General features: G+C 40.2%; 1 protein-coding gene across 2 annotated transcripts; it reads left to right on the forward strand.

The window, feature by feature from the left end:
- Window positions 1-430: 430 nt before the first annotated feature.
- Window positions 431-56,640, forward strand: RHOBTB3 (Rho related BTB domain containing 3). 2 transcript variants are annotated; one of them, XM_060296025.2, is made up of 12 exons: window positions 431-864; window positions 1,045-1,270; window positions 9,200-9,386; window positions 18,342-18,493; window positions 21,557-21,668; window positions 24,363-24,728; window positions 32,386-32,498; window positions 35,553-35,673; window positions 40,902-41,075; window positions 44,014-44,180; window positions 48,506-48,602; window positions 53,712-56,640. In XM_060296025.2, coding segments are annotated over exons 1-12 (1,833 nt in total). In that variant the 5' UTR covers window positions 431-862; the 3' UTR covers window positions 53,828-56,640. The 2 variants fall into 2 exon arrangements, with proteins under 2 accessions (XP_060152008.1, XP_030703889.1); XM_030848029.2 differs by having other exon boundaries at window positions 432-864; window positions 18,339-18,493.
- The last annotated feature ends 15,449 nt before the right edge of the window (window positions 56,641-72,089 follow it).

Here is a 72,089-nt window from a genome sequence, read left to right on the forward strand (position 1 = left end):
AAGCGGCAGACTTGCTAAAACACTTTTTGGTCAAGGCCAAGAGGGGAAAAAAAAAAAAAAATTGGGGCTGCTGGAGCGGCCAGCGAGCTGGACTCCCAGGGAAGCTGGCTTCCCTCACCTCTTTTTTTTCCAGTCTTTAGGGAGCAGGGGCCTCACCGACCCACCCTCCCCTTTCCCCGGCTCTGGTTACAGCCTGTCGAGTTGAACAAACTTGCTGCAGGCGGATTGGCGATCGGGAGCTCTCGGGCTGGGGCGTCGTATTTATTAATTTATATTCCGCGGCGCCCCGCGCGCGGGCCGCTCTTTTGTACCCGGCCGCCGCCGCCCGGGCTTCGGGGCCTCAGCGAGGAGCGCGGCCCCCTCGTCCTCCCGACCCCCAAGGCCGGCACGTGCTGCTCCCGCCCGCCCGCCCGGCCCGCCAAGGGGGCGGAGGCCCGGCTTTTCTCCTACCCGCTCTGGGCCAGAAGGAGGAGGAGCGGCGGCGGCGGCAGCAGCAGCAGCCGGAGGAGGCGACTACTGACCGGCCGAGGGAGCGCGGCGGAGCGGGGTTACGGCGTCCGGCAACGCTCGGCGGCCGCCGGGGAGGCGGGAGCGGCGCAGCCGGCCGGGATGTTCCCTGGCACTTCCTGACTGGCTGGCCGCGCGCACACGGCCAGACTCGCACGCCCTCGGCCCCCGTGGCTCGCTCGCTCGCTGGCTCGCGCGGGCCCGCTCTGCGTCGGCCGCGCAGCGGGGGAGGTGCGCTAGGGGGGACGCGGCCCGGCATGAGTTGATTGCGGGTGGATACGCCGCGGACGGGCTCCTAGAAGCCGTGAGGAGCCGCTTTTCTCCGAGTCGCCGCCCTGCCCTTGGATTTGAGATCATGTATGTACGCGTCGCGGTCCTGCCATTGTCTCTACCCCAGCGCGTGCCGTGCGCCCCTGGGCGAGGGGCTCGTGCCCACCCCCGCCGCGCGCTGCCCCCCGCACTTCCTGTTGGGATGAAAGGGAGCCTCGCGCTGACCACGCGCCTTTTCTCCCCCTCGCCGCCGTCTCTTCCGTGTAGGTCCATTCACATCGTGGCGCTGGGGAACGAGGGGGACGCGTTTCACCAGGACAATCGGCCGTCGGGGCTCATCCGCACTTACCTGGGGAGAAGCCCGCTGATCTCAGGGGACGAAAGCAGCTTGTTGCTGAACGCGACCAGTACGGTCGCGCGTCCCGTGTTCACCGAGTATCAGGCCAGCGCGTTTGGGAATGTCAAGCTAGTGGTCCACGACTGCCCCGTCTGGGTAAGGGCCCGCAGCTGCTCTGTGCAGAGGCTGATGGAGCTTTCCTTTTCTTTCTTTCTCTCTTTTCTTTTTCTCCTCCCCCTTTTTCCCCTTTCATGAATGTGGACGTCTGGGTCACCTGGGGAGAGTTTTTAAAACATTTTGGGGAAAATCTTTGGTCCTTCGTTTCATTGGGCAGGGGCCAGCCTAGTCAGAGAACACTCTTAGAAGGGAAAAAGCCCCAGTGGGAATGTGAAGCACTTAACGCGTACACTTCACGACTCTGGGTTGTCCCTTGGTAGACAGATGACTGAATGTCCCAACCCCAAGGGACGAGGTCACTAAGTTTCACCAGCAGACAGCAATGTTTTTTCATGCCTACCCTGTGGGTGATATAAAATATTAGTGTTCTAAAAATAAAGATCTCTGAAAGCTCAACACAGCAAAAATACATTTCACTGGGGCGGCTCAGAAATAGGACCCCTGGAAAGGGGGCGGGAAAGACAGGGACTGAGAATTAATTTTAAACGATTCTTTTATAGCACTATCCACCTTTGAAAAAATTTAATTAGTGTTTTTAATTTTAATAATGCAGATATTCTTAATATATTTAGCCATTTCTTTTTAGTGACCTGTAAATCAGAAATATTGCTAATACTGTTTTGGGACTTGAAAAAGCTTTAAAATTTGCTATAATTAAAAGAAATCGTAATGAAGTTGATAAATGCTAGTCTAATTCTTGAGTGATAAAAGAAGAAATCTACTCTCTGACATGTATAAATGTTTTCAGTACACAATAGCATCATGTTTTGAATGTTTTCATGTAATCTTACTCGAAAGTTTCTGATTCTTTACTAGTATAAAACTTACGTTGCAGCTAAGTATTATATTTTATAACAGAAGAAAGTTTAATGTCTAAAAAAATACAGATATCATTATGTGAGATTTACATTTAAACTGCACTTTAAGAAAACCGAATTAGGGACTATAGGGAACTAATACACCTTTCCAAAGAAATGTACATAAAAACATTTCTTATGCAAATTTCCATATTACTGAAAGAAAAGATCACTTGCCCAAATAAATTTTCAGCTAAAGTAAATTTAATAGGCTAAAATAAATGAAAAATGGGCTTTTTCAATAACAGGGATGCTATTAAATTCCTAATTATGACAGTGCTGATGCTGATCATGGAAGCATTGGTAGAGAACTTACTGGCTGGAGTCCATGCAAGCAAATGAAACCCTTCTTTTACTTTGGTCATTTCATTGTGAAAAATCTTACAGTCTAAAAACTAATTGGTTCTACACTCAGTTGAACAAATGTTGAGTGAATAGAGTAAATAAATGTAAGGAAAATAAAATAAGCTGAATTAGGATGTTAGGTTAACCTTTCCTGCTTTTTCTTTGAGCAGTGAACTCTTTCCTTTTTATGTTGTTAGTTTAGCAAAAGCAAATACTTGTGATCCCATGGATTGTAGTAAATGAAATCTTCCAAATCGATTGAAATAAGCCTTCACAGTCTGGATTTTTTTGGTCTTAAGTTTATTGTTATGTTTTATTATGTTAATCACCTTTTGTTTGGTTAGACTCTGGCCTTTTTTAAGACATTGAGTTTGTAACCAGGCACAGTTTTCTGGGTTATAGTGGTCTTCAGACATAGTAGAATACATTTGTAGAGCTACTCTTTATGAGGTGCTTTTCTTCTCTTGGTGGTAAGTAAAAGCCCGTCAGAGATATGAAAGTTGATTGTATTCATCAGCTGGTATTTGCCATGTACTGAATCAGAATATGAAACAGCAGAGCAGATAGAGCACAGGTTTTGATATCAAAAGGACCTGATTTCAGATCCTCACCTTGCGGGTTAGTGGCTGTGTTCCTGGGTAAAGTCACTCATCCTCTCCTAGCTTTATTTACTCTGTGTGTAAAATAAACAGAATAATCCCTGCCTCCCAGAGCTGTGCTGAAGAATAAATGAGTTAGTATGTGTAAAGTTCTTAACATCTAGACGGGCATGTAGTAAGTAATCAATAAGCGGTAGCTACGATAATAATAAAGTGTTTATCACAACTTTAGTATATCCGTGTATTGCTTAAATGAAGCAAAAGTAAAGTTTTCCCACACATCATTCAAGATCTCCACACAAATAAAGTACATAGAGGCAGCCGTGTTAGTACTTAGTAGATGCTGTATTGCAGCCTCACAACCAAGTAGAATAAAATTGTTGTTTTGCTGTAAAAATTAAGATTATTTTTCAACAGATGAGTTCCATTCCTCAAATGTGGCTCCAAGCCTCGTGTTGCATAACTGCCTAGAGGAAATCCTGGAACTGATTTACAAGGGGTGGGAGAATTTGATTTCCTTCATATTTCTAGAAACCAGTGGAGCATTTTCTCTTTGAGACAGTTTGAGAAGAAATGTAGCATTGTTTTCTTGGAGTTAGAGTGAGATAGTTGTGCTTCTCTTCCCTAGTTTTCTTCTGTATATCCGCAGCCTCACTCTGGATCTTTGCCATGTATACTTGGCACTTTTTAAATAAATGTGCTTCAAATTCATTACATGTAGCTTATTGTTTAGTATGTCTCTGAAACCCACCCTTTTTTGTTATATTATTATTTCATTTCTAGATCTTTTCCTGTTTACCAAAAATATTCCATAAAAAGCAACGAGATAATATATGCACACTTTTCTTGGGCAGGGTTTGAAGCTCTGATTTGTATTAAAAATAAAATTATTTATAGATTTATATCCTCAGTACCACAGAGTTAATGAAGCCAAAACCCATTTCCTCGTGACATTTTCCCTTAAATGTCTCCTTTTTCTTTCTACACGTCTCCAGTAACTCTGGAATTTTGAACTATTTGGAATGCAGAGAGCAGTTACTTTTGATTTGTTCTCTCAGAGTTAAATGGCTGCTTGATATTGGTCCCACTTAAGTTTAGTTTGTTCATCCCATTCATCTAACTTTGTCCTCTTTCTTTATTGTATTTATATACCCTTTTGTACGTATATACTTTGAGCTTGAATACTGTAACAGATACAGCTGGAACTGAATGGGTTTTGTGGTTTGGGATTTGGAAATTAGCATAGAGCTCTGCTGGGAAGCTTTCACATTTTCTTGATCTGTGTCCCAATTCACTTCTCCCTCCTCTTACATCCTCCACTAAGTTCAAGAATTTTGCCTTTGCTGTTTATATCCCCATAGTTTGCGTTTTTTTGTTTTTTGTTTTTTTTTGGTTTTTAAATCTTCCTCTAAAAAGGCTCTGTCCATCCCACTCTCAGTAAAGTATTCCTATCTAAAAATTCTGCAATTCTTGTTATGCAGAATATACTTGTAGGAAATGGGCAGGTTGTGAGGGTGTAGGGAATTGGGAGAGGCTTTGCTGGGGCATGGCGGTGTACTGGTGAGAAGAAGCTCTCTGCAAAAGGGCATTGCTGTGACACTTCTCCAGAATTTTCTAACAGGATAAAAGCTCTGTCACAACTGATTGATTCAAACCCTGGTTTGGACTCATATTTCAAAGTGCAGACTTTCATAGCCCAACAGTTTTGGACTTGTTAGCCATATCTAGCTGTCTATTTTCTTAATCTAGCTTTATTACATCCTAGGAATACATACCAAAGGCCACATGAAAGGACAAATAATGATTAATAGTTAACCAGAATGTGAGAAGGAAGCCACTTATGCATATTTAGCAATGGTATTAAGGTACATAACGATATTTTTCTTATACCACTATTCACACAGTAACTTTGAAAAATTATTTTTAAAATACCAAGGTGCAAAGTTTTAAGGAGTAGCGTCCATAATAAATTACTTTTGGCCCTAATTCTAAATATGAATATTATTAGCTGTAGTCCAAAAGTAAACATTTCAAAATTGGAAAGGTTTATCCTGAATTTTTAATTGATATGAACAAAGTACATGAATTGCACATATACTCCTTACCATGTTAACATCATCTTATAATACACACTATCTTTTTGTGGAGGCATACCCCTCCGCGCCCCTTGTTCCCCTCACATGCACACTACATATATGCAGTACTGTCCAAAGAATGGATAAAGTTGAAAAATATATATGAATTTTGAGATATGGATAAAATATATGGAACTCCACAGAATTCACAGGGTATTATCAATACAATCTAAATGACTGAACAATCCTGCATTATCTAACTGGGTCACAGAAAATCCTCTGAAGCTTCCTTACTCACACTGATGCTCTTGCATCTAATGCATAGTGTTAATTTTTGAAACTATTAGGTGTTAAAGCTATGGCATAATTTTATTTTATTTTATTGTATATGGTATTTTATTTATGTTTTACTTCATGTGCATAAATCTAGCATTCTGATTTTTTGTACTTAGTCCTAGTGGATTGTTATTTTTTTTTAATGTCTTTATTGGAGTATAATTGCTTAACAATGGTGTGTTAGTTTCTGCTTTATAACAAAGTGAATCAGCTATACATACACATATATCCCCATATCTCCTCCCTCTTGCGTCTCCCTCCTGCCCTCCCTATCCCACCCCTCTAGGTGGTCACAAAGCACCGAGCTGATCTCCCTGTGCTATGGGGCTGCTTCCCATTAGCTATCTGTTTTACATTTGGTGGTATATATAAGTCCATGCCACTCTCTCACTTCGTCCCAGCTTACCCATCCCCCTCCCCATGTCAAGTCCATTCTCTACATCTGTGTCTTTATTTTTGTCCTGCCCCTAAGTTCTTCTTTTTTTTTTTAGATTCCATATATATGTGTTAGCATACAGTACTTGTTTTTCTCTTTCTGACTTACTTCACTCTGTATGACAGACTCTAGGTCCATCCACCTCATTACAGATAGCTCAATTTCGTTTCCTTTTATGGCTGAGTAATATTCCATTGTATATCTGTGCCACATCTTTATTCATTCATCTGTCCATGAACACTTAGGTTGCTTCCACGTCCTGGCTGTTGTAAATAGCTCTGCAGTGAACATTGTGATACATGACTCTTTTTGAATTATGGTTTTCTCAGTAAAAAAATGCCCAGTAGTGGGATTGCTGGGTCATATTGTAGTTCTATTTTTAGTTTTTTAAGGAACCTTCATACTGTTCTCCATAATGGCTGTATCAATTTACATTTCCACCAACAGTGCAAGAGGGTTCCCTTTTCTTCACACCCTCTCCAGCATTTACTGTTTGTAGAGTTTTTGACAATGGCCATTCTGACTGGTGCGAGGTGATACCTCATTGTATTTTTGATTTGCATTTCTCTAATGATTAGTGATGTTGAGCATTCTTTCATGTGTTTGTTGGCAATCTGTATATCTTCTTTGGAGAAATGTCTATTTAGGTCTTCTACCCATTTTTGGATTGGGTTGTTTGTTTTTTTGATATTGAGCTGCATGAGCTGCTTGTAAATTTTGGAGAATTTTTTATCCTTTGTCAGTTGCTTCATTTGCAAATATTTTCTCCCATTCTGAGGGTTGTCTTTTCATCTTGTTTATGTTTTTCTTTACTGTGCAAAAGCTTTTAAGTTTCATTAGGTCCCATTTGTTTATTTTTGTTTTTATTTCCATTTCTCTAGGAGGTGGGTCAAAAAGGATCTGGTTGTGATTTATGTCATAAAATGTTCTGCCTATGTTTTCCTCTAAGAGTTTTATAGTGTCTGACCTTACATTTAGGTCTTTAATCCATTTTAAGTTTTATTTTTGTGTATGATGTTAGGGAGTGTTCTAATTTCATTCTTTTACACGTAGCTGTCCAGTTTTTCCGGCACCACTTATTGAAGAGGCTGTCTTTTCTCCATTGTATATTCTTGCCTCCTTTATCAAAGATAAGGTGACCATATGTGTGTGGGTTTATCTCTGGGCTTTCTATCCTGTTCCATTGATCTATATTTCTGTTTTTATGCCAGTACCACACTGTCTTGATTACTGTAGCTTTGTAGCATAGTCTGAAGCCCGGGAGCCTGATTCCTCCAGCTCCAGTTTTCTTTCTCAAGATTGCTTTGGCTATTTGGGGTCTTTTGTGTTTCCATACAATTGTGTAATTTTTTGTTCTAGTTCTGTGAAAAATGCCTTTGGTAGTTTGATAGGGATTGCATTGAATCTGTAGATTGCTTTGGGTAGTATAGTCATTTTCACACTGTTGATTCTTCCAATCCAAGAACATGGTATATCTCTTGATCTGTTTGTATCATCTTTAATTTCCTTCATCAGTGTCTTATAATTTTCTGCATACAGGTCTTTTGTCTCCTTAGGTAGGTTTATCCTAGGTATTTTATTCTTTTTGTTGCAGTGGTAAATGGGAGTGTTTCCTTAATTTCTCTTTCAGATTTTTCATCCTTAGTGTATAGGAATGCAAGAGAATTCTGTGCATTAGTTTTGTGTCCTGCTACTTTACAAAATTCATTGATTAGCTCTAATAGTTCTCTGGTAGCGTCTTTGGGATTCTTTACATATAGTATCATGTCATCTGCAGACAGTGACAGCTTTCCGTCTTCTTTTCCAATATGGATTCCTTTTATTTATTTTCTTCTCTGATTGCTGTGGCTAAAACTTCCAAAACTGTGTTGAATAATAGTGGTGAGAGTGGACATCCTTGTCTTGTTCCTGATCTTAGAGGAAATGGTTTCAGTTTTTCACCTCTGAGAACAATGTTGGCTGTGGATTTGTCACATATGGCCTGTATTATGTTGAGGTAAGTTCCCTCTATGCCTACTTTCTGGAGGGTTTTTATCATAAATGGTGTTGAATTTTGTTGAAAGCTTTTTCTGCATCTATTGAGATGATCATATGGTTTTTATCCTTTAATTTGTTAATATGGTTTATCACATTGATTGATTTGCATATATTGAATAATCCTTGCATTCCTGGGATAAAAACCCCACTTGATCATGGTGTATGATCCTTTTAATGTGCTGTTGGATTCTGTTTGCTAGTATTTTTGTATGTATGTTTATCAGTGATATTGGCCTGTAGTTTTCTTTTTTTGTGACATCTTTGTCTGGTTTTGGTATCAGGGTGATGGTGGCCTCATAGAATGAGTTTGGGAGTGTTCCTCCCTCTGCTATATTTTGGAAGAGTTTGAGAAGGATAGGTGATAGCTCTTCTCTAAATGTTTGATAGAATTCACCTGTGAAGCCATCTGGTTCTGGGCTTTTGTTTGTTGGAAGATTTTTAATCACAGTCTCAATTTCAGTGCTTGTGATTGACCTGTTTATATTTTCTATTTCTTCTTGGTTCAGTCTTGGAAGGTTGTGCTTTTCTAAGAATTTGTCCATTTCTTTTTTTTTTGTTTTTTCAATATGTGAGCCTCTCACTGTTGTGGCCTCTCCCGTTGCGGAGCATAGGCTCCGGACGCGCAGGCTCAGTGGCCATGGCTCATGGGCCCAGCCGCTCCACGGCATGTGAGATCCTCCCAGTCCCCTGCATCGGCAGGCGGACTCTCAACCACTGCGCCAACAGGGAAGCCCCTGTCCGTTTCTTACAGGGTGTCCATTTTATTGGCATATAGCTGCTTGTAGTAATCTTTCATGATCCTTTGTTTTTCTGCAGTGTCAGTTGTTACTTTTTCATTTCTAATTGTATTGATTTGAGTCTTCTCCCATTTTTTCTTGATGAGTCTGGCTAATGTTTTGTGGCATAATTTTAAAACAAAGTGTTCATTTTTAAGTACAGGTGTTTAAAGAGGTTGCTTATTCCATCAGAGTCTCAGGAATTCTCTAGATTCTATTTTATCACTACATAGTTGTCCAGGCTAAATGAATAAATTAAAAAATTTAAAGACTTGATAGACTTCAAACGTTTTAAATTTTACGTAGTTACTTTTTTAAAAATAAATTTTAAAAATGAATTCCAAAAATTAAAATATAGTAAAGAAGTTAATCTAATATGTTACAGTTTATTTCATGATGGATTTGAAGATAAGCAGACTAAAGATTGCTCTTTACATTCTGGTTTAGGACATTTTTGACAGTGATTGGTACACCTCTCGAAATCTAATTGGAGGTGCTGACATCATTGTGATCAAATACAACGTAAATGACAAGTTTTCATTTCACGAAGTGAAGGATAATTATATTCCAGTGATAAAAAGAGCATTAAATTCAGTTCCAGTAATCATTGCTGCTGTTGGTACAAGACAAAATGGTAAGTATTTAATTTTTCTTTTATATGAGAGTGCAGGTACCATATTAATTTTGAATAGCATTAAGCTTATTAATGATTAGTACAGTTTTTTTTTTTTTGAAAGCAAAATGACTGGGTTTAAATGCCATCTGTTATCTCTTCATCATTGGATATGATAATGGGACATCAAAGGAAAGTATCACAAACTACTGCTGTGATTCTGATGGGTACAAGTTTGTCTTTTAAACTGCTGTTCTGTAGAAGTGAAGGAAGTCAGTAATTGTGTTCTTTTTGATATAGGAGAGGTATTAGGCTGACCCTGAGCCCTGGAAAACTCTTTTTGACAATCTAAGGGACTATTCAGTTGGGAAGGACAGATTGTTCCCATAAGGATGTGGGATTGGGAGCAGCATTTTTAGGTAGGTAGCAATGAGTGAGCTGAATACACTGACAACACCACCTAAGAGAGAGGATTGTTGACTCCGTAGCTGATGGGTTAATTTGGTTCAGTCAATTTCAGTAGTTGCTTCTGTGCATACTGTTGGCAGATATCTCAGGGTCAACTCAGAATCCACTTTGAATTGGTGGTATTTTATAGTTCTTAGTGGTTATTTCCTCAGTAAATGTGTCTTAAAATGTCATTTTTACTCATTTTTTCATTTTTATTGAAGTATAGCAAAATAAAGGACATTAGACTTCACTAATTTTAGAGCACAGTTTAATGCATTTTTGCACATATATACAGCTATGCAACCATCACATATCTCAAGATCTAGAACATTTGCCTCACTCCAGAAGCTTCTCATGCCTCTTCCCAGTTGATAACACCCCTCTGCAGAGATAATTGCTATTCTGACTTCATAGATTAGATTCTGACAACATAGATTAGTTTTATCTATTCTTGACCTTCATACGGATGGAATTATATAGTATGTAGTGTCTTGTGTTGGCCTAATTTCAGTTAGCCTGATACTTTTGAGATTCATCCATGCTGAACTTATCTGTAATACATTCTTTTTATTGCTGTGTATTATTCCATTGTATGAATACGCCATGATTTCTTTCTTTCTTTCTTTCCTTTTATTTATTTATTTATTTTTATTTTTGGCTGCATTGGGTCTTTGTTGCTGTGCGTGGGCTTTCTCTAGTTGTGGAGAGTGGGGGCCACTCTTCATTGCGGTGTGTGGGCTTCTCATTACGGTGGCTTCTCTTGTTGTGGAGCACAGGCTCTAGGTGCATGGGCTTCAGTAGTTGTGACATGAGGGCTTCAGTAGTTTGTGGCTCGTGAGCTCTAGAGCACAGGCTCAGTAGTTGTGGTGCGTGGGCTTAGTTGCTCCATGGCATGTGGGATATTTCCGGACCAGGGCTCGAACCCGTGTCCCCTGCATTGGCAGGCAGATTCTTAATCACTGTGCCACCAGGGAAGTCCCCCATGATTTATTTCTGTATTCTCCTTTTAGTGATGCTTAGGTAGTTTCCTAGGAGTAGGATTGTTGGGTCATGTGGTAGGTATGTGTCTAGTATTAGTAGATATGAATAAAGCAGGCCTGACCCTTCTTTGACCGTATGTCCCCTCTACTTCCCTAACTTTCTTTTTATTGCTGGTCATGATTCTTGAACAAGTCATCCACACTTCCTGAGTGCACTTCTTGACTTCCCATTCATTCTTCAGTCCACTACAGTCTGACTGACTTTCACAATTACACTGGGTTGGTTTTCACTCAGGGCTGCCAGTTATATGCCTATTGCCAAATTTAATTTACGTTTTAATAACAATCCTCTCTTTGAAATTTTTCAAATACACCTCTCCCTCCACTTAATAAAGCTACTCTTTCTTTCCTGTTTGTTCTAATTCTCTTTCTTCTTTCCTGGCACCCTCATCCTCCCTTACACACATATACCAAATCAATACATCCAGTAGTTGTTGCCCGGGGTCCCATCCTTCAGCTTCACCTCTTGCTATTTACTGTGACCATGGACCTGCTAATCTGTTGCCCTAGCTTCCCCTGTATAGACACTGGTGATTACCCAGACTGTTTTTCTGGCTCCAGTCTCTCTCCTGACCCATGTCTCCACAGACATCTTCCTCTTTCTGCTGAGTTCCCTGTCTTGGTGAATGATGCCAAACCTATCCATTCACCCAAACTAGAATCATCCAACCCAACTTCCGTTCCTGTTCCCCATATCCAGCTGACTAAGATGCTCTTTTGATTTTATATTTTAAATTAACCTCAAATTCATTGCTTTCTTGGATCCAAACCAAGAATCATACCCCTAGACATATAAACAGTAATATGTATAAAATAGATAACTAATAAGAGCCTGCTGTATAAAAAATAAATAAAATTCAAAAATTCAAAAAAAAATTCATTGCTTTCTCATCATCTTCACTGGATTTCAGTTCCTAGTCATTTAATTATCTCTCATAATGACCTTCATTTTGGTCTAAAGAGGCAGTTCCAGATTTGCAGGATCTGAAACTTACACAATTTTAGAGGTCCTTTGTAAGAAAAAAAACTACAAAATTACAGATACATATATGTATACAAATGAATATTTATTTAGAATGTGAAAAGAAACCACAAGAAATTACAACTCCGAAAAAGCTGTCAAATACCACAGACATTAAAAAAAGTTTCTATTGTTTAAAAACCTGGGCCTCCCTGGTGGCACAGTGTTAAGCATACACCTGCCAATGCAGGGGACACGGATTTGAGCCCTGGTCTGGGAAGATCCCACATACCATGGAGCAACTAAGCCCGTGGGCCACAACTACTGAGCCTGCGCTCTAGAGCCCATGAGCCACAGCTACTGAGGCCACAAACCACAACTACTGAAGCCTGCGCACCTAGAGCCCGTGCTCTGCAACAAGAGAAGCCACGGCAATGAGAAGCCCGTGCACCGCAATGAAGAGTAGCCCCCGCTTGCCACAACTAGAGAAAGCCCACACGCAGCAACTAAGACCCAATGCAGCCAAAAATAAATAAATAAATAAAATAAAAGAGCAAAAAAACCCTGACACTTCTTTAACTTTTCTTATGTTTTTTGCGCTCACAGTCTTTGCATTTCTTCACATGATAACCACTTTTTGAGATTTTCTATAGGGAGAAGAGAATGATAGTTTTTCTTCCAGGGTATTTCTTCACTCTCCACATCTTTGTGATGCTGGGCACTTCGGTTTTTGTTGTGTTTGTTTTTCAGCTCTGCCTCTTTGTGTCGTGACGCCAAATTAGTCTGCACAGTGGGTGGAAGAAGCATTCCTGAAGGCCATTCATGTACCAAGACAGCTCGCAAACACTTACAAGGAAGTGACTACAAACCACAAATAATATCTCGCTAAACCTAAATTTAAATTCCCCTTAGCAGGATCCTAAAAATGTCCGTGGCTACTCCAGAGCTGCCTGATGCAAGGTGAAGTGAGCTGGACTGGAGAGAGACTTATGTCTTAACCAGACATAGTCAGAATATCTTATTTTGCAGATTTTACAAAAGCATACGTCATGTGAAAGAATCTAATGTCTAGGTTTCTCCCAAGGCTTGGAAACAGCCCACAAGGAAGGGCCTTGAAACTTAGGCTTCCTGGTAAATCAGCCTCTGGCCTCCTTTTCCTGCTTGGCTTCTTTCTGAAATGAATCCTCTCAGAATAATCATTCTAGAATATGTCAGATCATGGTACTCAATTCTTTAAAATCTTGAGAAACTTTCTTCTTTTTTTTTTTCTAACTTTTATTTGCAAAATTTCAAATCCAAGAAACTTGATAAGAATAGGACAGTGAACTCCAGAAATTACAAATACAAACACACACACACACACACACACACACACACACTTTGTTTTGTTTGAACCATTTAAGAGTATATTGTAAACATTATGGGATTTCTTCAATCCTGATTAATTAAGCATGTCTCATCTAAGAACAGAGCCATTTTCCTATTAACCGTAATGCAATCATCACTCAAGAAATATACTATTACCTGTTATACTATTATTTAAAATATAACCCATATTCACATTTTTCCACGTATTCCAAAGCTGGTTTTATTGTTTTTTGTTCTTTTAATCCAGGATGAAATTAAGAACTATGCATTGCATTTAGTTGTCAAGTCTCCCTGGTCTCTTTTAATTCAGAACAGTTCCCAATCACCCAGCCTTTTTTTGGGGGGTGGGGTATCTTTCATGACATTTTTAAAGAATCCAAGCCCATTATTTTGCATGATTCCTTCAGTTGTGATAGCTGTGGTTACAAAATAGTGATTTCTTATCATTCCTTCTACACTTATTAGTTGGCATTCTTCTGTAAATAGGGCTTTCCCTTTTCTCTGCTCCCACATCTTTCTTTGAGTCACTATGATTCATGGTTGTTTTTTTTTTTTTTTTTTTTTTGCGGTATGCGGGCCTCTCACTGTTGTGGCCTCTCCCATTGCGGAGCACAGGCTCCGGACGTGCAGGCTCAGCGGCCATGGCTCACGGGCCCAGCCGCTCCACGGCATGTGGGATCTTCCCGGACCGGGGCACGAACCCGTGTCCCCTGCATCGGCAGGCGGACTCTCAACCACTGCACCACCAGGGAAGCCCCCACGGGTTTGTTTTTTTAAATTCAGTATTTTATAATCTATTCTTCTCATTATTCTTTCTGATACTCCAGTTACCCCAAATTTGCCTAGAGGGAGCCTCTTCATGCTGTCTCCAATTAATTTGAGTCCTTCCTTGCTTTCTGGCACAGATGTTCCAGGCTCATCTTAGGCTTGGGCTGCTCTAGGACCCATGGGCCTCTCTACTTCTGCTGGGGTCCTCCAGCTAACCTCCCCTCATTTGCCCTTGGTCTCCTCCTCGACCCCCTTCATGAGGCAATGAGCACTTACATGTTGCTGCAGTGCATGAGGTCCCACCTGTCCTCCAAGCCTCAGCATCCCTCTTTGGTCATCCTGTGCGTACTGCCTGCAGCCCCTCAGGTGTTCCTAGTTTCTGGGCTGACGAGAGTCTCTCCTAATGTTTGAATGTTGCTGCATGTGCACACCTCCCTTCCTCCTCTCTCTTTCTCCCTCCCCCATCCCTTGCTTCCTTCCTTCCTTTCTCCTTCCCACCTCTTCCCCCTCCCCCTCATTATTTCATGATTTCTGTGATTTGGCAGGGAGAGGAGATTGCAGTGTGGGCTTAGCTTGCTCTCTTGAAAGTGGAAGCGATGTCTTCCCTTTTTTCTCACCTTCAGGCCTCAGCATGTGCTATACTGTGTCATGCTCTGAGTGGACTGGCCCTCAGCACAACCCCTGTCATATCTGCATAGCGAATTCATCCTTACCCTTTAAATCGTTGCCTCTTCTGTGAAGCCTTTCACAATCCCCCAGGCAGAGTTAATTTCTTCTCCTCTGTTCCTATGGTGATTTTGTACACCTTTATTTTAGTTTTTTTTTTTTTTTTTGGCTGCGTTGGGTCTTCGTTGCTTCACATGGGCTCTAGTTGTGGCGAGCGGGGGCTACTCTTCGTTGTGGTGCTCGGACTTTGCATTCGGTGCCTTCTCTTGTTGCGGAGCTCAGGCTCTAGGTGCGTGGGCTTTAGTAGTTGTGGCACGTGGGCTCAGTAGTTGCGGCTCGTGGGCTCTAGAGGGCAGGCTCAGTAGTTGTGGCGCACGGGCTTAGTTGCTCCGCGGCTTGTAGGATCTTCCTGGACCAGGGCTCGAACCCGTGTCCCCTGCATTGGCAGGCAGATTCTTAACCAGTGCACCACCAAGCAAGCCCCAGTACTTATAATTATCTGCAGTCGTATCTGTCTTGGCTCAGTTGACCATGAGTTTCATTTATCTGTGTATCTTTATATCCCTGCTATTTGAGGTGTGGTAGGTGCTCAGTTTGTTCAGTGAGTGAATGAATGGCTTTATGAATGATATACAGAAGTGAAAAGATCATTTTCACTAACAGGATGAAATTAATTGACCTTGTAAGATGTGATTACAAAGCTAAATCTGTCTCTTCAACTCAAGGACACGTATTGCTCCTCCCTCCTCCAATCCCTTGCAGTCTGTGGAACTGTGCTAGGTGTTCTGGTAACTCCTCTCTCCAGCTCCTTTAAGAACAACTTCAGCAAACACAATCAGTCTCATCTCCTTCCTTTGTTATACATGTTTTGACAAGCTTGACTGTGTGTGTGTCTTCATAATACTTGGCTCTGAATAAATTTTTGGCTTTACTAAATATTGAATCTATCTTTAGAGTAGAAATTTTTCTCCAGACTTGACAAAGGTGTATTCATAGCCTTAAGTTCCTGAAAGCGGGCATCCTATCTTTTCTTTTTGGAACTCTGACAATGCCTAGTACATTGCAAGGCTGGAATTCCTCAAAGGATTTCTAAGAATCTCAAGCACTGGCAAGATTGTAAGAATCACCCTATATGTTCTCAAGTCCATTGCTTTGAAAGAGATGCCATTCATTTTAATTCAAGAGTTACATTGTGTTTGCTTTTAAAAATAATAGACATTTTGTGATAACACCTTGAAAGATAATATATAAGAAAAAAAAATAAAAGACTACAGTGTTAACTAGAAGAATAACACTGATTCTGAAGTTCCAGGACTCTGAGGTAGGCTCATAGGAGCGAGTCCTGAAGAAGGCACCACAATTTAAGATTATATTGGGTCTTCTCATTGTTCCTGATGAAATGCTAAATGTAGGTTTATTTAATCCATAATGTTTTATTGATTCTCCTACCTAATATGTAATGACTAGGCATTTTTCCTTTTGGGTGCAAGTGAACAACAAAAAAAAAAGTCTTCTGTGACATAGAGGAGACATAATGATTGGATATAAGGAGGCACTTTCTAGGTTGGTAAGATGCTTGTTGCTACCCACAATGGAAAACCCCGCTCAGCTGGGTTAAACCTGACACTAGCGGGATTTTCCCTGAAACCAAGTTTATTTCCTAGCCATTATTTTACATTATGCTCTCTTAATTTTTCACTCAACACACTGCTGACTTTATTTTTGTCCAGAAATAAAGTTTAATAAGATGATCTGCCTACCCACCCCATTCCATCAGCATAAGGAGAGCTTTGTAGTCATAAGAAGATCTCTGTTTTCAGAAAATCAAAGGCGCTGTTTATGAAGGCTTTGTAAAGAATGTGAAATACCAATGTGTTATTTTTCAAGATAGGCTAAATTGTGTTGGTAACTTTATTTGTTCCGAACCAAAAATGATCTTAGAAAAAGTAAATGCAAGAACTCAGATTAGGATTTGTTGTATAATTTAGAGAAACCAAGGCTTCATTTTTAAATCACCACATCTTTGGAATTAATAATTTTTTACTCAAACTAAATTTTCATCTTATCTTTTGATGGCTCCTTATCAGGTAGAGCAAGTAACAGTTGTATTGTTTCTCCATCTCTAACACACAAGGAGAGTTGGACAAGTCAGTTAACCTCTCTGAGCTTCAGCTTCCTCCTCTGCAAAATGAGGATGTGAATGCATGGTTTCTGAGCTCAAAATGCTTTCAGTGAAGCTAAATTATCTAAGTCGTATGTGTATGTGCACACGTGCATGTTACATGTATAGTATGCACGTGCACTGAATATCCTTAGCGTGCACGCCATGTGTACATACATTTGCTCCATCTCTATGCAGTTCATTGGTAGGACATTTGTTGTGTATGCTGTGGGGGGGAGTAGCCTAAATGCCCTTTCAGGACCACTGTACTTACTCCCTCAGTTACCTGGTCTTTAGGCCGCTGATGGTGAACAGCTGAGTCCCTTTCCAGGCATTATCCCTGTGCTGATAGAAGCCGCTTGCCCAAGGCTTTGCTCCCTCCACAGGGCAGCCCTCCTTTAATTACTGGCTGATGTAGGGATACAAAGGCCCAGCTTTGTATGGAGAACCACTCTAAAGGGCCATCAAAGCTCCAGAGGCCCCTGTCAAATGGCTCAGGTCTCTGTTGCAACAGCATTGCAGTTCAAATTCTTCCTCTGCCCAGACCTGCTTCCTACACCCTTGAGAAGAGACGTTCTCAAGATTACCCCCGAGTAAACCTCCAGCACATCAGTCTCCATCTCAGAGTCTGCTTCTCAGGGAAGCCAGCCTACAACAAAATGCTCTTTTAGAAACGGATTTACCCCCTTTTAACTTGGCTGCCTTTTGACCAATGACATATCTGATAATGTAGCATGAAACAAAACAAAGCTGGCTGACGGATATGGAGTTGAACATACATTTTCAGCGTTATGAAGGTGTGTCCTTAGAGATGGGTTGATGTACAACCTTCCCAGCCATAGATCTGTACGTGGTACAGCCATGACTCTTGGGACAGTTCACATTTTGAGTAATTACTTTTTATTCCTTCAGTTTTTAATTTTTTAATTTTGAAGCAGAAGATAAAAAGTGACTGGATTTGATCTCTGCAGTCGAATGCTTTAGAGTTCAATAATTGAAATGTGTGGATGAATAAGAATGTACTTCATATGCAATTTACAAAGACTGGCAATTTTGCAGCCTTAGAGGTTGAGGTCAAGTTGAGGATTCTATTAAAATAAAAGTATAAGATCTATTCAAACTTAGTGAATATATTTAAAGTTTATTACAAAAAAAAAAAAAAGCTCCAATCCATGGTTTCTGTGGGCAGTCAGGTTGTTGATTTTGTATTGATATTCCGGATGTCAAGGTTGTATAAAAGGAAGCAGACCTGGCATTACCGTCTGATTGGTCTAATTACTATAATAGCCTTGGTAATATTCATTCACCTATTTAAAAATTCTTCTGTTTTCTAAGGTCCTATTCATTCTTCTTGCATTTAAAGCTTGTTTATTTTAGGGACCTTGCTGTTATCACTGACACTTCTCATTCAGAGTCTAGTGAATAGTGGGTATATTAAATGGCCCTGAAGTGTGATTCTGGCATGAGCTCTTAATTTGCTGTTTAATGTCCAGGTTGTCTAGGTACATCTTTTCATGTTTAATTTCAAAAGTCTTTGTTCCTCATATTCATTTTCTCAGAAGAGTTACCTTGCACATGCCCACTGTGTACCTCAGACAGAGGGAGCTGTGTCAGTACGACGGAAGGGATCCAACTTGCTAAAGAACTAGGAGCCACCTATCTGGAACTACACAGCCTTGATGACTTCTACATAGGAAAATATTTTGGAGGAGTGGTAAGTGGAAATTCCAGTCACATAAATTAGAGTCATTTGTCAGGTTGGCTCTTTAGCTGTTTTCCATAGCATCAATTAGAACTTTAGTTTTAAAAGCAGGATTAGTGTTTAACCTTGTGAAATAAAACGGGAGCAAATACAAAAAAGGTTTTGTCAGAGTAAAGCTCTCTAAGTTTGCTTCTCTCTCCAAATGAAACATTTTCTGTTGTCTAACATGATAATTTGAATTTTCCATTTGATGACACTTTACACAAACCCGTGATGTCTGTTTAGCAACTGACATTTTGTCACTTTTAGTGAAAAGATTTAGTAATCTTTACACAGCTTGATGAGCCTGGCGACCTGAACCAGCAGGGCCTGAAAGTTCTCCTTCATTTCTGTCTGCTACTTGAGAAGAATGATTTTTCTTCACTATGTGTGCTTCGGCAAGGTTTCATATACTCCTGATTTTGCTGTAGCTCAAAAAATATCCAGAGGAACTACGTGTACAAATGGCTTCTTGTTAGACAGGTAGTGGGGAGCCAGCGTCTGTTGCTGTGTTGCAGAGGCATCCATTGGGTCCTGCAGGCATTTTGAGGCCCACCTTAGCCCACAGCGCCTACCCTACGACACTAGGACTGCGTGGCCCTTGGAGAATACCTGTGGAGTTGTATCATTTAAGCACTACTGACTTTGGAACTCTCTTTCCAACCCTCTAAGGAGTGACTCCTTTCAACAGACAAATCTAGTAAACATTGACAAGAGACTTACACCAAAGTAAACCCCACATTAAACGGGAGCACTTTGGATTCTCCATCAGTTCCCTAGCTCTTCATCAAGTACTTTATCCAGTATGCCAGGCTATTCATTGTATATATTCATGTCAAAATGTTGAGGTTTCTACAGATGACCAGAGAAATTTCACTTGTTCTAGAGTTACTCAACTCCAAATAAGAACCAAAGATAAAATAAGAACCCAATATAATAGTTCTGATTTCTGTCAAATATAAATGGCTATTATTCATTCAGTAATGTAAAGAAACAATAATACAGCATTAAGGAAGATACACTCACAATTGATGTTATCAATGACTGTGAGAATCTTCTGTCTTATTTGTTTAGTGATGAGCAGTGGGTAGAAAGGTAAAGAGGGGTGAAATATAATTTTTCTGTCAAGCTGATTATATTGTAGTGGCTTAAAAAAATCCTAGTTCTAAGAATTTTACATTTCCCTGAAATTCCTAGGGAGTTGTGGGTGTGTCGGGGAAGATAGTCTGGTTTCATTTGTTGGAGAAGATGGAGCTCTTGGGGGCCTTTGGTCTCCTGGTTCCCCTTTCCAGGTTCCTGACCCTGAACTTCTCAGGATCGCTTTTCGCATTTCCCAACTCTCACTTTCTCTTCTTTTCTCTCATTGTTTCTCTTTGTTCCTAACACCTAGTGTTGGAGGCATGATGAGAATTGAAGATGTGGTCGAAGTCAGGAGAAAAACTTGGCGGTTTCTTTTTTCGCTAACTCAAGACTTAATGAGAATATGAAAATAAGATGAGAAAGGTCTCGTTTTAGACTCTTGAATAGTAAACTACAGCTGGGATCTTGAGTGTAAGAAACAATGGTGTTTGCAGGAATATGGATGGAGTGATAATGTCAGAGTGAAAGGAGCATTTTACTATCTTGTGTTTAAGAGTCGGGGAGGAAGAGCTGTGCAGTGTTACCCTCAGACCTGGGCAAGGGTGGCATGTGCCGTGGAGCTCTAGAAAGCCTTATCTGGTCCTCCAGGGGGAGGGGGTTGCACCCCTTCCCATAGGGCACGAGTTGATGGAGCCATGGGGATGTGCCCACTACAGCTAGTAGCTCCCTTCCTGACCTGTATCATCCATGTGGTAGCCACTAGCCACACGTGGCTGTTTATATTTAAATTAGTTAAAAAATAATTCAGTTCCTCAGGTGAACTATCTACATTTCAGGTACTCTATAGCTACATGTAGCTAGTGGCTACTGTTCCGATGATTAGCACCAATGTTATAGGACATTTCCATCAAAACAAAGCAGAGAGTTCTGTGGAACAGTGCTGTAACCATGCTCCCAAACCCGGGACCCCAGAATTCTCTGACCAGCTGGCTCTGAATCTATTTCCCAGGTCTGTACAAGCCTCTTTCCTGGGTCTGTCCTCTTGAAGGTGGACTGCATGGCTGGTGTTTGCACCCCTAGTCCTGAGTGGTGGCTGAGGGGTGACTGCATATGAGGAGTTGGGGAGGGGACAGTGGATGGAGCTTGGTTGTATAGGTGTGGATGTCCACCTGTATGCACCAGCCTCCTCAGGTGAGCAGGTGTGTGTTGGAGGAGGGGGAGAGAAGAGGAGGGGTGGTTTTCGGTCCCAGGAGTTAGGGGCCAGCTCTCCCTATGCTGCATGAAACTCCGAGGACTCTAAGAATTTAAATCTGAGCCTGGCTTTCCAGGCTTTAATGATGACATACTGGTCAAAGCAGGAGGATAGAATATATTTTACGTAACAGTTTATTTTCTTGATTTACAATGCTTAAATATTTAGGTATGTGGTATGTGGACCTCCATTTGTACTTTTGCCCCAGGCCTCGTACGCCTAGAGCTATGTAAGTGCATGTGGTTAAGATATTTAATTTATAAAATAAATGATGTATTTCAAAGTAACTTACTCAGGAAAAAAAGTAGAGTGCGTGTGAACTTTCCTAGTTGATATGGGTGTATGTAGCATAGAGCCAGATCTGTTCTTGCCTTGAATTTCTCTAGTATTAGTTGCTGTGGTTGCCCACAAGATGGTTATTGGCAGTCACACAGTTGTACTGCTTGGCTTTCTTGATTATTCAAGAGAAAATACAGTTCCTGCTTGATTGATAGTTTATTTATGTTTAGACAAGGCACAATCTGTTCTACTTGAAAGATTTTTGTCTTTTTTTAATAAAACAAATTGTTTAAAAGTGTCTGCTAAAGCATACATGTAGTCGGTACTGGCATTAAAAACACGGCAGATGTGGTTTGGGGTACAAATAATCATGTCAGATACATCATTTCGTTGGAGCTTTAATTAAAATTTGATTCATGTTTTAGTTGGAGTATTTTATGATTCAAGCTTTAAATCAGAAGACAAGTGAAAAAATGAAGAAAAGGAAAATGAGCAACTCGTTTCACGGAATTAGACCACCTCAGCTTGAACAACCAGGTGCATTTATTAGCCAATGTCTAGACATTCAGTTGATATTTATTGTAGATCATTTCAGAAGTCATAGCAGTTGTTCTCAATTTTGAGTGTGTTCGGGACTCGTTTGGCATTTTGATTCAGTAAATCTGGGATGGAGCCTGAATCTGATTTTTAAATAAGCTTCCCAGATGATTCAGAAGCAGGTGGTACCTGGACCACATTTTGAGGACTGTTGTCTTGAAAACTTGAGCCTATGTATTCTTAAAAATAGTGTGTGTGGTAGAGAGCTGTTCTAGATTACAGTCTAATGAGAAATAACCAAATGTAATGCATGAAACTTGAGTGGATCCTGGTTCAATAAAAACATCTAAAAGATGTTCTTGGGACAGTTGGGTAAAATTTCAATATGGACAGGAAATTAGATGATATTATGGAATTACTGTTAATTTTCTTATGTACGATAATAGTATTGTGGTTAATAGAAGAATGTCCTTATTTTTAGGAGATAAATGTGAAAGTATTTAGAACTGAACTATCCTGATGATTACAACTTACTTTTAAATGGTTCGTGAGTGAGAGAGGGAGAGAGAAAATCTAGAGATAAAGCCAAAAATGACAAAATATTAATAATTATAGAATTTAAGGGCAAGATATATGTGTGCTCATTGTATCATTCTTTCAACTTTTTTGTGTGTTTGAAAATGTTCATAATACAAGGTTAGAAGACAATAGTTAAAAATAAATAAAATTACATCAACTGTTAGCAGAATTTTTTTTTTTTTTTTGTGGTACGCGGGCCTCTCACTGCTGTGGCCTCTCCCGCTGCGGAGCACTGGCGCCGGACGGCGCAGGCTGAGCGGCCATGGCTCACGGGCCCAGCCGCTCTGCGGCATGTGGGATCCTCCCAGACCGGCGCTCGAACCCGAATCCCCTGCATCGGCAGGTGGGCTCTCAACCACTGCGCCACCAGGGAAGCCCTGTTATCAGAATTTATTGCATAATTTTGTGATAGCAATGGTAGACTAGTACTCTATTCAGGTCAATTAATTATGGATATTATTTTTAAAAGGTACTTGATAAATATTTGTTGAATGAATGAATGTAAGTTAACAAACCAGGAAAGTATAGATTTGTACAGGAAGTCAATTCCAAGTTTTAAAAAATGTGAATACATAGACCGTTAAATTGACTTCGCACTTTGTGGTGTGCACAGTGAAAGGGGCCACGTGGTCTGTTATGTAGCAAACACTGGAGCCTTAAGTACCTTCTGGATGAGAAGAGGAGTGGGGAATAGCCAAATAAATAATACTGACAGATAATTTCTTAGTTCTTATTAATCAAGAAGAGAAAACATACCAGTTCCTCAGAGAAAGCAAAGCATTTCATGTCATTTAGCACTAAAAGGAGTTTCTCCTGTGGGTCTTCATTTGGGAATGCTAGGTGGGATAGTGGGCAGGGCCTTCAGGAGTGTCCTGTCAGCAGTACAGCCTCAGCTTCCACAAGGCTGTCTCTTGTACCCCTTCCAATGGGAGAGATGTGGAATTGCACTGATTGTAACCCAGGGTCCAGTCTGGGTTCACACTGAACATAACCCAGTCTGAGTACACATTTGTTCTGGTGCTGACTTGTTCTAAGGACAGATCCTGGGCTCTGGGGCACATGGTTTTCAAACTGTTCTCAGACTTTAAGGGTCTGTAAGATGCCTCTGGCAGTGGAGAGGAGGCTGGGTAGGGTACAATGCAGAAAGAGTCTGCCTCCCAACCTACCTTGTTGTTGTCCATTTTGTAGACAGGAGTTTTGCTTTAGAATAAAGAATTTTTATTCCTGAAGAAGTTTGAATTGCACTTGTTTAGATGGTTGCATAACCTTCAAGCAACCCTTCACAGATCACACTGTCCTCAGCGCAGCTGTTGCAGAGAGTTCACAATTAGGACCTATGATGAGGGCCTAGAGTGTGGTCCTCTGTGTGGAGGTCCTGCATTGATGGAGGCTAATCTAATTTTGTTAGCAATCACGCTAGGAAATGGAAGGTAACATCCCCTCTTGGAACTCAGGGAGCCTAACAGCAATCTCCCTGAGGTGTGCTGAGGGGAAGGAGCTGGTTCTCGGGAAGTATAGTGTTTTACTAGGAGGAAAAAAAAAATTTAGCATCAGAATAAAATGTTCACGATGGTTTCAAACAGTAGAGTCTAAGATTCTGAGCCCTAGCTTTGAACGGCTGCAGTTTTAACAATTTATCCCTCCACCTCCATTTCTAGTCCCAGAAAGAAAACAACTTCAGATGTGAGGTTGGGTTCTTCAGAATTTATTCAGTAATTTCTTTGAGTTTTTTCATCAGGTGAAAGTAAAGGATGATGGCAACCAACATACTAAAATTCAGTATTTGGAGAAAAATTTTATTTTGGGACACACATAGTGAGAAATGCTCTTTATGGCATTAGTACATTTTTCATTTGCACTACACAGAGTAAATACAGTATTTCTGTGTGTCTGTTTTAATCCCTGGATAGTTAGTTTATATGTGTTCATAATTAGATTGAGCTATACAGAAAGTGCTGTTTTATAGGTCAAAAATGGCCAAATATTGGCAACTTCATATAATTCAACCTAATAATACTAAAAAATATTGTTTTGTTGTGTTTAAAATAAACCGGAAATGATGGGGGCCCATAGACCTAAAGAATAATTTATTATTTTTTTTCTTCTTTGAAACAGAAAAAATGCCTGTCTTGAAGGCTGAAGCATCACATTATAATGCTGACCTAAATAACTTGCTGTTCTGCTGCCAGTGCGTGGACGTGGTATTTTACAACCCAGATTTAAAGGAAGTGGCTGAGGCTCACAAGATCGTTCTCTGTGCCGTCAGCCATGTTTTCATGCTGCTTTTCAATGTGAAGAGTCCTGCTGACATTCAGGATTCCAGTATCATCCGAACTACCCAGGATCTCTTTGCTATAAACAGAGATCCTGCGTTTCCAGGTGCTAGCCAGGAGTCTCCAGGCAACCCACCCTTACGAGTCATTGTTAAAGATGCCCTCTTCTGTTCTTGTTTATCGGACATTCTGCGCTTCATTTATTCAGGTATCTTGTCAAATGGTTCTGGCACATTCTCATAAGCTTTTGAAATGAAGTATGGCCTGTGGTCTTAGGTATACTGGTTGGTTTCACGTTTCTTTTCTTCCTACCATCTGAGGTGACGATTATACATGAAGTAGTATTTGCTTTATCGATAGGAATTGGTCCAAGCTTTCTGTCTCTTTACAAGTTTCCTTGCCTTGGTTTTAAATCTACTTGTAAAAACAATAATCTCTTTTCCTATTGAACAGCTATGTTAGTACTTTATTTTTAAAAAACTCCAAAATGTGAAAATACAAGAATTTATTGTCCAGTTTAACTTTAAAGAAATAAAATACTTCAAGTATATATGAAAATAAGTGTCTTTAGCTACTTATTCATTTGTTTTGTTTGACCCAGATTTTGGAGGGAATTGAGGAGAGAAGTTAGCATGGTCATTGCATTCAGTTTAGCAACTAGAAACAGTTGCTAAAGTTAGTCTAAAGTTAGTTCAAGCTGAGATCTGATCAACTTTGACTATGATTATTTTAGACTTTACTTCTTTTATTTACTGTGCTCTTTGTAATATTCAGCTTATCAATTGTTTTTCTTCTTGTCCTTTAAAAAACTGAGTAGCATGTATATTCTAAAAATTAGACTCTTTATGAGTTATTTTAGCAAATGAACTAAAGGTCTCACATCTAAGTGTCCTATATAGGAATGGAAAAGCATGGATGTAAAGTGATTTTTAAAGTAAGCATCTAAATATACATTTTCTGAAGATTTCTCTCTCTCTTTTTTTTTTTTTTTTTTTTTGCAATATGTGGGCCTCTCACTGCTGTGGCCTCTGCCGCTGTGGAGCACAGGCTCCAGACGCGCAGGCTCAGCGGCCATGGCTCACAGGCCCAGCCTCTCCGCGGCATGTGGGATCCTCCCAGACCGGGGCACGAACCCGCATCCCCTGCATCAGCAGGCGGACTCTCAACCACTGCGCCACCAGGGAATCCCTCTCTTTAAAAAAAAAATATTATTTATTTATTTATGGCTGCATTGGGTCTTCGTTGCTGCGCACAGGCTTTCTCTAGTTGCGGTGAGCGGGGGCTACTCTTCGTTGCGGTGCGTGGGCTTCACTTGTCGCGGAGCACGGGCTCTAGGCGTGCCGGCTTCAGTAGTTGTGGCACGTGGGCTCAGTAGTTGTGGCTCACGGGCTCCAAAGCACAGGCTCAGTAGTTGTGATGCACGGGCTTAGTTGCTCTGTGGCATGTGGGATCTTCCCGGATCAGGGCTTGAACCTGTGTTCCCTGCATTGGCAGGTGGATTCTTAACCATGGCGCCACCAGGGAAGTCCCAGATTTCTCTCTTCTTTAATTTTCTTTTTCTACTTGGAATCATGTGCTGATGAATTATTAGGTTGAAGTAGATCCTTCTCTGCAATGTGTCGGGAGAAACATTTATGATCTGTTTTTAGACTTCAGAATTGGAGATTGATGACAAGTTTATAAAAGTTTGCAAATAAAGAAAAAAGTATTATTTAGCATCAAAGATTTGGGTAGCCTTCAGTTGAAATGATTGATGTTAAGAATTCCCTTTTTTCATTTGGGTTGTTTTTAGTTTTAAAAGTTAAAATAAAAATTAATGGTTGTGAAAAATACAGTTGCAGCATGCAGATTTAAGTGGATTAAAAATATACATATTGGAGTAGAATGTGATGGTAGGTATTAAATCCATTGTTCAGTGAATATTGGCTTGGAAAAGGCATAAATAACCACTCCTAGAGAGCATACCAGCACAGTGCCTTCAGCATGGAGGCTTCTCTGTAAGTGCTGGTTGAACTAGTGAGTAGACTCTAGTAGCAGTGAATCATATGAATAAACCAGATAAGTTAGAGACTTCATTTAGTACTATGGATTTTTGTTTAAACTTAGAATCTCACAGTTCAGAATTTAAGACTAATTTTGAAAAACCAAAATGTTTACATGTTAAAGAAAAAAAAGTCCTTAATGATATGTCAGAGAACCATGAAGGAAGTGTTTGGCTTTTCTTTTCAATGAGTTTGCTGTTGAAATTATAAATTATTTAGCAAGTTTACCACAGTATCCATTAAATACTTTCAAAGGCACACAAACACTTTGAGGTCAGTTTTATCCTCTTTAATATGGTAGCAATAAAATAGCTAGATGTCTTTCCAGTGACAGAACCTGCTTGTCTTTCTCCTAGGGGGTAATTTTTTTTTAAATTGTAAAATTAATACTTGCAGATGGAAAAAAGAGGGAAAGAAAAGAAAAAGTTATCCTCATCCCCCAATCCCCTTCCCCAGAGTCCATTATAACTTTTTCATGTGTTCACTCTGATGCATTTTGAAAGAAATTAATATATTGAGAAACTTGCATTAATGAAAATGTAATTTTTGGTGAGTGCTGTTTTCTGGGAACCACAGGTAGTTTCCATGGCTGGAGCACAGAGTGGGAGGTGATGGCTGGAAGGAGCTGAGGCTGGCAAGGCCAGTGGGAGCTCTTCCTGCTGTCCTTAGAAGCTGATCTAGAATTTTATGCATGATCAGACTGGGCTTTAGAAAGATCATCTCTGGTGATGGTGGGAAGACAGGAGTCCAGTCAGAAGGCCCTGTTATTCTGGAGCTCAGCCTTAGGAAGGCCAACATTCTGACAATAGGTAGTTGGTTGGTCTTGCGGCTTGTCCATCATCTGGACCGGTGCTTTTCAAACCTTAAAGTGCATACAAGTCACCTGGCGATCTTGTTAATGTACAGGTTCTGATTCAGTGGGACTGGGGTGGGGCATGAGGTTCTGCATTTCCAACAGTCTCCAGGCAGTGCTGATACCATGGATCACAAGTAGCTGCAGCACCTGCTCTTGGAAGAACTGGGACCAGCCACAGCGGATAAGGGCCTGGAATTCAGCCCAGAGGCCCAGGAGAGGAACCCAGTTATTAGTCTCAGGGCACAGGGTCAGAATGGAGTCAGCTGCAAGGCTGACTGATGCGGAGCTCTCTGGAACTGGGGCTCCCTGGGCCTTCTTGTAGCCCCTGCCTGAAGTTGGGGAAAGTGAATGCTTAGCAGTTGGGTGGAAACTAAGCCTGGGAATAGTGATTAGAGGGCAGAGGGGCATGATGGCAGGGAGGAGTTGCTGAGCTACAAGCCCTTGACCAGTTCAGAGCTCAGGCTTTGTAGTCTGATACTGAGCTATTAACGTTTCTGCTTTGAACTCTGCTTGTACGTGACCCAGTCAAGAGGTGGTGTCAGGTATGACCAGGGCCACAGGCCATTGACCTGGGGCTACAGGGAGACCCGGATGTGGGTTGAGGAAACGGGAAAATAAATGCTTCAGCAGGTACCTGTTAATTATTCTTTAATTATTTACAAAGTATAACCTTAGACTCAAGCAAAAATGATATTGTTTGCTGTGTTTAAAAGACATTAAAGCTATATTTGCACAGTAAAGACGATTTTGAAAAATGCAGAAAATTTGTTAAGAGAAGAAAAATCAACCAGATTCCCATTCTCAAATGTCTAAGCGTTTATTGATGTTTTATTTTACCCTTTTAGTCTTTCTGAATAGGTTACTTTATTTATTTATTTTTTATTTTTTTATTTTTTTGTGGTACGCGGGCCTCTCACTGTTGTGGCCTCTCCCGTTGCGGAGCACAGGCTCCGGACGCGCAGGCTCAGCAGCCATGGCTCACGGGCGCAGTCGCTCCGCGGCATGTGGGATCCTCCCAGACCAGGGCACGAACCTGTGTCCCCTGCATCGGCAGGCGGACTCTCAACCACTGCGCCACCAGGGAAGCCCTGAATAGGTTACTTTAAAAAAAAAAAAAAAATTTTTTTTAATCAAAGCAAACTAAAATATTAAACCTAATTTTTTTTTTTCTTAGAGACTTCAATAAAGAGGCCAGGTTTGTGTGTTTTGTTTGTTTGTTTGTCTTATTGTTGTTGAACATTTAAAAACTTTTGAACAGAGCACAAGTCTTAAGACCCAATTACACACTGGTTTCCTCACAGCAGCCCAGGCCTGCCCGCGGGTTATGTAGGGAACCGCGGAGGACAGGAGCCAGTTGTACTCACGTCAGTTGGGCTGGGATACACAGGCAGAACTCCATGACAGGGCGTGCTTGGGAATATTTGCCCTGAGCAAAAACATGGGCTGGAAAACCCTATTAAACCTATCTCCTGCTTTATATTTAAAAAAATGAACCAAATTACAAAGCCTGTCTTAATTCTTTTTAAATAACATGTTTCTTTTTTTTTAACCTTTAGGAATTTGAAATTTTGGAGGTACTGTGTCACCATGGACGTTTGGGTCCTGTATTTAGGAAGGGCCTGTTTAATCCTCTGGTTAACACTTTACCCATATAATAAAGGCTGCTGTTTATTTTCCTATTCAAATTTCTGAGCAAACAGATACAGTGAAAGTGTGTATGTTTTGCATATGTTAATTTCCTCTTGGAAACTGCTAACACTGCATAATGTCTGAGTACTTAATGACTAACACTGAGGGAAGAATAATCTGAAAAGTGAGGCCAGTGGTTTCCTGGTCTTGAGGAGTAATCCTTAAATGGTGTACAATTGTAACATTCTTATAATATACTACCCAGTCTTTATGCTGGCAAATTCCTGAATCACGCGATCTCAGATGGTGAGGAATTGAAGCCTTTGTAAGAGCCTCAAGAATTTAGCTTTGAGCTCTTCCTGCCACAGATGGCCCTTAGAATTTCACATCACTTAATGAAATGCTGCCAGAGTAAATGAATCTGTGGAAATGAGCATAGTATTCTCCAGCTCCTGAAATTTTTCTGCACTGCATGAAAACACAGCTGAATGCACACGGGTAGACCATGCTCTCTAAGGGTCTAAGTAAATAGGTGCTCTGAGAAGTTAACTAAAGAAAATCACAGTCAGTTATGCAAGACAAGTTCTAGAGCTCTGCTGTACATACAACATTATGCCTATTGTTAACATAATGTATTGTGTACTTAAAATGATGTTAGGAGGATAGATCTCATGTTAAATGTTATTACCACACACACACAAAAAAAAGAAAAGAAAATCTTAGTCTGACTATTGCTTTATTAGGACCTAAGTGTCAAAGATGGTTTGATTAGCATTTCTAATTATGAAAACAGCCCAATCATTAGAGTGCCCTTATGAACTAGTCTTACTTTCCTTTTCAGTTATTGGATCTTTCTGTGTCTGTTCTCAAACAGATTGGTGGACTGTAGAGATTTACCTGCTACTAATCCCATATATTTAGATTTGATGCTTACTTTCTTTCAGATACTCTTCTGAATGGAGATATATTGTGTAGATGTTCTTTAGTTAATATAATTTTACTTTTAAGAAACAATATCTGTGCTGTCCTTTAACATGCATGAGTGTAGACAGTCAAAACTACATACATACACTGTTGCATGCCACTGACCCTGTTTTTTTTTTTTTTTGCGGTACGTGGGCCTCTCACTGTTGTGGCCTCTCCCGTTGCGGAGCACAGGCTCCGGACGCGCAGGCTCAGTGGCCATGGCTCATGGGCCCAGCCGCTCCGCGGCATGTAGGATTTTCCCGGACCGGGGCACGAACCCGCGTCCCCTGCGTCGGCAGGCGGACTCTCAACCACTGCGCTACCAGGGAAGCCCTGACCCTGGGTTTTGATAGTGGATGAAATGTCTAAAGGAAGAGCAATAGGTGTCAGCTCTCAATACACATTAGAATCACCTGGGAGGCTTTTAAAATTGATGTCTGGGCCTCAGCCTGAGAAATTCTAACCTAACTGGTCTGGGGATAAAACCTCCTCCAATGGTATTTTATAAGAGATCTCCAGGTAAATGTAATGCACAGCTAGAGGTGAGAATCACTGACATAGAGTGAATTTTCTTGATTTGGGGTCCCTTGGCTTCTAAGGGGTTCTTCTACTAACATTTAAAAAAAATATTTTTAATTACCTTTTTTATTATTTTTTAACATCTTTTTTGGAGTATAATTGCTTTACAATGGTGTGTTAGTTTCTGCTTTGTAACAAAGTGAATCACCTATACTCCTAACATTTTTATACAGACTGCAATGTCTGTATGTGCATTGGAAATTTTCGGGAGTGGTGAGCCAAAAATTTATCAGATTGTGAAAAGAGTATGTGACTTTAAGTTGAAAATTATTAGTCGAGGAAGAGGAAAACTACTACACTTCGCTTCTGTCAGCATTCTTGTCAAGGGCAGGTAAGGAGAAGTTAGGCAAACATGCTAAGTACTACAGGGCTCAGCTGTAATGAGGCCTGAGAGCAACTGGACTGTCAATTTGACTCTTCCGATGAGCTTTGGATCTCCTTGGTACAGCCTAACTGCAATTGCCTGATCTCATTGGTTCAATAAATGTTTATTCTGTGCCCTCTCCGCTCCCCAGTATTCGTGAAGGCATCTGGCAAAGTTCTGGGTACATGAAGGGAAACATCAGAAGAGCTAGATTGAGAGTAGATAGGAAAGGATCTCGAGTTACCCAGAGAGGTGAAGCGACTTGCCTAAATTAACACCAGTCATTACTGGCAGAGATAAAACTAGAAACTGGGTCTCCCAGTTGTGTCTACACCTTTTTGAGTTATATTTTTAGGAGTTAGGACTTTCTATAAGCCATGGGATGGATAGGGGTAATCTCAAAATACACTTTTGGAAATTCATCAGCATTGATAACAAGATACATTTGATGGGGAAAAGGCCACCCAGGAGCAGGGAGGCTGGGTAGGAGGCTGCTGTAGGCCAAGTGAGAGGAGTGTTTGGGGAAAAGGGGAGCTTTTGTTGACCCTGTGTTTTGTCAGACACGGAGGAAAAGGGGCTGACAGAATTGAAGTGAGCCTAGAAAGAGATGGCTTGAAAGTGGGTTGGGGTGAAAACAAGGGAGGAAGGGACCAGGTGGGGTGATTTTTTCTAATGTCATGGTTGTGTAGCTCATCAGAAAATTATCGAGCTCCCTTCTTCAGGTTGGTTCTGTAGACTTGGCTATGGAACATCCTACTCTGACCCTGACAATGCATGAGACCTTCTGAATACATTCTGCTCCTTTGCCTGATGGCAGTCACTACTCTCCATGATGAGTATGATTTAACTCAACCTTAGAAAGGACCACAACTACCTCTTACTCAGGGCAAGTAAATAATTTGGGTTTGGACCACTTGTGACGGGAACTCATATACTAGCCACTGCTGTTATCACTAGCTGATCACCTACTATAAAGAGATAGTAGCTGTTCAGGAAGAAGGACTCCAGGTTTTGAGAAATAATTTAGGTGAAGGCAAACTTTTTTTTTTTTTTTTGCGGTACGTGGGCCTCTCACTGCTGTGGCCTCTCCCGTTGCGGAGCACAGGCTCCGGACGCTCAGGCTCAGCGGCCATGGCTCACGGGCCCAGCCGCTCCGCGGCATGTGGGATCTTCCCAGACCGGGGCACGAACCCGTGTCCGCTGCATCGGCAGGCAGACTCTCAACCACTGCGCCACCAGGGAAGCCCCAAACTTTTTTTTTTTAATGTGAGAGCTGTTTAAATGTTTTAGTGTAATTACATGGATATATATTTTATAAATAAAAATTAAAAGAAAATACTAAAAAAAAAGGAACATTGATACCTAATAAAAGATTTTATTTTTATTCCTGCTCTAACAGAAAATCCAATGTATATTAATTTGTTCACAGGCGCCTTCCAGTGGGAAGAATTGGAAGAAAATATCAGGAAGAAGTTGAAAGATTCTGGGGATGTTTCAAATGTAATTGAGAAAGTTAAATGTATTTTAAAAACACCAGGAAAGGTAAATTAGTTTATTGTAAGTTAGATTACTTTGACTTTCTCTGAATTATAACTGATATACTATGGATGAATATACTGAGTCGTGAGGAGTGTCAATAATATATAGTTTTCCTTTAAGTGTATTTTTTTCCATTTAAATATTTTAAATATAAACATGATTTCTTGCTATCTGTGATTTTAATTCATGTAAGAATTCAAATATGTGTGAGTCATGTCTTTAAAATGTTGGTTTGTGAATTCCATTCTCTGAGACATTCCCCTGGGGCTCTGGGAATATGCAATCTATGTCAAGAATGAAGGGCTGTTGAATTTGTCCAGTTACAGTTAAGCTTGCTGTGGGGGGGATGCCTTCTCACCGCTCATGATTTCACTCCAAACAGCTTTCAGGGGCAAGCCAGTTTCTGTGTGTGTCTTTTTCAAGAGTTCTGAGAAATCTGTTTGACTAGGTAGACAGTTAAGGATTTGTTTCTCACCTAGTATAGATTTAAAATTATACATTAGGTTCAAAGATAAAAATGTAGACTTCGTATATGGTCATAAACTTGTACACATGAAAGCTCTAGTAACTGAGATTGTGCAGAGTCTATAAGGGCCTTAAAAGGAGGTTTGTTAAATTTTAAGATGACTGCATTATACAGTTTAGCCAGTGTATTCTTATTTCAGATTCTGTGATAAACAAATTGGCTACAGTAGATAAAAAAGGTAAGTTGTGTACAATGCTTAGCAGAATATAGGTTTATATTAACTGTAAAAAAAAGATTATTTCTTTAATTTTTATACAGATGACTGTCAGTTCTACAGCCTAAGTTTATTAACAATTTAAGGTAATATTTTAAAACTGCATCAACTTTTATAAAGACTCCCAACTATTTTTTAATTGAGAAAATGATCTCTCTTTTTTTTTTTTTTAAACAAAGTAACATGGAATTAAAGGGCAAGACCTTTCTTTTCTTGTTTTACTAACACATTGAAGTAGGTACACAGAAGCTGTCCAGTTGTACAGGTGTATGGCTGGGTGGTAGCTCTCTTACAATTTAATTCAACTAAATAATTCTTTTGTAGAAACATGCACATAAACTTGCATTCTGCTTTTCATAAGTTCCCTAGATTAACTTGTTCATGGACCAGTGAAAATGTACATCTGTATTCTCTGCAGACTTCTGCCCTCCCATTTTTTTTCAAATTCAAGACGTAGGTGAGAGTTCCCTGGTGGCCCAGTGGTTAGGGTTTGGGCTTTCACTGCCATGGCCTGGGTTCAATCCCTGGTCGGGGAACTGAGATCCAACAAGCCACGTGATGCAGCCAAAAAAAAAAAAAAAAAAAATTCAAGGCATAGGTGACAAGGAAATCTGTTATACAGATTCAGAATCTGTATATATCCATACCTGAAATAAATCTACACATACTCATGATGTACAAATTCATAAGCTTTATACAAATGGTTAGGATGGAAGTGTTGCCTTTTGTTCTAAACCTGAGCCTTTCCTTGGGTTGGATTCTGAACACAGTCATTCCTTTGGGTACCAAGAATAAAACAAATTCTTCTGGGGGAAGGGAAAGCTGGGGACTATATTATTCCATGAAATTGAACTAAATTCCCTCCTTTGCAGAGGAGGACAGAAGAGTTCTTCTGTGGTTTCTTCCTGGGCTTTCTTGGGGTAAGGGACTCTCTCCTTCATTGAGTATTGGGAATCAGGAAGTAAACATTTAACCTGTGAGTCTGCCACAAATAACCTGTGGCTTTGAGTAAGTCTTCTCAGGGCTTTTTATAAAATGAGGGATAAACTGGCTGATTTCTAAAGCCCCTGCTAGCCCTCAGGTTCTGGTGACGCTTTTTCACTGTTCCTCTCCTTTATGTGTGGCAGTCACCCAAACCCTCTCCACGAGTTCCTTCAATGTGTATTAAAGTATATTGTGTGTAGGACCTGAGACTATAAGAGCAGGATTTGTATGATCCTGTTTTGGTCGTCTGTTTAGCTCATGGATGTCATTCTGGAGTGTATGTTCTTCTTTGGGAGGAAGGATAACATTTTTTCCTTCTCTCCAGACATTTTAACTTCCCACCATAGTAGATTAACCCAGAGTGGGGAGTAGGTGCCGTTTATTCTTATTGCTAAAGTTGTATGCTTGGTTATTTCTTAGGGATAAAGCTTTCTGAATTCCCTACCTAGCCAAGCAGAGGGTCAGAGTCTGACCCAGGCTGAGGTTCTGAGCGTCAGCCAGGGACATGGGTGATGGGTGAGGGAAGAGCAGCTGGCCCTCAGTTTCCGGGGTTGGCAGAAAGGATTGTCTGAAGGATCACAGAAAGGATAAACAAAGCACCAAATCCTGAGTGGGGAGCAGAGGAAGGCTGGAAACCCCAAGGTCAGACATGGTGTTCGGGGAGCCTGCCAGTTAGCAGTTGTGAGAGGACAGATAGGTGTGGTCATGGGACAGGTTCTTTAGAGCTCCAGGTTATAGATGCAGGCAACCTTTGATAATCAAGATTCCAGCAATGACGACTGTGGGCAGGAAAGATATTTAGGATTATAAGTTTGCAGATTAAGACGGAGATGAATTAATCCATCACTCTCAGGTGTTTTAATGTTGGATCTAGTGAGCAGTGGGACATGGTGTGATAGGTGAAACATATGTTTTCTTAATTACAAATTAAGTTTTGTGTATATATTTTCTTAATTAGTGAATAAACAAGCAGGTTGTATATGCAAACATATTTTACTGGGTGTTCATATGAGATTGCACTACTGTTGTCTGTTTCCCAGCTAACAAAAGCCCGTGGGGGTTCAGGACCCCACAGCTTCTCAGCTGTAGAGTCGAGTTTTCACTTAGCCAATTCCTTCACCGCCGTGAGTGCCGCATAGGGCAGTGTTGCTCATTGACAGATAGCAGATGTAGTTCTTGAGGGTAAGTTTCCGTGAAAGCTGTGATCAGAGATGCCATAGAGTAGATAATCATTACTTCTTTAGACATTTAGCACAGTTTTCCAAATTCTCTAGGCAAATTACCAAAGCATATTGTATAACATTTCCCCTTGTATTTTTACTTTTCCTTATAGTTTAATTGCCTGAGGAACTGCAAAACCTATCAAGCCAGAAAACCTCTATGGTTTTATAACACTTCCCTCAAGTTTTTCCTTAATAAACCAATGCTTGCTGATGTTGTCTTCGAAATACAAGGTATAGTTCAATTTTTACAAAGTTCATTATTCATTTTTATTTCTTGTTTTCTTACCTAACTTTCTATTTCAGCTTCGAATATTTTGGGTGAAGGAATGACTGTCCTCTATTGTAGGATGTAGATTAACATGGCTTGAATTTCTCCAAAAATTTTCTAGGGAAATGAGATATTTTATTAAAATAAGAAAAGAAATGGATATATTTTTTCTTTCTTTTTATTTCCTTACCCAATGTTTCATTAACTTTTAGGCACCAGCAAGGGATGGGGTGATCTGTAATATCACCCCCTTGTATATTGTTGTTTGTGTGTTTCTTTAAGGTCCTAGTTTTTGAATCATCTGAAACCAGCCCCCTTAACATTATATTACCTGTAGTTTATTTTTTCAGCTCTCTTAATTGAGCAAAAGGAACTACTCTGGTTGAGGGTCATGCCTGGCTTACATCAGGCATCCTTAGATATTGCTACATTTTCTCCTTATGGCACTCAGAATTATCACCAGAGCAACGGAGAGCTGCTTTTTATCTCTGTAGGAAAGTAATGCTACCTAATTTTAATAAACATGAACTGTGTTAATGCCCATTATTGATTATTCGCTTGGATACTTTGGTCACTTTAGTAGATTGAAAGCATAGTATTAAAAATGAATTGTGAAATACCTTCAGTTATGCAAGAAGGCTAGAAGGAGTTGTTTCAGATGACTTAGGTAGCACTTCAGGTGGGCTATTACCAAAAGGAAGATATAATTTAATTTTATGGTAGAAATGTATGGCAGCTAACAGTAATTTACTTTTTAAAAATTTTCCCCAGAAAGATCGTTTTACTTGTAACTCTGGTCACTTGCCAAGACAAACAGTGAATTGGAAACTTTCCAAGGTGCCTTTGGCTAAGCTACTGTTAGTAGCTGCAATGTTAGCGTGGGCCACTGAGAATGGGACAGTGAGTGACCTTGAAATTATATAAAAAATGATTTGGAAAAAAGAAAGCTAACAAGGGACTAAATTTGCTTATAATTTGCATAGGAAGCACTGACACCAAACATTGTTAATGTAACCTACTGAAAAGATTTTCATGGGGAATATTTAATGCATGAAAATATATGTTGTATTAAGAGAAAAGAAACAGCAGTGATGTGGAGAATCCTTTCTCATAGTCTTTTGCTTTTCTTCCATGATTCCACCTACCGACCCTTTGCAGGCACCTGCTCACACCCCACCTTTGCAGACGCTGGATCTGCAAAGGTCCTTGTAATGCCTGTGCTGATGCTGAACGGCAGCTGCTCTAGTGCCCTTTGTAGCCTCCTCAGCTCAACAACCAAGGCCTCCAAGGGAATCAGGAGCAGAGTGAAGCAGGAATGGGTGGAAGCAGGGTCCAGCAACAGCTTCTCTGCCAGAAGCTGGAGGAGAGGCAAACTGCGCTCTGAGGAGTGTGGGGAGGGCAGCTTCCAGTGTGTAGAAGCAGCAGTGTTGTCTGCTCTGGAGGAGGGTCTGGAGCCCTAGCTCTAGCCTTGGCTTTGCATTCCAACCAGTGTGTGTCCTTGGGCAAGTCCTTAATATGTCTGGCCTTGAGTCTTCTCAGTTGTAGTGGAGAAAGTGAACCATGTAGAGTCTAAAAGGTCCTTTTTAGTGTTAAGCTTGATGAGATGATAGTAACAGACCAGGTCAGGGTCTTGCTTGGATGCATATTTCCTATATATAATAGGTTTATATATATATAATATATATATAATATATAATTATTTATATATAATACTATATATAATAGGTTTTGTTGTGTTACTTTACATTGCTGATCCTCTGTTTCCTCACCTATAAAATGGGGATACTAGTTTCTACCTGGGAGAGTGGTGAGTGGTCATGGAGATGAGATGGTGCATATAAAGGTGTGTTTAGAGGCCTGATGGGCAGACTCCACGACTCATCCAACACTGGTGGATCACTGCTTTTTTTGTGTTCTGAACCGAGGGCTGCAGCAAATCCTTTTTAAGAAATGTTCCAGGCATCACTGACAACTGGCTGGAGTTGACATGGGATATAAAACCTATTTACTATCTCTGAAATAAATAGTCATCAAATATATACATATACAAATATATATATGTATATGTACACAAATATATGTGTACATGTATGTATATATATAAAAGTACCACCCACAATTTATTGTTTGAGTTTGTGTCTTTTTCCATTAAATACTTTTTAAAAAAGCAGCTCTAAAACTAGTCATGGTAAACTTTTGGATCTGATGTAGAAAGATGTGTTTCCTTTTGACATTTGAATCTGTGCCTTGTGAAAAATACTTGTACAGAGTTATATTGTCTTGTTTACTTAGTACATATTCTAAATCTCTCTTGAGCTAGGCAGGTTTCCTGTTTTCAGAATAAAACAAAAAATGATTCTAAAAGTTTCATTTTTGAAACTTGGCAAGTAGTGTGAAGAAGGTATGACAAATGAAGTGTTTTATTTTAGTATATGATAAAAACAAAGATCTTTGATAATCTGTGCAAAGTTACTAGAAACTTGGGCTTTTAAATTTTGTTTCACTCTTAAAACTCTTTTCCTTAAAAAAAATTCTTAAAAAACAATAACAACAATTAAATACTCCAAAGGAAAGTTACTTTAGGCCTTGACATTTTGAAAGGACATGTTTATCTCTTAGCTTGAAAATTGATGTCCTTTTCCCCCCAGTAATTCTTCAGCTCTATCCTGTTGCTGTTGCATAAATAATCATTGCATTATTTTCATTCAGCATGTTTTATACAGTGCTTATACATTTATACAGTTTATATACAATGTTTAAAAATGTGACTATACTGAGGTATTGTATTACAGTTTCAAATAGAACAATTTATAACACCAAAACAGTAGTTTGAAAAGGTGAGAAGCAGAAATGGATGTTTTCTTGGAGTTATAATGTTTTTTCAAACTAAATTCGAAGCTTGAAATGGGCTTTGAAAATGCTTTAAGGTACTGAGTGTTTTGTTGCTGGTTTTGTAACTCTGTTGTAACTACATTATCAACGGAAAATTTCTGTTAAAATTTTAAGGTTACCCATCAAGCTTCGTTCCCATCTGCTACTATCTACTACGTATTTTCTTGCCAATCTTAAATCCCTCTGCTTAATCCAAGTGATAGGTTATCTAGTTTGTTTAAGCCATACTTCTAATTTTCTTTTTCTTTTTTTCATGGTTCCCTATTTAAGATTTTAAGACTAAAGTTGCAAGTCAAATAACATTGCCTGTTTGAATTCCCTTTTTTTTTTTTTTTTTGCGGTACTTGGGCCTCTCACTGTTGTGGCCTTTCCCGTTGCGAAGCACAGGCTCCGGACGCGCAGGCTCAGCGGCCATGGCTCACGGGCCCAGCCGCTCCGCGGCATGTGGGATCCTCCTGGACTGGGGCACGAACCCGTGTCCCCTGCCTTGGCAGGCGGACTCTCAACCACTGCGCCACCAGGGAAGCCCTGAATTCCTTTTTAATTACTGTGTACAAATATATCCAGCATGCTTTAGTTATGGAAACTGGTTATCCCCCAGAGATGGACACTGTAACCTTGAGGGCAGGTGACCTAAAGGCAAAGAGGCAGAGAGGAAGGGGAAGGGGCTGAGAGGGGAGGCTGCCTGCTCATAGGTGTGAGGACCTGGGAAGAGAGCTCCTGTGGCTTCTCCCTGCGCCCTCCTGGGGGAGGTGCGCCTGTATGGGTGACAGTGCCAAGGAGCGAGCTCAGAACTGGCACTGTCAGGCATTGCGTATGGATCCTGAGGGATTATTGGCTTTGGAGAAGGTCACTGGGTTTACGTAGAACTTTTTTCTTCTTTTTCTGAGCCAGAAGATGTTTTGCGTGGATTTCAAGAGGATGAAGAACAGTAATTGTAAATATTTTGGAGAAGAATATATGTCCCTGAGAAGTATGAGATTTAGGGGCTGCCGGGTGAAGACCCTTGGGCAGAGCAGAGTGGTCTGGCTTATGGTGTTACTTTCTGGAAAGCCACAGTTTTGTCACTTACACTGGCTGTGGTGTCTTCCACCAAACTAAAAGCTTGGCTGCTCCAAAGCAGGGTAGCTCCATGTTTCTCATCTTTGTACCAAACATGGTGATTGGCACATGGTGGGTGCTTGGTGATGGTCTGTTGATCTGATCTAGACTGAACTGAGGGCTCACTATGGGTTCGTGGTTTCCTAAGGTGGTGGGAGTGGTAAGAACTGCTTCTCCACCTGTGAGCCCTGGGCCACATGCGTCCCATCTGGCATTGCCTTGGTGCGGTGGCGCAGTAGCTGGAGAGCTTAGCAAGCTTTCACTGGAGAGTCACTTTAGTGTAATGAGCTTCAGTGAGGGGTGTGTGCTGAGGGGCCTTTAAAATTGAAAGCCGGGCTTCACTGGTGGCGCAGTGGTTAAGAGTCTGCCTGCTGATGCAGGGGACACGGGTTCGTGCCCCCGTCTGGGAAGATCCCACATGCCGCGGAGCGGCTGGGCCCGTGAGCCATGGCCGCTGAGCCTGCGCGTCCGGAGCCTGTGCTCTGCAATGGGAGAGGCCACAACAGTGAGAGGCCCGCGTACCGCAAAAAATAAAAATAAAAAAATTGAAAGCCGCTCTGGCGCTCCCACAAGCAGGCAGGCATTGTTCATTTAGGAAAGAGTTTCCCTGTGGAGGTAATATGACAGGGAGGAAGCAGGGGACTAGGTCATCCCCATCTACATCACCCATAAAGTCTGCAATGCTCCCCTTGGCCCCAGAAGAGATTCCCTTGCCATTCCTGCTGTGATCTGTGGACTACTTAGGCTAAGGATGGTTTACTGTTTCTGATACAGGGAAGCCCAGCCAGGACTGTACTGTGAGTAATGGTTGTGTTTTCTTGTGAGACACATGGGCAGGGGAGGGTGGTGGTGTCTCAAGCCAATTGCAAAGAATAGATGTTTCATGATAAAAAGACATGAAGCAAAATATTGCATTTCAGTGTTTCTATCTTTAGGAAATAAAAACTAAGTAACAAATAATTGCCTGACTTGCAAATTGTTGGTTTCAGAGTCAACTTTTGAACTCTTAAGTTTTCAATTTATTTTAAAACTACGAAGTCTCCAAAGTTTAATACAGGTTATCACACCCACATCTGGTTTCTGAATATCAGCTTAGCTGTGCCTAATGCAATACCATTCTAATTAGAAGGAAAATTGCTAGGACAATAACTCTGCAAGTTTATCTCCCTTAGCTTTGTTTCCCTGTCGAACCTTACAGGTACGACGGTGCCAGCCCACAGGGCCGTCCTGGTGGCCCGGTGTGAAGTGATGGCGGCCATGTTTAATGGGAATTACATGGAAGCAAAGAGTGTTCTGATTCCAGTTTATGGTGTTTCCAAAGAGACTTTCTTGTCATTCTTGGAATACCTATACACAGACTCCTGTTGCCCAGGTGAGCCATTATAAATGTTAGACAGAATCTCATAACTCTTTCTTTCCTGATAACCCATTTTGAGAAATTGCTTTCTATGAAATCTCTTTTTGTTTAAGGTGTATGAGAGTTGACGTCATGGAATGTGCTAATAAGCAGGTGGAGGTGATTTGGGGACAGCAATGAACTTTCAGTCAATTCACGTGGATAAGCAGTGACTGGGTACCTCTTCTGGGCGCTCAGACCCTGGGATAAGCTCACATGTCCCAGCCAGCACCAACAGCATGCTGATCGCTGTAGGCACCCTGGAAACGGAGGTGTCTCGTGGTACCCAGTGGCTACTTCACTTCTACACACTGGAGCAAAGAGCTCCTTAGAACACTGTCCCTTTCATGAGGAGAAAAGGGCTGGGCAGCTGCTGTTATGGCTCTGACTTCTGTTTGAGGCACTTCAAGGAATTTCAATATTCTGAGACTCCTTTGGTCATCTCTCTGGCCCAGAGGATGGCCTTTTTCTGACTTCTATTTAAAAACGAAAAAGTCTGACTTTTCCTGACTTCTCCTAGAGTCAGACTGTCCTAAAGCTGACTTATCCAAAAACTTTTCCTAAATGGTTTAGAATGCCCAGTGGACTGTGGGATTTATTTTCCTACTCACCATTAACTAGGAACTGTCTATGGCAGCTTCAGGTTGGAACAGATCTTGCAGGTTTCCTGTAGCTGGAGGCACTTTGGAGAAATTGCAGAATCCTTTCAACAGGCCTGGAGCCTTGGGATGCAGGCATGGAAGCCCATTTTCATTAGTCTTTGTCTTTTGGCCAACAGATGGCTCCCACCACAAACACAACTAGAATAAGCCCGTGGTGGCTTAGTCCAGGAGCCTGAGACCTTGGTTACAGAACCTGGCCAAGAAAATACACATTTCAGACCATACCTCTCTTCAGGTTTACTGCTTTAATTTTAGATTTGGAAGACTTCCAATGTTCGTTATTGAAATCTCCTAAGTTTTAAACAAGTCATGAGCCCTCTAGTGAAAAGTTTTAGAAGTTCCAGAACAGAACATTCTTTTAATTGAATTAATTATGGTCTTGCAGCTTTCTGTAGAGTATTTTGGAGCCAGTTACAAAATCAGTGTTAAAGACTGGCTTATCATTTCTGTTTAATAAAAATGAAACCATTGGACTCCCCTGGTGGCGTGGTGGTTAAGAATCCGCCTGCCAATGTAGGGGACACAGATTCGAGCCCTGGTCTGGGAAGATCCCACATGCCGCAGAGCAGCTAAGCCTGTGCACCACAACTACTGAGCCTGCGCCTTAGAGCCCGCGAGCCACAGCTACTGAGCCAACGCACCCTAGAGCCCGTGCGCCACAACTACTGAAGTCTGCGTGCTCTAGGGCCCACGTGCCGCAACTACTGAGCCCGCATGCTGCAACTGCTGAAGCCCACGCGCCTAGAGCCTGTGCTCAGCAACAAGAGAAGCCGCCGCAATGAGAAGACCGCGCACCACAGCGAAGGGTAGCCCCCGCTTGCCGCAACTAGAGAAAGCCCACGCGCAGCGACGAAGACCCAATGCAGCCAAAAAAAAAAGACATCATTGATTCTCATCAGATCGTGTGTTATTGTGTATTTTATTATTTCACTATGGGCAAATTTATATATTAAATTTAAAAATTTGACCAGTTTTGAAATAATAAGAAAATTTGGTTTCTTAATCATCCTCTTACTAGAGTAATTGAAGGTTTGGATTTTAAGTTTTATCTTACTAATTAGAAAAAATGCTCAGAAAAGCAATAATAACTATAAGACAAAACACTTTAAAAATTGGTAAAAGGTGAAGGTGTGTGTGTGTGGGGAAATGAGTCAAAATGAATAATCAAAAAATTAAGTTGGATACTGGAAAATTTGCATTGGGAAAATTGCAGAAAGAAAAATAATCTATTCATTATGATAAATAGTTATCATACACGCTCTTCTTGGTTCCTAGCTACAAAGAATATAAGGCGTTTAAAGAGGGACAAGAAAGAATTACAGAGAAGTGTTAAAAAAACAAACAAAAAAACCTTGGTGACTGCCAGGGGTTGAGGGAAAGGGGAAGTGGGGAGTTAGTGCTTAACGAGTGCAGAGTTTCAGTTGGGAAAGAAGGAAAACGTTTTGGAGAAGGTAGTGGTGATGGTTATACAACAACATGAATGTACTTAATGCCACTAAACTTTACACTTAAAACTGATTAATGCTAGGGACTTCCCTGGTGGTCCACTGGTAAAGAATCCACCTTCCAATGCAGGGGACGCAGCTTGGATCCCTGGTCGGGGAACTAAGATCCCACATGCCGCGGGGCAACTAAACCCACACCTCAACTAGAGAGCCTGCGTGACACAAACTACAGGGCCCACGTGCCCTGGAGCCTGTGCGCCACAACTAGAGAGAGAGAACCCACACACTACCACTAGAGAGAAGCCTGCACACCACAGCAAAAGATCCTGCATGCTGCAACAAAGACCCGATGCAGCCAAAAAATAAATTTAAAAAACAAAAACAAGACAAAAAAACGATTAATGGTAAATTTTATGTTATGTTTATTTTACCACAATAAAAACAAAACAAACAAACCTGGGGACTAAAGCCAGAAGAAGAAAAATTGCAAGGATTTAGTATAGCTAGCAGACAGAATTACCCGGTAGCCCTGGAGTTGATTATTAAGGGCAATTGTAGAATCTCTTTCTCTGGAGAATTAAAAACAATAGCAACAGATTCACTTCTGTGTGTGAAGGCTTGAATGAATTCCTTTTAAAATGGAGTAATAGTTTAGATTGCTGACTTACCCCTTCAAGGCTTTTTTAGGCATTCTATTCTACATTGGATGATACAGTCAGCATTTTTTGTTTTTTTGTTGTTTTGTTTTTAGGTCATAAAAGAAATGGTTTTATGGTCCATTTTCTCTTATTTCCCTTCTTGCATCAGCTGGCATTTTCCAGGCTATGTGTCTCCTGATCTGTGCAGAGATGTACCAAGTGTCCAGGCTGCAGCACATCTGTGAGCTGTTCATCATTACACAGCTGCAAAGCATGCCAAGCCGGGAACTGGCATCTATGAACCTCGATATAGTTGACCTGCTCAAAAAAGCCAAGGTAATTGGCCCTATGTATCTGGTGGTTTGATTTTTTAATATTACAAAAATTTTATTCACTCATTTTTTCTGTTCATTAAGAGATATATTAGTGCTTGTCGTACTTTGGAAATTTGGCTAAATGAAGTAAATGTGCCCTCACAACCATTTCTGCAGCTAGATAATTTTGAAGCATAGTGTTTTTGAGCAATCCCTTTCTAAGGAGGTAGGATTTATCAATACAGAATTTTTTCAACTGAATGGTGGCCCTTATTAGTGTCAGTTGAGTGTGGTGCTGTATTATTTTGTATAGGCATTATAGAAAACAGAATTTACATTGAATTTCCCTCAAATGATCACATCTTAGGGTTCCTGAATGGAAAATGACAGGATTGGTCCGTACATACTGGTAGAGATGGTTACGCAGAACTCATTTATTTGTTCGTTCGTTCATTCATTTGTTCATTCATTCACTTCACGAGCATGTTTTAAAGTTCTGGTTGTTTGTAGGAGGTATTGGTGTACTTCATCAATTCTTTCAAACACCTTTTGTTGAAATGTCTCGTTGTTCGAGGAGTTATCCTACCATTCCATCGCCTGCCCTAAGACAGTTGTAGGGTTGCAGCAGTCATGGCACAGTGATGGGTACTGAACTTGCATTAAGCTGAACCTTCTAAGTCTTTTTCATAGGAATATATTTGATCCATTGTTACAGATGATCAGGACTTTGTAAAATATTACCTGGTGTACAACATATTGACTGTCCCTATGAACGTTGACATCCAGAATTAGGAAAATATGACAAATTTGTCTTCACCCAAGTTTCTAAAATAGAGCCACGTAATGGGGCAAAGGACTGACTCTGTGACAGCTAAAAGCTTGCCTCCACGCTGAGATGAATTTATTAATCAATATGTCTATTGCTCAGAATGGAAGAGAATTCATTTAAAGCACCTAGGTCTTCTCTTATTATCTCCATAACTATTTTGGAGTTCATTTCTCTCATAATCAAGTCTTCAGATCATACATATTGAATATTAGGGAAAAAAATTTCAAAAAATGAGTAACCTTCATCTCTCTTTGTAATATAATTACATTGAGCTTGGGATTAATAGCTATTCTCTAGATTTAAAAATTCTTTTTATTGTTTCTCGCATTTTTACAACCTCCTTTTTTTTTTTGTGGCTGCGTTGGGTCTTTGTTGCAGTACGCAGGCTTCTCTTTTGGAGCATGGGCTCTAGGTGCGTGGGCTTCAGTAGTTGCAGCACATGGGCTCAGTAGTTGCAGCACGCGGGCTTCAGTAGTTGTGGCTTGTGGGCTCTAGAGCACAGGCTCAGTAGTTGTCGTGCACGGGCTTGCTCCATGGCATGTGGAATCTTCCTGGACCAGGGATTGAACCTGTGTCCCCTGCATTGGCAGGTGGCTTCTTAACCACGGCACCACCAGGGAAGTCCCTCCTGCATTTTTGATGTATCATTTTCGTACGTTCTAACAAGTCTGTCATACTTTTAAAAAATGGGCACAAGCTTTTCTTTCCTTATCTTGTAATATCCTTTTATATAGTTCACGCATAAGAGAACTTCCTACTTGGTTGCACTGATTTCTTTAAGTGCCCCCCCCAAACACACACACACAGACACATACACACACACACACGTACACACAGTTCCTCATTAGCATCATTTATGATTGTATTGTCAGAAATTCTTCCTGACCCGTGTTCCCTGAATGTGTGGTTTCTGACTATGTGATTATCCTTTTTCCCTTTGAATTTTAAAAGTGTAAGATACCAACTTTTCTTGAATTTTACTGTTTGTTTCTGAAGACTTTTCTGTTTGCTAAGATTAAGCCTACCTTTACCGGTTTTTTACTTTTCCTTTAGTCTATTCCTGGTGGTCCCTAATTTGCCAATTATGAATCACAGAAACAGGATAATTTTCTTCCTGTTTGAAGTTCTTAGGTTGAGGTTCAACTTCGCCAACCAGTTCATCTGTTGGTCAGACTTCAGTTAACCTTTCCCTCATTGCTTCTCTGACTTCTAGGAGGTGAAATTGTCTTTTGGCAGAATTAGCTTTCCAGTAGCTCTCTGAATAATTGAAATTTCCAATCCCTCTATCATCTCTGCCAGTTTTGTGTTGTGTATCAGGAAAGCATCATTCATACTTTTGATACAAATAAGCAGTTTTGATACAGATGAGCTGGAACTCTCCTTTAACCTCTCTCAGTTCTTTACCATGATTCTACCTTCAGGTTCATATGTTTCCATGACGTTGAAATCTTAACACACAACAGAGGCTTTTTTCCCTTAATCGGATCAGTTCCTTTGGATTGAGGTAGAGATTTCCTTATTCCTCCTCCCCTTTAAACCTTATCTTGGCAAACTTTGGTGATTCCTATGAAGTCCTGTTTACTCTCATATTAAAGTTTTAAACTCAAATTCTTGCTTATAATCTGTGCATTTAATATTTGGCTTCTTCAGGCCACCAGTTTTGTTTCTGACCTTTTCCTTGTGAGTTTTGGGGTACTTTTTCCACCATTATTATTCTTCACAGGGCTGTTAAATGCTGTAGCATTTGGTTTATGGTATATTTTAAATTTTCTTTTTAAAATTCTGTTGTTTATTTCAGTTTAAACTGTCTTCTCAAGTCAGCAGATATTCTTCCAAAAATGTAGTCTTTCCAGTGGGATGCATTCCATCTCTTGCCAAGAGCCCACAATTATGAAATCTTAAGTCTTATTCAAAAATAAAATTCTGCATTTGAACCATGTTTTTATAGCCAGCTGTTCATTTCTGTGGTCTCCCTCTCTTTCGAAGTCACAGTCCTTAGGCAGTGTTCTGAACGTCTGTTGGTAGGTTTTCTCCTCTGGGTTAACCATCTAGTAGTGCTGGTGGCTTCTGTTAAAATAGCTCCACATTCTTGCTGTATTCCCTTGAGATCACTCATATTCATCTGCTAAAACATTAAGTGAAGAAAGATTGTTAATATGTGATGTGGTATTAGATGAACCATGAAGTCTCTTACAATTCAAAAATTGAGTGTCTATATAATTAAAATCAGAGGGACCTGTGAATTTATATGTAAAATATTCACACATTATAACTTTTAAAAAGAGTGATGCTTGAGTTTCATTCTTAAGATTTGAGATTACAAATCTGTCTTCAATTTAGCATTACTTATTGCTTACATACTATTTTTGAGTGTCCTTAAAAGAGCTATATTTAGCCTAAAGGTGGAAACAACCTAAATGTCCATCAACAGATGAATGAATAAACAAAATGTGGTATATATACACGATGGAATATTACTTGGCCTTAAAAAGGAATGGAATTTTAATGCATGGTGCAGCATGAATGAACCTTATGCTAAGTAAAATAAACCAGTCAGAAAAAGGACAAACATTGTATAATTTTGTATAACTTGTATAACTTATACGAGGTACCTGGAATAGCCAAATTCATAGAAAATAGAATAGTGGTTACCAGAACCTGGGAGTGGGAGGAAAGGGGAGTTATTGTTTAACTGTACACGTAAAGATGGTTAAAATGGTAAGTTTTATGTTATGTGTATTTTACCACAGTAATAATACAAGAACTATACTCATGTTCCTAAGTTACCTGGCAGCATGCTACTGTAATCTGAATTGTGTGGTTAGGTGGATTAGTGAGTGTCACTGGGTTGGCACCAAGGTAATGATGTCATGGCCAAGTTTCTGAGTTTCCCTTCCATGAGCTATTGGAATTCAGGATGGATGATAAATGTGCTGGAAATCCTGCTCAGTGTAACAGTACATCCCAGTTAAAAGCAATTATTCAGACATAACCTTCTCATAGAAATAATTACATGTGGAAACCCATACCCTTAGATTGATGACATTTCCTCCTCAAAATATTCTTTGGTTTTCTCTGCAGGTGAATTTGTTGAGATATGGCCAGATGTATACCTTTGCTAACCATAATCTTCTCTCTGCTACACAGATATAAGTGCAGTTAGTGAAGGCCATGACCTTAGATGAAAAGCTTAAATGAAAGTCCTCAAGAACCTCTAGTAGTCTTTGTTACCCACAGATGCAACCATGCATCTGCTTAAAGACATTTAGCCACTATAGCAGCCGTAGCTTGTTCTTCATTTGATTTGGTTTCTTCATTGATGTGCTTTTATTATTACTTGTTAATAATGCTCCCTTTTCCTTTCTGCTGTCTGAGTAGACTGAAGGCTGAATCATATACAGACACATTAAACGTGGAATTGGGCCCTCCGTGAGTTCTCCTGAACCATTCTCTCAATCTAATCATCATGTTGATGGTCATTATGTACAATATTGTTTCACTTTCCATTTTTCTTGCAGTTTCACCACTCTGATTGCCTCTCAGCCTGGCTGCTTCATTTCATTGCCACTAACTACCTCATCTTCAGTCAGAAGCCTGAATTTCAGGATCTTTCAGGTAGATTGCTAATTAATGTTTTTGGAATGAAAAACCTTTACGTTCTTTGTTCTTAGATTTGAGACATAATTTGTAGGAATAGTAGTTTTTAAAAATAAAAAGGCAGTGTAAGACATTCCTTTTAAGTATGCAGTGTTGTAATTGAGGACACTTACAGTAACCGGTGTTTCATAAGAAGCTTGACCTGTGTTACACAAGAAGTTTCCTAATGATTGTTTCATAGCTCCCATCCATTTTTAAGTGCCTTTTCTTCTGAAGCAGAGAGAGAAGGGGGCCTCACATGACATTTGGTTGTGATAAATGGGATTTGGTTTTAACCACCTAAGTCAGAAGCAAAATTTAAATAGTACAGCTTTTTAAATTTTCTTTTTAAAAAGAAAAAATTATCCCTAGTATATAGTTCTGTTGTACTGGTATCTCCTGTCTCTACAGGAGTCCATTATATCATTCGACAATAACAATTTTTTATTGATCAAAGAGTGGTGCAAAATTTACTGAGCAGAGAGTATACTTAATGTGATTTTTTAAGGTAAATTATAAAGATTAAAACCAATCAAAGGGTGAGCTTCTGAGTGCTGCATAAGATGAAAGAAAATGAAAATAGAATAGTCATCGAAGTAGACAGTTTAGATACAATGGTTTGCTCATGTTATTGCCTAGAATAGACCCAAGGAATAATCAAGGTAAGGGGAGAAGGAAATGAAAGATCTCCTAGTCAAGTAGTTTCAAACTCTAAGTGGAGAAACCTCCTTGACGATGATGCCCGCAGTTCTTGTGAGGTGGGAGCAGAGAGCGAGGTGGGTGGCGCAGAAGAGGGAGAGGGGAGGAGAGGCTAGCACTCGCTGTTCTTGGACTCCTCCCTCCCACCTTCATCCACAGTGGTTTCACTTTGACCTGCTGAGATCTTAGAATTCTATGTAAAATTTTGCTTGTAAAAGAGAATCTGCTGCTAGAAGAGGTGAGCATCTCTGGTTTCATTCAGCTGTACATTGCATATTTAAGGAAACCAAGAAACAGACAGTCAGTTTTGGGCAGATGTATTCAGCCAGTCAACAAACATTGTATGCCTATTGGGAGGCTGTTTACATAACTATTAGTGTGGAAGAGTAACATAATAAATCATAGCAGGACAATAGATATTTACTAACCATTTACTTTGTGCAAGAAACAAAGTTCATTCATAAACATAAGGCATACTTCCCCTTGCTGTTAGTTAGTAGGGGCATTCTTCCACAGTTATTCTTTAAGGAGGCAATTAAAAATGAAATAAATGAACATTGTGATTTTAGGACCCCCTTTATTATGCCACCTGAGGTCACCTTCATTTGTAAAAGACTAGTCAGATGATTTTCTACTTACTATTTTGTGTAGATATGTGATATACGTAGAGTACTATTACAGCCTTGGGGAAAGGATGCTCTCTAAATCCTATGAGTTATTAATCTTTATTTTATTCTGATACTTATACAATTGCCTATAAAGTATGTTATGACCGCCACCTGGCACAGTGAGAAGCAGGACTCCAGGGTGTAAGTTGAGAAGGCAGGGTAAGAAAATGAGGCTGTGTCAGTGATGGTCTTATGTTCCTTTGATGGGAATTAAAACAGTATCCTGAGTGCTCTGATTTAGCGGTCCTTGTTCATGTCCAGGACCTGCTGTGATGTGTCCTTTTGGGCAGAGCAAAAGAAAGCCCCTGTGGATAAGGGAGAATTTGATAGTCTATATCAGCAGTCATAAACCGTCAGTCTATGGGTTGAATGTAACTTGCTAAGGGATTTTATTTGGACCACATGGTATTATAATTTTTTTAGTGTCAGTATTAAAAATTGTAACATGTCACATTTGAAAATCCAAATTTCTGGCTTCTTTTGACAAAGTTGGAAGATCTGGCTTCTCTGGGCCCATCTTCCCACATGGCAACAACCTGGAACTGAGCAGTGGCTACTCATTTAAAGGCGCGTGTCCTCTCCATGGTGCCATAGTCCCCTCTCCTCCCTGTTGCCTGACTCTTGGCCTACCTCACATGGTCACTTGAAATTGAAAAGGGTTCTTGTCACAGTCTCTTTACAGTTTCCTTAAAGAATTGCTCATTTTCAACTTCAAAAATCATCAAATTATTATTGGAATTCTGTGACATGTTTTCCCTTAACTGGGGGGTTTTCTTCTTTAGAGGGTGTTTAGAAATTTAAAAGTGAGACTGGAAAAGCTCTCAGGTTAATGCTGGCACCGATACATCAGAACTCAGTGAAATAGTTCATTAAATACTAGGCATATTTTATATACTGGACTCTTATACGAAAACAAACAGCAATGCACAGGAATATGTTACCCTTGGCATTTATGGATTCGTTATTCTCACAGTTTCATTTATCTCAGTATTATGTTATATATTATTATGGAGTTTTTTGTCTCGTTTTGAGTTTTGCTGGCTACCAGAGCTCATCTCTGACAAGTTTTCTCTGTTTTTTTGCTTTTGTTTTTTTAATCTTAACTGAGGGAGCAGCCTTATGTCACCTTTGCTCCCTAATGAAACCTACAACTAATTTCCTCGGGCAGCTAGGTTGTTTCTTCTGATCCAGGCCCTGCAGCCTGGATCAAGACCTTGTTAATACAAATTATAATAGACGGGGTCAAACAGTAGATGGAGAAGTGAAAACTGACTTAGCAGAAGCAAACCTAAGTGCCCACAGAAGGGAATACCGATGAGAGACAAACTGATTCACCCAGCAGAATACTGTAAAGCCTTAGAAATTTGAGGTACCTGGTACTTCAGAAAGCAGGATGAGGCTTGGGACTGAAAGCCATAGGATTAGTTGAATGCTTTTGCTACACTCCATCCCACCCAGGCAGGCAAGTGCTTCTCCCTCATCATCACAGGAGTTTGGAGGTTTATTCCTGGATAAGTTAAACCAAAAAAGTTATAGAATCATGACCTCAGAGTATAGCGGAGATTGGGGCAAGGAGCTGGACTGAAAACATAGAGATCATGTGAAAGTGTCACATTATATAGTAACCCTCCAGCCTTCTTCCCATATCCAGGTTCCGGAATTCTGGCAGCCGGGTATTTGACTCCCACCTCGACTACCACTTTGACACTCATACTCTGGGCATGAAATTGAAGCATCCTTCCCTGACCTCACATAAAAAACTGTAGGTGCAGTCATTTGAGAATTCTCTCAGTTAACCCAGTGGATATCTGTTCAGTTGTGCTACAGTGTATTCCACCAGTCAGCAAGTCCTGCCCATGCCCCAAAAGATTTCCAAACAGCTTTCTAGCATCTCACTCTTAAATATAAAGAGGCTAACTGAGGGTCAACAGATATTTGAGGCAGTGTCCAATGTGCAAGATGAATACCAAAAGCAAAACAAAATGAATAAAAACAGAAGAGAAGGAACTTACAAGAACAAAGAGTAGAAGAAAACCTTTTAAAAAAACCTGTAATTAATATCTTCAAAGAATAAGAGATATACATTCATAAAACAGGGATAGAATGTTATAAAAAAGAAACAATATTCATAGAGACAGAGTATATAGAATGGTGGTTGCTGGGACTTGGGGAAAGGGGAAACGGAGTTGTTTGATGGGTATAGAGTTTTAGTTTTGCAGGATGAAAAGAGTTCTGGAGATTGGTTGACAACAGTGTGAATGTACTTAACACTACTGAACTATACACTTAAAAATAGTTAAGATGGGGGCTTCCCTGGTGGCGCAGTGGTTGAGAGTCCGCCTGCTGATGCAGGGGACACGGGTTTGTGCCCCGGTCCGGGAAGATCCCACATGCCACGGAGCGGCTGGGCCCGTGAGCCACGACCGCTGGGCCTGCGTGTCCAGAGCCTGTGCTCTGCAGCGGGAGAGGCCACAACAGTGAGAGGCCCGCGTACCGCAAAAAAAAAAAAAAGAGTTAAGTGGAAAAAAACATAGTTAAGATGGAAAAACAAAAAAAAAATAGTTAAGATGGTAAATTTTATATTATGTATATTTTACCATAATTTTAAAAAAACAATAAAAGAACAAGAAGTTGCTCTTGAAAATTAGGATAGCAAAAATGAAACCATAACAAAAAAAACAAACAACTAAATAAATAAAAGAGTAGAAAGATAAAGGTAAGGAAATCTAGAAAGTAGGACAAAAAGGATGAAGAGACAGAAAAAGGTTTTTTTTAAAAAGTTGGAGGCTCAATGCAGGAGGTGAAGTATCTCAGTAATAGAAGTTAATACAGGAAGAAAAAAGAAAAACAATGCTGAGGAGGAAATTATCAAAGAAATAATACAAGAAGTTATCCCAGTACTGAGGAACTGAGTCAACAGATTAAAAGGCTCTGCTAAGTGCTCAGCTTAACGAATAACAAGGTCTATCACTGGGACGTGCAGGAACACCGACTATAAATAGAAAAATCTAAACGTTTACAGAATAAAAAAACCCACAGATCACTTATCAGCGACCATGAATCTGAATGGTAGTAGAGTTCTTAACAGCCTTGGAAACTAGAAAGCAGTGGAGTACTGTCTTCAACATACTGAGGGAAAATTTTCAACCTAGAATTCCATACCAAACCAAATGATCTATTGGGTGTAAGGACAGATTAAAGACGTTTCATCACAAGCAAGGTCTCAAAAATACTTCTTATGCATACTCTGCTTCAGGAAGCTAATAAAAGTTGTGCTTCACCAAAACTAGAGAAAACAGAGTGAAGAATCTGGAGTCCAGGAGTGGAGGGATCCAATGCAAAAGCATGAAGCAGGCATAGAAGGCAAGAGGGTACAGGGCTGTGAAGAAAGGGGTCTCCAGGGGAACACCGCCACCACCCCCATAGGAATGGCTAGATCCTCTGATAACTGTGGCCCCGTGGAAAACAGAATTGAGAGGACTTCAAAGAGTTTGGAAGGTTGAGTTAGCTACAAAGAAAACTAATTAAAGGAAAAAAACTAAAACAGTATATAATTGTGAATCACAGAATAACATAAATACTGATGACTGATTGAGGGGAGGGGAGGAAGTATACAGCAGAGCTTGGATCTCACCTATTACATAGGAAACCAATAGTTAATATCGAAATTTGATCCCAAATAAAATATATTCAATTAATATTCTTTTTCTGAAACTTTTAGTGGAAGAACGCAGTTTTGTTGAAAAGCACAGATGGCCATCAAATATGTACTTGAAGCAGCTTGCGGAATACAGGAAGTATATTCACTCGCGGAAATGTCGTTGCTTAGTAATGTAACCCTGGAGTTTTTATATACACACACTTTTTCTTGTTATGAAGAATGGGGTACTTCTGGGTTCTAGGAAAATTCTTGTGACTGCAACCGGTATGGGAGTTAAAAAAAAAAAAATCACCACACAGCTTAATATGCTTATTAGTTCTTATTGAAAAAAACTACTATTATGATCTTAAAAGGGAACAAAATATACCATAGGCTAAAATTAAGACTTCACCCGAGTATATAAGGCTGTGTACAGCTATTTTTCCCTTTAAGATGCCCTATTGGTTTAGTGATATTAATACCCCTTCCATTTAAGAAATGTTTAAATTTTTAAAAAATTATGTAGGATTAATACAGAAATTTCATCATGTCTGATTAATTGCTCTATTAAAATAAGGGCCTTTTAAAGACCCAGTATGACTGTTTCTATAGTGAGAAATCTAGGAGAAGACTGATGAGGCTGAGGTCTTAGGAATAGAAATTTGCCTAGGATTTTGAAAGTGAACTGCCACTTCATTCCAAATCAATGACAGTGTTTGAACCATAATGGAAAAAAAAAATCTGGTTTTTATCTGAACAATGAGCTACCTTGTCTCTCGCCTGGTATTCTGATTAGGCAAGAAATCTATAGAGGACTGGCTTTGTGGCCATGTAACCCGTGTGCTTACACAAGGCCTCCTGCTTAGAAGAGCCCCATGCTCAGTTCAGTGCCCTGCGATCGCCATCTTAAAATTTGAAGAAGGGCCCTGCATTTTCACTGTGTACTGGGCCCCCCAGATTATGCATATCTCCTAGCAGGGTATGTTTTCTTGCTCAAACGTTATTATCTCTGAAAGCAGAAAAGAGGCACTGACATCAAGGAAAGAGAAGGAAGCTTGCTGAGGGAAGAGATCATATGGGGTTCCCCCCATGGGAAAGTCTGTACCACCCATGGCCTCCCTCCTCTGCCACCTCCGCTGGCAAGTGAGAAATGCATCATGTTGGTTTCACCTTGTAACACTCACAGTTCTGGCACTACACAGAGGAATACTTTCTTGATCATTCTCTTAAGACCAGGATGTTGGTAAAAGTGACTGACCAGTGTGACTTTAATATGCACTTATAAAAATGCTCATAGGAAAAGACGCTTTCTAGAGAATTTGCAATCAAAGGCTCAAGAGTTTTTCTTCTTTCAGTGTATTTACTAAGATTAGGATGTCAGTGGCTTGAATTTTGTGAATTCTTTCTGAGGACTGAAAGGGTATTTGATGAGGAATAGCATGAACCTTGTCCTTCAAGATTATCTAATAAGTTCAGAGAAAGGATATAAATCAAGACTTGTTACATGTAGAGAAAATGGTACTAAGACACAGGACAAAATTATAGTTTCTCTTGTATCACATGTCAACAGAAACAGTTACATCAGAAGCTCACAAGCTGAGAGATGGAAAACCAGATTACTGTTTGTTGTTAGCATCATTTTCATCTGTAATTCAGTATTGGAATATATTTTTCTTTTAATTGCCAGTGACTTTAGAATACACATAGTTTTTCCAGCTGTTCAAAGGTTTGATTAAACAGTTTTATACCATAGTATAGACACAATACTATACAGTTAGTCCTTGGATGTATACCAACACCGTCAGAGTAAAACAGTAAAAGTCCCCTACAAATATCTTACAAGAAACCTGATTTTAATTGGATTGTGTTGATAAATATTACTGGAATGCATTTATTTTTTGTATTTAACTCACTTGAGCTAATCAACTATTGACAAATTCCACTTGACAAAGATTAGCATTGGAAAGAGTAGATACTGTAGTAGATTTTTAGAAATTCATTCACATTTAAGGCCTTTTAAAATACAGTGATAGCCTTTTGCTTTTCATAAGCATTTTCTTACCCGTGCATTAATTACAACACTTAAAATTCTAAGTCAATCTTAACTTTTAATCTAGGAAATTAAAAAATATAAGTTCTAAAGCAAAATATTTTCTTGAAAATACTATTTAGCATTTCAGTAGACCATAGATAGTTTCTAGGTTGTTGGACAAAAGTGGAAGTTGGGTTTGGGAGCTGGTGCTCTGCTGGTGCTGTGCATGTAGTTTTTATTATGAAAGTTCTTTGCCACCTGTGAGTAACTCAAACACCCCGATGTCACAGCTCTCCTGGGCTAGTCAGAACAGTAGTCAAATTAGACTAGACTCTTCAGTACCTTTGAATTAACTCAATTTAAAATAACAAGAATTTTTTTTTTAGAAAAAACCTTACAGACTGTCTTGGAGAAATGAGTGCTCTTTTTGAGTTTTTCTAATTGAAAGATTATTTCTAGATGAATGTATGCTTTGTGCTGATCTGTGCTTCAATATATTTACCAGTCATTTTAATTAGAGAAGATACTGTATGGTAGAACTAAGGCTTTTTCTTTCTGGGCCAGGTTTTCACCTTATATAACCCTTGTATAATTCTGACTACTCTGTGTTCATATTGTAGAGAGTAGGCTTATAATATAGAAGGTTCAGTAACATAGCTGAAATTCACCCTTTCTAAGCCAGCATGGTGGCTTCATATTGGGCAGAAGCAGAAAACTGAAGAATTGGATAAATTTGACTTCCAAGACAGCTGAACTTTTCAACTGTAGTTTTAAAAACGACACTACACTGATATAGCTAATTAGACAAAAACATCCTCAAGAGTATTTTATTTAATTTAAGGCATCTGTTTAATTCAATCTTTAATAATTTTGCAAAGAAGGGTATGTGTGTATTTTAATATAGCCTGACCTGAATTTATATGTTTTTAGTTTTAGTATTTAACATTTTTGTAACAAATAAACCTTTTTTTAAAACAAGTTCAACACAGTGTCATGTAGTTATTTTCACCTTGTTGAATTGCTGAAGTAACTTTGGGAATTCTGCCTTGTAATTTCTCAAGCGTAATTGTGCTTCACGAAAACCACTGTGCGTAAAATATTTAGAATGTTGTTGATATGCTAGATGTGTGTGATGAGATAAAGAAATTTATATTACCTTTAACAGCTGATAGCAGAATTTCTCTTAACAAAAATGACTGCAATTATTTAGAAAAATACTTTGATAATTATGTAGCCTAGAAATGAGCCCTTATAGGCTTTAGTGTTGGCTGGGGGCAAGACTTCTGAGAAATGGAGAAGCAACTTCACATAATAGAGGGTTGAGAATTTGGATCTTTCCAACAAAATGAAAAGGCAACCTATTGAATGGGAAAGTATTTCCAAGTCATATGTCTGGTAAAGTGTTAGATCCAAAATATGTAAAGAACTCATACAACTCAATAGCAAAAAACCCAAATAATCCAAATAAAAATATGCAGAGGTTCTGAATAGGCATTTTTCCAAAGAAGACATACAGATGGCCAAGAGGTACATGAAGAGATTCTCAAGACCATAAATTTTCAGAGAAATGAAAGTCAAAATCACAATGAGGTATCACCTCCCACCTGTCAGAATGGCTGTCATCAAAAAGACAAGAAATAACAGGTGTTAGCGAGGATGTGGAGAAAAGGGAACCATTGTGCACTGTAGGTGGAAAGGTAAATTGGTGCAGCCACTATGGAGGTTTCTCAAAAACTTAAAAATAGAACTACCATATGATCCAGCATTTCCACTTCTGGGTGTTTATCTGAAGAAGATGAAAATACTAACTCAAAAAGATATCTGTACTCCTGTGTTCATTGCAGCATTATTTACAATAGCCAAGATACGGGAACAACCTAAGTATCCATCAATGGATGAATGGATAAAGAAAATATGCTATATATATATATATATATATATATATATATATATATATATATACACACACACAACGGAATATTATTCGGCCATGAAGTATAAAATCTTGCTATTTGTGACAATATGGATGGCCCTTGAGAATATTATGCTGAGTGAAAAAAGACAGAAAGACACATACCATATGATCTCACATATATATGGAATCTTAAACAAACTAAAACCCCCCAAAAAACTAAGCTCATAGATTTAGAGAACATATTGGTTCTCTAAGGCAAGGGATGGGGGGAGTGTGAAATGGATGAAGGGGATCAAAAGATGCAAATTTCCACTTACAAAATTGGTCATGAGGATATAATATACAGCATGGTGACTATAGTTAATATTACTATACTGTATATTTGGAAGCTAAGAGAATAGAGTTTAAAAGTTCTCATCACAAGGAAAAAAATTTGTAACTATGTATGGCAATGTATTTTTTTTTAACATCTTTATTGGAGTATAATTGCTCTACAGTGGTGTGTTAGTTTATGCTTTATAACAAAGTGAATCAGCTATACATATATCCCAATATCCCCTCCCTCTTGCGTCTCCCTCCCTCCCACCCTCCCTATCCTATCCCTCTAGGTGGTCACAAAGCACCGAGCTGATCTCCCTGTGCTATGCGGCTGCTTCCCACTAGCTATCTCTTTTACATTTGGCAGTGTATATATGTCCATGCCTCTCTCCCACTTTGTCCCAGCTTACCCTTCCCCCTCCCCGTGTCCTCAAGTCCGGCAGTGGATGTTAACTAGACTTTTTGTGGTGATCATTTTGCAGTATATGCAAATATCATTATGTTGTACACGTGAAACTAATATAATGTTATATGTCAATTATATCTCAATTTTAAAAAATTAGACCTTTCCAGGGTGGAGGAGCCCAGGTAGGAGGGGGAGAGAGATCAGGCAGCCATAACGTGAGGATGGAATGTGTGCTATATAATACAACAACTCCTCCCTAGAAGTTTCCTGAATTGTCAGTTAAGTCTCCTAAACCCATAAAGGCCTCCACAGTTCCATTGGAATTCTGTTCCTAACACAAATATGACCTGGGAACGTACCCTTCTAGAAAACTCCCATTGCTTATTAGAGAACCTCCACAGTCCTCACTGCCAGCAAGGCCTTTCCTAACCTAGCCCCATCTTTTCTGCCTTGACAGGTAGAACTGTCCATCCAGATGTCTGTGTACGTGCACACTTCATGCTCTTCCCATGGCTTGGGTTGTGTTGCCGTTTCCTGTCTACTTTGCAAACTCCAGCATATGCTGTAGAGTGACACTTATATTATCGTATCTCTTTTGCTTTCCGTGACTCTCCCAGGAAGAATTAGTTGCTTCTGCTTGTGTCTTTCCTTAGCTCTTTATTCATACCTTTCTTACGGCAGTTATTGCGTTTTAGGTATTTACGTATTGTTGGGCTCTCTATGGTAATAACTTGAGGGCAGGTATCATGTCTTGATTTATCTTTGTGACCCAGGTGGTTGGCTGAATGGGGAGTTGATGAACAGATAGACTGGAAGAGTGGTAGGTCATTGAGGGGATGCAGAACACGTACAAAATGATCCTTGGGGACACTTCTGCCTGGGAGTCTCCACTGGAGGTTAGTGTGGTGCTCCAAGGACAATGATGCTTTAAGGATAAAGGACGACCCTGCCTGAAAAAGTGTCGGCGTTACACCCTCTACCGGACTCTTAATCGCCCTCCCCACCATGTTGCAATGGTTACAAAATTCCTGAGCCCACCTGGGCAACGGGACCTGTCCCAAATAAGGAAAGGCATCTGGCCTGTCTCTCTCTCACCCTATAGAAGGAAGGTATATGTGCCTCGACAAATCAGTGAACGAAATTTTCACCTCAGACCATTCTTTTGTTTTCTGGCTATAAAAACAGGTCAATAGCACATGTTCGGGCTCGACTCTCGCAGACTGCTAGGAAGTTGGCCCGCTGTTCTGGCAGTGACCCTTCCCTCTAATAAATTCTATCTTCTTTACATTCTGCCTTGTGTCTGGAAATTCTTTTCCAACCCGCGTTTGGACCACAACAGTTAGCAGTGAGATGGGCTGTGGCGGACAGAAAAGTTTCTGTTGTGCATAATGAAGGCGAAACCACTCCAATGTTACACATAATGTTTAACAGCATACAAATAATTTCCCTGGCATGCGCTGGCTGTGTTCTCAAAATCTTAATTGTTCTGTTCTACTATCACAACTTAATGTTCAGTAATGATCAGATTATTATGAGAGTATCTGAGATTCTCTTACATGTTCAGAGCAAAGAGCTCTCTTATTTACTCCTATTTAAGAAAACACAATTTAGTAGACACAATATATTACTTATTTTAAAAAATTAAGTGAAAAGGAGATGGGATCTCAGCCCCTCTTCCTCTGTTGGCAACTTGGACTGGAGAGTCCGCAGAACTCTTTAACTCAAAACAAACTAACCAAAACTGAACCAGTAACTTTTCCTTAAAGGCTGAGCTTAGTCCTTCATCCAGGACTTAGTGCTTATCTTGTTTTGTTCACATCCAAGCCAAATGGTGCATCCTTTCATCTTGTTTCTTCTTCCCCTAGTAACTACATCACCACTAAAATACTTTTCTCTTAATACCTATAACTTCTCTTACTCCAGAGTTCCTAGTGGTTTAGTCTCTGATGTGTCATGTTCAAGCAGAACAGCCAAACGTTATTTAAAAGGTTTCTCATTCTTTTTATATTTTAGTGTTGTCATTTTGTGATAGGTGATATATTTACCTGGCTCAAAATACTACAAAAAGTATACTTTGGGAAGAGAGTTCTTGCTCCCATCTCTGTCCCTCATCACCCCATTTCCCACATTCCCATAGGTGATCACCTTCCTTTGTTTTTTATGCATCATTACAGTGTTTATTTATGGGAGTACAGGCAAAGGAAAATGCATAGTCTCATCTTTCTCCCTATGGTCAACAGAATAATGCCCTCCCTCCAACATCCACATCCTAATCCCCCAAACCTGTGAATTTTAACCTTTCATGGCAAAAGGGATTTTGCAGGCATGATTACGTTAAGACTCTGGATAAGGGACGATTATCCCGAGTGGTCCATTTTGATCCCAAGGGCCCTTAAAAGAGGGAGGCAGTAGAGCAAGAGGAGAGGAGGCAACGTGGGGATGAGAGATTTAAAGACGCTACCATTTGAAGATAGAGGAAGGGGTCATGAGTCAAGGGAGAAGGACTGCCTCTAAAGCTGGAAAAGGCAACGAACCGATGCCGAACCCTGGCCTCTGTGCACCGGCACCAAACTGAATCTCGGAGAGAGAGTTCTGGGTGAAGTAGAAGAGAATAGCTTTATTGCTTTGCCAGGCAAAGGGGGCCACAGCGGGCTAATATCCTCAAAACAGTGTATCCCATACAGGGGTGGGGGTGGTGGTGAGGGTGAGGGTTGTGAGGAGTCTTATAGTCAAGGGGCGGGATTTCTGATAAGGATCAGAGTGCGTGCAGGGCCTGCATCCCTTCAATCTAGAGATCATCTGGCATCCGGTGATCCGGTGATCTGTGGTGGTTCTCAGAATATTGAACTGTGACCTGCTTTCTGGAATGAAGAATGCTTCATCCAGTAGTTAACATCTTCCATTTGTTGGGGGTTTTAGTTCTGCAGAAGAGCTCAAAGATATTGTTATGTACATCCCTTGAGGGGGAACCAGGACCCTGCCCCAAGGCTACACTGTTGTTTCTTGACTGCTCCTCCCTTGTCTCTGCATTCTCTCACTTCCCTGATTTTAGCAACTGTTTGAAGCTGCCCTTTAGAACTCAGGGAAGGTCATAGAGGCTGAATGAAGCCTATTTCCTACAAACAAGAAGTGGGGGACGTAGAAAGACTTTCATCCCCTGGAGCCCCTTCGGTTCTGCTTGGTTTCAGAATTCTCCCTTCAGAGCCTACAGAAGGAACCAACCCTGTTGACATCCCGACTTTAGCCCAGTCAGACTGATTTTGAGCTTCTGACCCCCAAAACTATAAGACAATCAATCTGTATTGTTTTAAAGCCGTTAAGTTTATGATCATTTGTTAAAGCAGCAAAAGGAAACAAATATACCTCTTTTCTTATATAAAAATGACATGAATTATATCCTTTGTTCTCTTTAAGGAGGATTGGGTGGGTCTCAATACCTTGAACATTAGTAATTCATTAAACTGGTTGTTCTCAAACTGTAGCCATCATCAAATCACCTGAAGGCCTTTTAAAAACAACCCGGGACTTCCCTGGTGGTCCAGTGGTTAAGACTTCGCCTTCCAGTGCAGGGGGTGTGGGTTCGATCCCTTGTCGGGGAGCCAAGATCCCACATGCCTCATGGCCAAGAACCCAAGACATAATACAGAAGCAATATTGTAACAAATTCAATAAAGACGATCCACATTTTTTAAAAAGTTTAAATAGAATAAAAACAGAACCCTGGACTCTAGCCCCAGAGTTCTGATTTTGTCAGTCTTGGTTGGGCCTTGAGAACCCACTAAACAATTCCATGTCTCTTGGGTCTGAAGCACCCAACTACTCCAGGGCTCCCTCCTCCATCAGTTTAACTTGACTTCTAGACCCATGTCCCTCTCTGTCTTCTTGATAGTTCTTCTGGCTCTTTCACCTTCCCTTCATTTTGCTAATTCTGCTTCATAAGGGTTTGACCAAAAGACCAGAGTTTCCCCCTGAGGCCTGGGCCTGTCGAGCAGTCAGGCAGAGCAGAGCAACCCAGGATGATTTCTGCTGGTTGGGGAAGCCATGAGGGAGGTTTCAGGAGGTGGGGTCTCGACTCAGACACTCTCAGAATCACACACTAGGCCTGCAGGCCTCACCTCGCACTGCCGTTGACCTTCCAATCTTCTGTCGAGCTTGGGCTTTCTTTAGGCTTATGCTGAGTACTGGGCCTTTTACCCTGTTATCCAACAGATGATATAGGGCTGGGAATTCTCAGTGAATTAATGTAAAATTAAATTCTGAAAGGACTTAGAAACAGCCCTATATGCACTTTTTTTTTTTTTTTTTGTGGTACACAGGCCTCTCACTGTTGTGGCCTCTTTCGTTGCGGAGCACAGGCTCCGGACGCGCAGGCTCAGCGGCCATGGCTCACAGGCCCAGCCGCTCCACGGCATATGGGATCTTCCCAGAGCAGGGCACGAACCCATGTCCCCTGCATCGGCAGGCGAACTCTCAACCACTGAGCCACCAGGGAAGCCCCCTATATGCACTTTTAAACAGGAAATCTGAGTCCATCAATCTTTTCTGTTTATAATGACAGATTTTACTACTATCTCAGAATCTACTTTTTTCCTGAAAATTGTCTACCTTTTTATTATCTTCCAATTAAAAAAATATATATTCACCTTCCCTGTAAGAATTAGAAACAATATTGGAGCACAATCATAAATAAATTATGTTTTTTACTCTAGAGGCCTCATAGGACAAAGTTTGGTTAAACCAGTTTTGTGAGTCCTGGGAATTCTTTTTATAGGCAGCAGGTGACCACTGTCCCCTCACACAGGCTTGCTTCCAACTTCTGAGTGCTTTTCTCTTCCTCCTCTTGAATGGAAGTATCTTGCTTTTGCCTGAACTTTAGTAAGTTTAAGGCTATTGAAAAATAACTACAAACTCCTCAGTTGCAGTTTTCATAAAATTAAAATTTATGTAGACTATATTTTCCTAGAAATCTCTTGTCTAATTCTCTCCCCAGGGTCACCTGGATAACTGGACACGTCACAGTTCTTGGGTCTTATGGCCCCTTTGTTGGAAGAGGAGTAGGGTGGTTTTTTTAAATTTATAGTGAGTTTCTCTGAGGAATGAATTGCTGCAGAGTAAATTAGGACATTTTAGTCTAGAGTAACTACATACCAAAGTCCTTGAGAGGCTATGGGTAAAACCCCTGGTAATAGGGTAGAAAGGCAGATTACAGTGCTGCAATGTCCAGGTACGGTTCACATGCTTTCCTTGACTTAGAAAGAAGAAGTTAGGATGACTTCCTTTGCAAGAATTCAGACGTGAAGATGATCACTTAAAGTAGGTACCCACCACCACCACCACCAACAAAAACAACACTTCTTCTTTTATATCCCTCACTAGTTTTCATGGATATGGTAAGAAACAACACTTCCTCTTTTATATCCCTCACTAGTTTTCATGGATATGGTAAGGAAGGCTGATCTTGTATGGGACCTTAGTATTAGTGGGCATCTGATTACTTGTATTTTACTTCATTTTTATGTGTCTTTTATCACCATTTCCAAAACATAATAGTTGCTTCAGAAATGTCTGTTGAATGTAATGGGGCACAGTTGATGGAGAACCCAGCAGAGTTCCTGGCCTCCAAGTTGACAGTGTTGACTGCTGTGGCCCAGGGGCCCCATTTCTGCTTAGGGACCAAGGAACTTGACCAGAGGTTTGGCCCCAGGGAGGGGCAGAGAAGCAGAGTGAGGCCCCACTCACAAGGGACTTCAAGGGCAGGGCCTTCAGGGAGGGGTGAGTGTGGAAGGACAGGAGACACCCGAGGGATAACTTCAGGAGACTTTGGGGCTCGTGTCCTGCAGGCAGAGATGTAATCGAGTGAAATTTCTGTTACTACTCTTTATAGGAACTCCATAAGCTGGCGAGGCTTGGGGAAATTGAAGTACTATTTATTATTTCAACATTACTATTTACTGCCCTTTTACTAAGTGCCAGGCATTTTGCATATGTTATTTCCTCTTCAAAAAGATAATACATAGCACAGAAAAGTCATCTGGTGAGGTGATTAAACACCAGTGACGAAGCCAGATTGCCCGGATTGACTCAGATCCCGGCTCCATCTCTTACTGTGTGACCGCGGATAGGTGAGGTAGGCTCTCTCTGGACTTTGCTCATTTATAAAATGGAGCTAATGGACGTAGCAAACTCGTAGATTCACTAGGAGGAGTAAATGAGATCATACATGTAAAGGGCTGAAACCAGTGTCTCGCACAGAGTTAGTGCTCTGTAAGGATTAGTATGATCACATTGTCCCAGCAATCATGTGAGCAAGGTGCTCTCATATCTCCATTCTAGCGTGAGCAGTGAGTGACGGCCTAAGGCCACGTAGTCAGTAAGTGGCAGAGCTGGCAGAACTCATACCTGACTGCAAAGCCCACATGCTCTACCCACTAGCAAACAGCCTCCATAAGCATCCTAAGAAAAATGTAAAGTCATCCAGCTTAGGCGGGAATTGATGCTCCCTTTGAAGGTGTTGTAACACCGCTGGCTTTGTTTCAATGTGGGAAAACAAATGGAGTCTGGACATGTCCTGGCTCCAAGGTCAAGGAGTCATCCAGGTCATCACTCCTCTCCCACCTTCATCCCCACCCTCCTCCCAGGATGCTATTCCAAGGTCTAATCTGATCATGATTCTTCAAATGTTATGATGGGTTAGCACACCACCCTGTGGTTAATATTTGAAGTTAAGTAACCTGAGACTGATGACTGGAAAACAAACAGCATATCCTGGTATGAAGTGTCAGAGAGGAAGGCAGCTGGTTTCAGGGCACGAACAGCCAGGGAATGAGCTTTCTCTGTTAGTCCTCTTTCCTTTTAATCAACTTTAATTTAATTAGTTAACTTAGTTACTTTTAATTCTCATAGGAAGAACCCAAGCTGGAGAGATTTGCTTAGCCACAGGCACACAGCTAAGAAATGGCCTAACCAGGATTTGAATAATGTCCATGTGGCTTCTACTCCAGGAGAATATACCTGGAGCAGCAATTTTGGGTTCTTGGGCCAGTTCCTCTGGGAAATGTGCAGCTTAACATGAACATTCTCTTGTTAAATAGTACAACTGAAATGGATGAATTACATAAGCTATAAAGTATGCCTGAATAAAATTATTTTAAAAAGAAAGGAGGAAAGAGAAAGGAAAAAAGGAATAAAAGAAGGGAGGGAGGGAAGGAGGAAGGAAAAATATGAGTAGCTAGAAAAATATTTTCTGACTGGTTTAATAACTACTGTGAACCAGTGGCCTGGGTTCAGTGAAGCCCCACAGAACTGGATAAAAACTGGAAAACTTTGTTTCTGGGTAAACGCTTTGCATATGCCCTTGTGAACTTCTTGCGAATTTATCTCCCCCCTCCCCGCCCCCCGCCGCCTTCCCCCCTCCCCCTTCCCCACTGCATATCACACCCACAGTACAGCCTTGGGACAAGAGAATTCTACACTCCATGAAGAGCAAGTATAAACACCTTTTTGTGCGTATGTTTGCTTTTGGTAAAGCCATGCTTGCTGCAATCCACAGAGTCCTAGGATCTCAGACTGACTGAAAGAGTTTTGTGTTAAGGATGCCATTGATACAGTCGCTGACGCTTAGGACTGTGTTGTTTACGAACACATCCCAGATGCTGATTTTGTACATCTGGAAGGGCTAAAGAGTTAGACTGGATTTAGGGCCTGGTTAGGCTCACCTGCTTATGACCCTTTGTGACCCATTCCCACATTATCCCTTCAAGTTGGAGGTACCCCTCAGGGAGGCTGTTTCCCTGCCATCTATCCTTTGTTGTCCTCTTCCTATATCTCAGCAAAGGGAGAGAGATGAAAGTGTGTATATGTGTGGGGTTTGGTGAGTTTAAGAGCATAGTTGTTTTAATAGACTTTTTTTTTTTTTTCGGTACGCGGGCCTCTCACTGTTGTGGCCTCTCCTGTTGCGGAGCACAGGCTCTGGACGCGCAGGCTCAGCAGCCATGGCTCACGGGCCTAGCCGCTCCGCGGCATGTGGGATCTTCCTGGACCGGGGCACGAACCCGTGTCCCCTGCATCGGCAGGCGGACTGTCAACCACTGCGCCACCAGGGAAGTCCTTAATAGACTTTTTTTAGAGCAGTTTTAGCTTCACAGCAAAATTGAGAGGAAGGTACAGAGGTTTCCCATATTTCTCCTGCCTCCACACGTACATAGCCTCCCCCATTATCAACATCCCCCCCCACCCCGCCCCAGAGTGATACATTGGTTACAATTGATGAACCTACATGGATGCATCATAGTCATCCACAGTCAGTAGTTTACATTAGGGTTCACTCTTGGTGTCGTACATTCTGTGGGTTTGGATAAAGGTGTAACAACATGTATCATACAGAATAGTTTCACTGCCCTAAAAATCCTCTGTGCTCTGCCTGTTCATCGCTCCTACCCCCAACTTCTGGCAACCACTGATATCTTTACTGTCTCCATAGTTTTGCTTTTTCTGGAATGTCATATAGTTGGAATCATACAGTATGTAGCCTTTTCAGATGGGCTTCTTTCACTTAGTAATATGCTTTGAAGGTTCCTCCATGTCTTTTCAGGGCTTAATACCTCATTTCTTCTTAGTACTGAATAATATTCCATTGTCTAGATGTACCACAGTCTATTTTCAGTACCTTCTACTGAAGGATATCTTGGTTGCTTCTAAGTTCTGGTAATTATGAATGAAGCTGCGGTAAACATCCATGTGCAGGTTTTTGTGTGGACATCAGTTTTCAGCTCCTTTGTGTGATTACCAGGAGTGCATTGCTGGGTCACATGGTAAGAGTATGTTTAGTTTTGTAAGAACCCACCAAACTGTCTTCCAAAGTGGGTATGCCATTTTGCATTCCCACCAGCAATGAATGCGTTCCCGTTGTTCCATAACCTCATCGGCATTTGCTGCTGTCAGTGTTCTGGATTTTGGCCATTCTAATAGGTGTGCAGAGATATCTCCCTGTTGTTTTAATTTGCATTTCAGTCTTTTATCAGATATGTCTTTTGCAAATATTTTCTCTCAGTCTCTGGCTTGTTGTTTCATTCCCTTCACAGTGTTTTGGGTGTGGCTGAACTCCACTGACTCCACTTTGTCAGCTCCACCTTAAGCCCACAGTTGGATTGCCCTCCTCTCTGCAGGACTGAGCTTTAGTCTACTCACAAGGAATGCACCCAAGCCAGCTAGGTTCCCTATCAACTTTTACCCTTTCCTTCATCTGATATGAAAACTAGAAGAATGCCTTTTGCTGAACCAGATGGTAACGAGACCCCTGGTTCCTGTCAGTGAGGATGTGATTTTCCCTACTAGTCAGATTCTATTTTTAGCTTCGGCCCCTTTAAATTCCCCTGTACCCCTTTAGGCAGTGTGGCATACAGCTGCTAATGCCTCTGGATCATCAAACACCCGATCCTGTCTGTGTCAGTTACCCCCAATAAACTTCATAGTTACACTTTATGGAATTGCCTGCTTTGTTTTTTGGTCTCAAAGTTCCTTCTCAGTTTGGAGGACATTATTCAATATCTCCACCTTCCAACACTTTCACAGAGCAGAATTTTTAAAAGTTTAGTGAAGACCAGCTTATCAATTCTTCCTTTCATGGGTCATGCCTTTGGTGTTATATCTCAAGACATCACTATACGCAAGGTCATTTAGATTTTCTACTATGTCATTTTCTAGGAGTTTTATAGTTTTGCATTTTACGTCTATGTCTTTGATCCATTTTGAGTTAAGTTTTGTGAGGGATGTAAGATCTGTGTCTAGGTTCATTGTTTTGTACGTGGATGCCCAGTTGTTCCAGTGCCATATATTGAAAAGATTCTCTTTGCTCTGTTGCATGGCATTTGCTTCTTTGTCAAAGATCAGTTGACTGTATGTATGTGGGTCTATTTCTGGGTTCTCTATTCTGTTTCATTGAGCTATTTGTCTATTCTTTTGCCAATACCACATCATCTTAATAACTGTAGCTTTATAGTAAGTCTTGAAGTCTCATAATGTCAGTCCTCCAACTTTGTTCTGCTGTTGACTATGCTGGGTCTTTTGACTTTCTGTGTAAACTTTAGAATCGGTTTGTAAAGTCCAAAAGTAACTTGGTGGGATTTTGATTAGGGTTGCATTGAATCTATAGATCAGGTTGGGAAGAACTGACATCTTGATAATATTGAGTCTTCCTATCCATGAACATCAAATATCTCTCCAGTTATTTAGTTCTTTAACTTTTTTTTTTTTTTTGGCCATGTTGCACTGCTTGTGGGATCTTAGTTCCCCGACCAGGGGTTGAACCCAGGCCCTGGAAGTGAAAACGCTGAGTCCTAACCACTGGACCATCAGGGAATTCCCTTTGAGTTTTTTAAAAATCCTCAGGTTCATTTATGTTAAACAGGAAAGCGATTGACTTTCATATATTGTTACCCTTGTATCCTGAAACCTTGCTGTAACTGCCTATTAGTTCTAGAAGTTCTTTGGTCGATTCTTTTGGATTTTCTACATAGACAATCATGTCATCTATGAATAATGACTGTTTATTTCTTTATTCACAATTTGTATACCTTCTGTTTCCTTTTCTTGTCTTATTGAATCAGCAGGAACTTCCAGTATGATATTGTAAAGGAGGGGGACAGTCTTGCCTCGTACCTGATCTTAGTGGGAAGCTTTAAATTTCTTGCCATTACATGTGATGTTAACTGTGGGTTTCTTGTAGATCTTCTTTATCAGATTGATGATGTTCCCTCCATTCTTAGTATACTGAGAGTCTTTATCATGAATGGGTGCTGGATTTTTGTCGAATGCTTCTTCTAGATCTTTTGATATGATCATGTAATTTCTGTTGTTTAGCCTGTTAATGTGATTGGTTACATTAATTGATTTTCAAACATTGAGCCAGTCTTGCATACCTGGGATAAATCTGCTGGATTGAGGTGTATAATTTTTTTTATACTTTGCTGGATTTCATTTGCTAATATTTTGTTGAAGAATTTTGCATCTATGTTCATGAGACGTATAGGTCTGTAGTTTTCTTGTAGTGTTTTTGTCTGGTTTTGGTATTAGGGTAGTGCTGGCCTCATATAATGAGTTAGGAAGAATTCTTTTGCTTCTCTGAAAAATATTGTAGAGAATTGGTATAATTTCATCCTTAAATGCTTGATTAGAATTCACCAGCAAACCCATATGGACCTGGTGCTTTCTGTTTTGGAAGATCATTAATTATTGATTCAATTTCTTTAATAGAGTCCTATTCAGATTGTCTATTTCTTCTTGGGTGAGTTTTGGCAAGTTGTGTCTTTCAAGGACTTGGTCTATTTCATCTAGGTTTGTGGGCATAGATTTGTTTTAGTATTCCTTTAGTATCCTTTTTAAAATACATATATATATATATATTTATTTATTTGGTTGCACTGGGTCTTAGTTGCGGCACGTGGGCTCCTTAGTTGTGGCATGTGAACTCTTAGTTGCGGCATGCATGTGGGATCTAGTTCCCTGACAATGGATTGAACCTGGGCCCCCTGCATTGGGAGCATGGAGTCTTTTCCACTGTGCCACCAGGGAAGTCCCTATTATCCTTTTAATGTCTATAGGATCTTTAGTGATGTGCCTTCTTTCATTTCTGATATCTGTAATTTGTCTCTTCTCTCTCTCTTTCCCTCTCTCCCTCTCTCCCTTTCTCCCTCCCTCTCTTTTTTCCTCTCTCCCTCTCTTTTTTAAGTAACCTAACTAAAGCTTATTGATTTTACTGATCTTTTCAAAGAATCATTTTTTGGTTTTGTTGATTTTCTCTATTGATTTCCTGTTTTCAAAAATTTTGTTGAGGGCTTCCCTGGTGTCGCAGTGGTTGAGAGTCCACCTGCCGATGCAGGGGACACGGGTTCGTGCCCCAGTCCGGGAGGATCCCACATGCCGTGGAGAGGCTGGGCCCATGAGCCATGGCTGCTGAGCCTGCTCGTCCGGAGCCTGTGCTCCGCAACGGGAGAGACCACAACAGTGAGAGGCCCGTGTACCAAAAAAAAAAAAAAAAATTTTGTTGATTTTTGCTCTCATTCTCATTATTTTTTTCTCCTACTTAATTGGGGTTTGATTTGTTTTTGTTTTTTTAGTTTCCTGAGGTAGAAGCTTAGATGACTGATTTTAGATCTTTCTTTTTTTTTAATATATGAATTTAATGCTGTAACTTTCCCTCTAAGGACTGCTTTTGCTGCACCCCACAAATTCTGATAAGTTGTCTTTTCATTTTCATTGAGGTCAAAAATATTTTAAATTTCTCTTGAGATTTACTCTTAGACCCACGTCTTATTTAGAAGTGTGTTGCTTAACCCCCGTGTATTTTAGGATTTTCCAGGTATCTTTCTGTGTTGATTTCTAGCTTAATTCCATTGTGGTCAAGAGCACACATTGTATGATTTCTGTTCTTTTAAATTTTTTAGGTGTGTTTTATGGCCCAGAATGTAGTCTATCTTAGTGAATGTTCCATGTGAGCTTGAGAAGAATGTGTATTCTGCTGTTGTTGGATGTAGTCTACAGATGTTGATTATATCCAGTTGATTAATCATGTTGTTGAGTTCGACTATGTCCTTACTAATTTTCTGCCAGCTGGATCTGTCCATTTGTGACAGAGAAGTGTTGAAGTCTTCAACTTTAATGGTGGATTCATCTGTTGTTTGTTGCAGTTCTGTCAATTTTTGCCCCATGTATTGTGATGCTCTTTTGTTAAGCACATACATGTTACGCATTGTTATGTCTTCTGGAGAGTTTATCCCTTTATCTTTATGTAATGCCTTTCTTTATCCTTGGTAACTTTCCTTGCTTTGAAGTCTGCTCTGCTTTCTTTTGATTAGTGTTAATATGGTATGTCTTTTTCCATTCTTTTAACCTCTATGTGTCTTTATATTTAAAGTGGGGTTCTTGTAGACAACATCTTGTTGGGTCTTGTTTTTTGATCCACTCTAACAACCTCTGTCTTTTAATTGGTGCCTTTAAACCATTGACATTCAAAGTGATAACTGATATACTTGGATTATTTATCATATTTGTTAAAGCCTTCTATTTGTTGCCCACGTTCTTTGTTCCAATTTTTGTTTTCCATTTTTTTTCCTGCCATTTGTGGCTTTAATTTAGCATTTTATTTGATTGTGTTTTTTCTCTTTCATAGTGTATCAGTTATACTTTTTTTTTCCTTCTCTATTTTAGCGGTTGCCCAAGAGTTTGCAATATACATTTACAACTAATTCAAGTCCACTTTCAAAAAGCAATATACTGCTTCACAGGTAGTGCAAGTACCTTATAATAACAAAATAATCGTAATTCCTCCCTCCTGTCCCTTGTATCATTTCTGTCACTCATTTCATGCATACATAAGCATACATAAACTCATATATATGCATAAGCATCCATAATCAAATACATTGTTGTTATTATTATTTTGAACAAACTGTTATCTGTTAGATCAATTATGAATAAGGAAAATAAAAGTATTTTTCACTTGTTCCTTCTTCAGTGTTCTTCCTTTCTTTATGTAGTTCCAAATTTCTGACCTATATCATTTTTCTTCTCTCTGAAGAACTGTTAACATTTCTTGAAAGGTAGGTATGCTGACAACACATTCCTTCAATTTTTGTTTGCCCAAGAAAGTCCTTATTTCTCTTCACTTTTGAAGAGTAATTTCCCAGTATACAGAATTCTAGCTTGGTGAGGTTTTTCTCTCAACACTTTAAATATTTCAGTCCACTCTCTTCTTGCCTTCATGATTTCTGAGAAGTCAGATGTAATTTTTAT

The sequence above is a fragment of the Globicephala melas genome, chromosome 3, assembly GCF_963455315.2.
Source record: "Globicephala melas chromosome 3, mGloMel1.2, whole genome shotgun sequence".
NCBI lineage: Eukaryota > Metazoa > Chordata > Mammalia > Artiodactyla > Delphinidae > Globicephala > Globicephala melas.

Coding starts and splice junctions, on each gene's coding strand:
- RHOBTB3 (XM_030848029.2), top strand. Junction 9,387..18,338: donor TGTTGGTACAAGACAAAATG/GTAAGTATTTAA, acceptor TCATTTTCTCAG/AAGAGTTACCTTGCACATGC. Junction 48,603..53,711: donor TGAATTTCAGGATCTTTCAG/GTAGATTGCTAA, acceptor TGAAACTTTTAG/TGGAAGAACGCAGTTTTGTT.